Source organism: Dendrobates tinctorius, unplaced genomic scaffold (assembly GCF_039654945.1).
Source record: "Dendrobates tinctorius isolate UK_male_01 unplaced genomic scaffold, ASM3965494v1 ptg000060l, whole genome shotgun sequence".
NCBI lineage: Eukaryota > Metazoa > Chordata > Amphibia > Anura > Dendrobatidae > Dendrobates > Dendrobates tinctorius.
Window position 1 is genome coordinate 48,090,908 of NW_027361728.1, and position 72,089 is coordinate 48,162,996.

Here is a 72,089-nt window from a genome sequence, read left to right on the forward strand (position 1 = left end):
ATCGGAAGTCCAAAATGCAATGAGCCACTTTTGTGGCTCTGATTGGCTGCCGAAATGACGTCATCATGATGCGCTGTCTGTGCGCATCATGATGCGCCGTCAGTTCGGGCCTTCGGGGGGGCTGTGCCGACTGTCCGGGGGTCTGTGCCGGCCTGCCGGTGGTCTGTGCAGGCTCCGGGGGTCTGTGCCGGCCTGCCGGTGGTCTGTGCAGGCTCCGGGGGTCTGGCCAGCCTGCCGGGGGGCTGTGCCGGCCTGCCGGTGGTCTGTGCAGGCTCCGGGGGGCTGTGCCAGCCTGCCGGGGGGCTGTGCCGGCCTGCCGGTGGTCTGTGCAGGCTCCAGGGGTCTGTGCCGGCCTGCCGGGTGGGCTGTGCCGGCCTGCCAGTGGTCTGTGCAGGCTCCGGGGGGGCTGTGCCGGCCTGCCGGTGGTCTGTGCAGGCTCCGGGGGTCTGTGCAGGCATCGTCCGATGTGACTACAAGTCCCATCGGGCGATGCCTGCTACCATGACAGTGATTGACACATTAGCCAATGATGGGACAGTAGTAGTCCCATCACCCGGCTAATGTGCTGAATGTAAAAAAAAAAAAAAAAATTACATGCTACATACATACTACATACATGCTACATACATACAACATGCATACTACATATATACTACATGTAACATGCATACTACATACATGCTACATACATGCTACATACTACATACATACTACATACATAATACATATATACTACATGCATGCAACATACATACAACATATATACTACATGCATGCAACATGCATACTACATATATACTATATATACTACATGTAACATACCTACTACATATATACTACATGCTACATACATGCTACATAATACATACATGCTACATACATACTACATGCATGCAACATACATACAACATATATACTACATGCATACTACATATATACTATATATACTACATGTAACATACATACTACATATATACTACATGCTACATACATGCAACATGCATACTACATACATGCTACATACATACTACATACATAATACATATATACTACATGCATGCAACATACATACAACATATATACTACATGCATGCAACATGCATACTACATATATACTATATATACTACATGTAACATACATACTACATGTATACTACATGCTACATATATGCAACATACACACTACATGCTACATACATGCAACATACATACTACATACATGTTACATACTACATACATACCACATGCATGCAACATGCATACTACATATATACGCTCGACCCTTATTCACATTCACGCCACTTGGCAAGTGATAAGGTTTTAAATACTAGAGTAGGGACAGTCCCACAAGGGTTGCCGTGATGTGGCAGGATGGCTTGTACATTATTTTGATCAAAATTATGTTTACTAAATACCCTTATTATTATTATTATTATTATTATTATTATTATTACCTTTATGCATTATTTGCAGTATATTTTTTACTTTTAGTTCAGGATATTTGTGTTTTTTGCTTTTTATATATACTACATGCATGCAACATACATATATACTACATACAATACATACATATAGACATACAGTACATATAACATAGAGTACATACTCACCGTCACTTGTCACTTTGATCCCCGAAGCCATTGTCCCCTTGAGGAATAAATATCAAAATAAAAAAACACCAATATACTTACCCCGATCCACAGAAGTCCACGAGGGTCCCACGTCCATCTTGCGTGGAGAACAGCAGCATCAGCCTATGCTACCGTTCTCTACCAGCTCCAGGAATACAATGACGGAAGGTAGGTATCCATCCGCACTGTATTCCTCCACCACATTAAAAAAAAAAAAAGTCCCTATTCTCACTTTATGCCATTGCTGCGTGGGAAATTCCCATGCAGCAATGGCATAAAGTGAGACTATGGACTTTTTTTTCACAGTGGTGGAGGAATACAGTGCGGAAGGATACCTACCGTCCGTCATTGTATTCCTGGAGCTGGTAGAGAACGGTAGTATCAGCTGATGCTGCTGTTCTCCACGCAAGATGGACGTGGGACCCTCGTGGACTTCTGCGGATCGGGGTAAGTTTATTGGTGTTTTTTTATTTTGATATTTATTCCTCAAGGGGACAATGGCTTCGGGGATCAAAGTGACAAGTGACGGTGAGTATGTACTCTATGTTATATGTACTGTATGTCTATATGTATGTATTGTATGTAGTATATATGTATGTTGCATGCATGTAGTATATATGTAGTATGCATGTTGCATGCATGTGGTATATATGTAGTATGTATGTAGCATGTATGTAGTATGTAGCATGTATGTATTATGTATGTTGCATGTATGTAGCATGTAGTGTGTATGTATGTAGCATGTATGTAGTATGTATGTTGCATGTATGTAGCATGTAGTGTGTATGTTGCATGTATGTAGCATGTAGTATATATGTAGTATGTATGTTACATGTAGTATATATAGTATATATGTAGTATGCATGTTGCATGCATGTAGTATATATGTTGTATGTATGTTGCATGCATGTAGTATATATGTATTATGTATGTAGTATGTATGTTGCATGTATGTAGTATGTATGTTGCATGTATGTAGCATGTAGTATATGTAGTATGTATGTTACATGTAGTATATATAGTATATATGTAGTATGCATGTTGCATGCATGTAGTATATATGTTGTATGTATGTTGCATGCATGTAGTATATATGTATTATGTATGTAGTATGTATGTTGCATGTATGTAGCATGTAGTATATATGTAGTAACAAGTATGTTACATGTAGTATATATGTAGTATGCATGTTGCATGCATGTAGTATATATGTTGTATGTATGTTGCATGCATGTAGTATATATGCATTATGTATGTAGTATGTATGTTGCATGTATGTAGCATGTAGTATATATGTAGTAAGTATGTTACATGTAGTATATATGTAGTATGCATGTTGCATGCATGTGGTATATATGTAGTATGTATATAGCATGCATGTAGTATGTAGAATGTATGTAGTATGTATGTTGCATGTATGTAGCATGTAGTGTGTATGTATGTAGCATGTATGTAGTATGTATGTTGCATGTATGTAGCATGTAGTGTGTATGTTGCATGTATGTAACATGTAGTATATATGTAGTATGTATGTTACATATAGTATATATAGTATATATGTAGTATGCATGTTGCATGCATGTAGTATATATGTTGTATGTATGTTGCATGCATGTAGTATATATGTATTATGTATGTAGTATGTATGTAGCATGTATGTAATATGTATGTTGCATGTATGTAGCATGTAGTATATATGTAGTATGTATGTTACATGTAGTATATATAGTATATATGTAGCATGCATGTTGCATGCATGTAGTATATATGTTGTATGTATGTTGCATGCATGTAGTATATATGTATTATGTATTTAGTATGTATGTTGCAGGTATGTAGCATGTAGTATATATGTAGTAAGTATGTTACATGTAGTATATATGTAGTATGCATGTTGCATGCATGTAGTATATATGTTGTATGTATGTTGCATGCATGTAGTATATATGTATTATGTATGTAGTATGTATGTTGCATGTATGTAGCATTTAGTATATATGTAGTAAGTATGTTACATGTAGTATATATGTAGTATGCATGTTGCATGCATGTAGTATATATGGTGTATGTATGTTGCATGCATGTAGTATATATGTATTATGTATGTAGTATGTATGTAGTATGTAGCATGTATGTAGCATGCATGTAGTATGTAGCATGTATGTAGCATGCATGTAGTATGTAGCATGTATGTAGTATGCATGTTACATGTAGTATATATGTAGTATGCATGTTGTATGTATGTAGCATGTAAATTTTTTTTTTTTTTTTTTACATTCAACACATAGGCCGGATGATGGGACTACTACTGTCCCATCATTGGCTAATGTGTCAATCACTGTCATGGTAGCAGGCATCGCCCGATGGGACTTGTAGTCCCATCAGACGATGCCTGCACAGCCCCCCGGAGCCTGCACAGCTCACCGGCAGGCCGCCACAGACCACCCGGCAGGCCGGCACAGACCACCGGAGCCTGCACAGACCACCGGCAGGCCGGCACAGACCCCTGGAGCCTGCACAGACCACCGGCAGGCCGGCACAGCCACCCGGAGCCTGCACAGCCCACCGGCAGGCCGGCACAGCCCACCCGGCAGGCCGGCACAGACCACCGGAGCCTGCACAGACCACCGGCAGGCCGGCACAGCCCACCCGGCAGGCCGGCACAGACCCCCGGAGCCTGTACAGACCACTGGCAGGCCTGCACAGACCACCGGAGCCTGCACAGACTACCGGCAGGCCGGCACAGCCCACCCGGCAGGCCGGCACAGACCACCGGAGCCTGCACAGACCACCGGCAGGCCGGCACAGCCCACCCGCAGGCCGGCACAGACCCCCAGAGCCTGCACAGACCACCGGCAGGCCGCCACAGCCCACCCGGCAGGCCGGCACAGACCACCGGAGCCTGCACAGACCACCGGCAGGCCGGCACAGCCCACCCGGCAGGCCGGCACAGACCCCCGGAGCCCGCACAGACCACCGGCAGGCCTGCACAGACCACCGGAGCCTGCACAGACCACCGGCAGGCCGGCACAGCCCACCCGGCAGGCCGGCACAGACCACCGGAGCCTGCACAGACCACCGGCAGGCCGGCACAGCCCACCCGGCAGGCTGGCACAGACCACCGGAGCCTGCACAGCCCCCCGAAAGGCCCGTACAGACCCCAGAGAGGTTGTACAAGGAAAAAATAGGGTTTTTCTTATTCTGATACCGGAAGTCCCATAGACTTGAATGGGACTTCCGGTATCGGAATCGGCGATACCCGATATTTTTTTTAGATCGGCCGATACCATCCGATACGATACTTTTAAGTATCGGACGGTATCGCTCAACACTAGTTGGGAGGCGAAATTTTAACCCCGCGCATTCCAATTCACCAAACAATTTTTCCCCTATCTAAATATTGGGGAAAAAGTGAAAGGAAAAGTGTTGGAAGCAAATTGACAGCTGCCAGATGTGAACAAGGGGAACTTAAAGAATGAGAGCGATGGCGCCAAACAGTATATACCGTACAGTTGCTAAGGTGGGGCCCTGACATGGGATACTCACCACACACGGGGATATGAACACACACACAAAATGCGCCACGCACTACCACGTGCTTCAATACAGATACCACCCTCAGCACACATTTCACCACACATGCACCAACCTCACCACATAAAAGTCGAAACACAAAAGTAGCCACACAAAACTCGCCACGCTGTCCCAGAGCTGTTTAAAAGATGAAAAATGAGCTGTGATTGGTTGCTATCAGCAACAGTTTTCTTTGTAGACAGTTGTGGTAACTGAGGCCTATTATTCTTATCATTTCTATGGTGTTATCGTCCTTCTGTAAAGCTGGAAATAGCACAATTTATTACCGTGCCAACTCAGACCACCCTCTGACACAGACTGCAGGGGGAGCCGAGTATCACACAAGATAGGATTAGATACACAGCTCAGCAGTCAGTATCACACAGGATAGGATTAGATATGCATCTCAGCACACAGTATCACACAGAATAGCATTAGATACATGGCTCAGCAGAAAGTATCACACAGAATAGGATTAGATACATGGCTCAGCAGTCAGTATCACACAGGATAGGATTAGATGCACGGTTTTTATGTGCAATATAATCATTATAATTTGATATAACTAACTGGAGCGCCCCCTTGCCAGGGCAGAGGGGTACTCGGTACCCTGGGCATCCATTGTAAAAGGGGAATGTTGAGTGATGGAATAAAGTTTATTAATGAATGTTTCGTGACGCCACCTGTGGTATTCGGCAATGAAGATGTTAAGCTGACGCTGCAGACAGATCCTCTGGGACAGATGGTGTGGTGCAGCAATGATGGTGTAGCCCTCCACAGGCAGAGCTGTAGTCCCAGGGCAGGATAGATGAAGAGATAGGGGAGAGACGTGGATGGTGCAGGGCTAGACACAAGGATGTAGCAGTGCTGGGTGTGTTGATGCAGGAATAAGTGGAGGACAATAGGGCATGTAGTTCTAAAGCTTTACTCACAGTCTGTTGCAGGTACAGGTGCCCGCCTCGGTGCCGTGTCCTCCGGGTCAGGGACTCAGCCAACCTCCAGGCAAGATGAAGCACTCCTTTCCGACACTCCGCCAACATATGTGCCTTTTCTGAACGTCTCCCTTTTGTGCCTATAGTGAAGTACTCACAGTACTGAGTTACACTGGAGTTCCTCCGGTCAGATGTTCCTATGAACTCTACTTGTACGGCAGACAGCTGTAGCCTGCTTTGGGGACTCCTTGCTACTAAGTCCCGGCTCTCTCACATTGCTGTTTTGCCCCCAAGTCTTGTGTGGGAATAAAGTGATGACAACTTCTATTCCTCCGGTGTCTGCTGCAGGACCATTAGAATCCATACAACCTCAGTGACCGTACCCCGGCCTTGCGTTGTGAACTTGGGAAGGGTTCTCCTCTAACCCTAATCCTTAGTCCTCCTCTCCTCACATTCCGTACTAATCCTTCTTTCTTAAGGAGTCAGGATTTCTATCAAAGTTCCTTTCCTGTGCCAGCGGACCCAGGTCACTGAGGTCGGCTGCAGCACTTCCTTCATCCATCCCACTCAGGGGATCTTCACTCTTCCTCTGACTCTGTCAGACTGCCTAAATCCTATACTCTTTGCGCACTTTTGATGATAACTAAACTCCACCCACCTCCCAGCACGCTTCGTGTTCCAAACAGGGAGCCACCAAAGGGTGCTTTGCTACACTACTGTGTTGTGTGGGATGCAGGTGTTGGAGTGTGGTCAGGTGTCTCCACCTTATCTGGATGGTGGGGTATCACACCTCAGGAGGAGGTGCAGTACCTCTGTGGCGACTGAGCCCTCAGGAGTGCCACATAACCACAGTTGGTTACTATGCCCAGGCAACGCTGGGCTCTTCAGCTAGTACCTTATATAAATAAAGACTCCCCCACACTATCCCTCGTTCTCTAATTTATTAAAAAATAAACTGTTCCCACGAAGCTCCTCCACCGTAACCTATGATCTGCAGCAGTTTGTGATCTGCCAAATCATTCTAGTGTTTGCTGGATAAACCAGAACTTAAAACTCAATGTAAGTCTGAGATTAAAATGAGGCCAGATAGACTCTGATAGACATACATTGAGAGCTTGTAAACATTACTTCCGAGTTCAAAATTTTCGGTTGTAAATGTAAGTAGTAGTTACATGGGCAAACAGGATACATTTTTCTGGTAGGCAGGTAGATATCGTTTAGCTTGAGAGACATATAGACTTCAGTTATAACTGATTGCAGATATAAGGTATGACTGATTGGAAATATTGGAAAATACATTTTGAAGAACAGGAAGAAACATTGGCAGAGTGGGTATCAGGCACGAAGCCTACAGAAGACTGAAGGGAAAGATGATATCCTAGTTGCAGGCCTGGGAGTCCAATGGAACAGTAACAATTTTGCCCAGGGAAAGCAGAAGGCCCAAATAAAGGGCCTGATTGAATGAATGGAATTGGAAAAGCAGGCTTTTAGTAAACAATTGTCTACGCCTTAAGTCAAGCTAAATTTTCACCATATTGGGACATGAGTTCTCCTATGGAGAGTTGAAGGTGCATTGGTACAGGATGTAGTCTGTGACCCTTACTGAATACACGATTGAAGATACTAGTGAAGAGTCATACTTGCATATTCCAGACAGTGGGGTCCTCACAGGTCAGCTAGGAATTGAGAATAGCTGTGTGGATTTGTTGCATTACATTTTGACCTGTGCTGCCCTCACAGGCTAAGATCGAGCTTCCCATAATGGTTTGCTGCACTCTTGTGAATTAGAAGGGAAACAATGTATCATCATACATACAGTAACTGGAAATTGGAATTATAACTGCATACTGCAAATGAAGCATTTCTGCCGATTTCTGCCTTCTATATAATGTATATAGTTCTTATTAAGTTATTGTTCAGTATAGAAAAGTTTATTTTTGGAGTTTTGGTTCCCTCACTCACTACTGTAACATCTTTTCCAGATCTGCTAAGTACAACAGCAACCTCCGCCTGCAGAGCTGTGATGCCAAGGTAACAACAACTCGCACACCCAGCCAGGACACCTTCATGAAGCATGGCAGGGCGTGGAAGATGAGGACATCACCCAAGACTGTCGCCCTGCACCAAGTTACATGGTCAGAAGATGGCAGCACAGGACCGCAGTGGCCCTTGGAAGATCTGAAGACAAAAGCTGGTAAGTATAAGACTAAGGACAGAAAACTTAGATTAGTTGAACCACTCCAATGCTGAAAGGAAAAACTATATGGAGTGGTGCTTTAACCCCTTAACCCCCAAGGGTGGTTGGCATGTTTATGACCGGGCCAATTTTTACAATTCTGACCACTGTCCCTTTATGAGATAATCACTCTGAAAAGCTTCCATGGATCCCGGTGATTCTGACAATGTTTTCTCGTGACATATTGTACTTCATGTTAGTTGTAAAATTTCATTCAAATAACATGTGCTTATTTGTGAAAAGAGTAGAAATTTCACGAAAGTTTTGAAAATTTCACAATTTTCCAACTTAATAAGTAACATTTCACATATGTTTACTTTACATCAGCAAAATTTTGGAACCAAAATTTTTTTTTTGTTAGGAAGTTATTAGGGTTAAAAGTTGACCAGCGATTTCTCATTTTTACAACACCATTTTATTTTTACGGACCACATCATATTTGAAGTCACTTTGAGGGGTATATATGATAGAAAATACCCAAAAGTTACACCTTTCTAAATACTACACCCCTCAAGGTGCTCAAAACCACATTCAAGAAGTTTATTAACCCTTCAGGTGCTTCACAGGAATTTTTTGAATGTTTAAAATAAATGAACATTTACGTTTGTGTCACAAAAAATTTCTTCAGGTCCAATTTTTTTTATTTCACCAAGGGTAACAGGACAAATTGGATTGCAACAGTTATTGTGCAATTTCTCCTGAGTACGCTAATGCCTGATATGTAGGGGGAACCACTGTTTCGTCGCATGGCAGAGCTCAGAAGGGAGGAGCGCTGTTTGACTATTTCAATGCAAAATTGGCTGGAATTCAGATCGTACGCCATGTCACGTTTGGAGAGCCCCTGATGTGCCTAAACAGTGGAAACTCCCCACAAGTGACCCCATTTTGGAAAATATACCCCCCAAGGAACTTATCTAGATATGTGGTGAGAACTTTGAACGCACAAGGGCTTCACAGAAGTTTAAAACGTACAGTTGTACAATTAAAAGATCATATTTTTTCCACAAAAATGATCTTTTCACCCCCAATTTTTATTTTCCAAAGGGTAACTGGACCCTAAAAGTTGTTGTGCAATTTGTCCTGAGTACGCTGAAAGCCCACATGTGGGGGTAAACCACTATTTGGGTGCATGGCAGAGCTCGGAAGGGAAGCAGCGCCATTTAACTTTTCTGGCTGGAATTGGGATTGGATGCCATGCCGCGTTTGGAAACCCCCTGATTTGCCTAAACAGTGGAAACCCCACACAAATGACACCATTTTGGAAACTAGACCCCAAAAGGAACTTATATAGATGTGTGGTGAGCATTTTGAACCCCCAAGGGCTTCACAGATGTTTATAACGCCCGGGCGTGAAAATAAAAAAATCATATTTTTTCCACAAACATGATCATTTAGTCCCCAATTTTTTTATTTTCCCAAGGGTAACAGGAGAAATTGGACCCCAAAAGTTGTTGTCCAATTTGTCCTGAGTACGCTGATATCCCATATGTGGGAGAAAACTACTGTGTGGGCACACGTCAGACTCAGAAGGGAAGTAGTGACATTTTGGAATGCAGACTTTGATGGAATGGTCTGTGGGTGCCATGTTGCCTTTGGAGAGCCCCTGATGTACCTAAACAGTGGAAACCCCCAACAAGTGACCCCATTTTGGAAACTAGACCCCTTAAGAAACTTATCTAGATGTGTGGTGAGCACTTTGGCCCCAAGGGCTTCACAGAATTTTATAACGCCAAGGCGTGAAAATAAAAAAATCATATTTTTTACACAAACATGATCTTTTAGTCCCCAATTTTTTTTATTTTCCCAAGGGTAACAGGAGAAATTGGACCCCAAAAGTTGTTGTCCAATTTGTCCTGAGTACGCTGATTCCCCATATGTTGGAGCAAACTACTGTATGGGCACACGTCGGGGCTCGGAAGGGAAGTAGTGACGTTTTGGAATGCAGACTTTGATGGAATGGTCTGCAGGTGTCATCTTGCATTTGGAGAGCACCTGATGTACCTAAACAGTGGAAACCCCCCACAAGTGACCTCATTTTCGAAACTAGACCCCGTAAGGAACTTATCTAGATGTGTGGTGAGCACTTTGAACCCCCAAGGGCTTCACACAAGTTTATAATGCCCGGGCATGAAAATAAAAAAATGGTATTGTTTCCACAAACATGATCAATTAGTCCCCAATTTTTTCATTTTCCCAAGGGTAACAGGAGAAATTGGACCCCAAAAGTTGTTGTCCAATTTGTCATGAGTACGCTGACACCCCATATATGGGAGAAAACTACTGTATGGACACACGTCAGGGCTCGGAAGGGAAGTAGTGACGTTTTTGAATGCAGACTTTGATGGATTGGTCTGTGGGTGTCATGTCGCGTTTGGAGAGCCTCTGATGTGTCTAAACTGTTGAAACTCCCCACAAGTGATCCCATTTTGGAACTTAGACCCCCCACGGAACTTATCTAGATGTGTGGTAAGCACTTTGAACAACCAAGTGCTTCACAGAAGTTTATAACGCCTGAGCGTGAAAATAAAAAAATCATGTTTTTTTCCACAAAAATTATGTTTTTGCCCCCAATTTTTTATTTTCCTAAGGATATCAGGTGAAATTGGACCCCAAAATTTGTTTGAAAATTTGTTCTGAGTAGGCTGATTCCCCATATGTGGGGGTAAAACACTGTTTGGGCGCATAGCAGAGCTTGGAAGGGAGGGAGCACCGTTTGACTTTTTCAAAGCAGAATTGGCTGGAATTGAGATCAGAAGCCATGTTGCGTTTGGAGAGCACCTGATGTGCCCAAACAGTGGAAACCCCACAATTCTAACTCCAACCCTAACCCCAACACACCCCTATCCCTAATCTCAGCCCTAACCCTAGCCCTAACCCTAAACCTAGCCCTAACTCTAGCCCTAGCCCTAACCCTAGCCCTAACCCTAATGGGAAAATGGAAATAAATAAAAAAAATTTAATTTTATTATTTTTCCCTAACTAAGGGGGTGATAATGGGGGGTTTAATTTACTATGTATGGTGGGTTTTTATGTTTGGCAGCTGTCGCACGCTAAAAGATGCTTTTTATTGTAAAAATAGTCTTTGCATCACCACTTTTTGAGAGCTATAATTTTTTCCATATTTTGACCCACCGAGCCATGTGAGGTATTATTTTTTGGGGGACGAGTTGACGTTTTTATTGGTACTATTTTCGGGCATGTGACGTTTTTTGATCGCTTTTTATTCCCATTTTTGGGATGCAGAATTAACAAAAACCAGCATTTCAAGAATTTCTTTTGGGGGGTGCGTTTACACCGTTCCGCGTGCGGTAAAATTGATAAGGCGGTTTTATTCTTCGGGTCAGTACGATTACAGCAATACCTCATTTATGTCTTTTTTTATGTTTTGGCGCTTTTATGCAATAAAAATTTTTTTATATAAAAAATAATTATTTTTGCATCGCTTTATTCTGTGAGCTATAACTTTTTTATTTTTTCACTGATGATACTGAATTGTGGCTCGCTTTTTGCAGAACAAAATGTCGTTTTCAGCGGTACCATGGTTCTTTACATCCGTCTTTTTGGTCGCGCGTCATTGCACTTTTTGTTCGGCGGTATGGTAATAAAGTATTATTTTTAGCTTTGATTTTTATTTTTATTTTTTAAGGGGTTCCCTAAAAGGGCTAACTAATGGGACAATTTTATAGGGCTGGTCGCTACAGACGCACCGATACTAAATATGTGTACTTTTATTGTCTAGGTTTTTTTTATTTCCAAAAAATGAATTTATTAGGGAATATCTTTTTTTATTTATTTAGCGATTTTTTATAAATTATTTGTACACTTTTTTTAACTTTATTTCCATGTCCCAGGGGGGACATAATTGTCATGTGATAGATCGCTGATCTGTCACATCACAGATCGCTGTGACAGATCAGCGATTTGTCACAGGCAGTGCTGCAGGCTTCCTCATGCCGGCGCATTGCAGGCATGAGGAAGCCGCCTCCCTGCAGGCCCCCGAAGGTCCCCGCCGTCATTTTGGATCCGGGGACCTGCACAGAAGGAGGCCCCCGCAGCAGCGCTGCACATTGCGCTGCTGTGGAAGTCTCAGGGAAGCACGGAGGGAGCCCCCTCCCTGCCGATTCTTCCCTAAACCCCCGGTACACTGCAATCGTGTTTGATCGCAGTGTGCCAGGGGTTATCGTGTCAGTGGCGGTCACGGACCACCCCTGAAACATAGTGCCGGGTGTCAGCTGTGATAATCAGCTGACACCCGGCCGCGATCAGCGGCGCTCACCACGCGAGCGCCGCTGATCGCTATGGCATACTATCCCGTCCATGGGCATAGGGGCCCGGGTCCAATGGACGGTATAGAACGTCAGATGGCAGAAAGGGGTAAAAATATAAGTCAGGAGCATTTCCTGACATATACATTAAACATATATTAAAAAAGCAGCATGAGCATAGCCTAAATACAAATGTTCCAAATGTTCTATGTGTATTCAAGATTCTACAGGCTCAGCAGCATGGAGACAAGGTCTAAGCGTACTTTCTAAGACGTAATTTTACTATGCAGGTGGCTAAATTATAATCAGTCAACTTATTTATGTCAGAACTGACTCATTTTATACACACTGAAACTTAAAATCTAACTTCAACCCATTGACTTATTTTCACAGAGTTTAGTCATTTTGACACTGGTGGCTATTTTGAGATGGGCAGAGTTGTGTGATTTTGTGTGCAGAATAGACTGAGCAATCTCTACTACACTAAAATTTTAAAAAGAAAGGAAATCAATGTTTTGCTTTTTTTGGTGAGCAGATAGAGGTAAAAACAAAAGCACAACATGTTTTTACAATAAAGACAAAGGAGTGCAGAACTTATAAAATTAATCAGTTTTCCATAGAGATGAGCGACTTTGCCTATTTTCGGGTCGAGTCGGGTTTCATTAAACCCGACTTTCTTAAAAGTTGGGTCGAACGAAATCGGCCAACTATAGAGAAAAATCGGGGTGCGACTGAAACACGAAACCCAATGCAAGTCAATGGGGAAGCAAAGTCGGCAGGAAGTGGACGACAGTAAACACACCTACAGTGCCCATTTCAATGCCAAAGACATCAATTCTTATTACTTAAGCTTGTCATCCTTAATTTACTTTATAATAATAGATACGCATTGAAAACTGGGGGTTATTTGGCTAAAGTTGTGGGGGGGTAGGGCTGGCGCCAGGTTTTCGTGTGCCCTGGGCCAAAGAGTGTCAGAGCGCCCTTTTAACACATACCACAATTCATAATGCTCCGATACGGCACAGAAATATAGGTATAGTACAATGAAAAATACTTCACTGCTTACATGACATGACTGATATCTACAGTTAGGTCCATATATATTTGGACAGAAACAACATTTTTCTAATTTTGGTTCTAGACATTACCACATTTCAGATGCAGCTGAAGCTCAGACTTTCAGCTTTCATTTGAGGGTATCCACATTAAAATTGGATGAAGGGTTTAGGAGTTTCAGCTCCTTAACATGTGCTACCCTGTTTTTAAAGGGACCAGCGCTTCCTAGACAGTTGTTATAAGTTTAGTTAAACTCCCTGTATAAAGTATCTGCCGTAGTGGCCGGGAGCAAAAGAAACTAATCTTTAATAGAACAATGCGCAGTACAAAAAGGGGGTCAAGATTATGAATGACCTGCATAAATGCAATCACTTTAACTCTTCCATTCTATATGATCCCCTTTTAAACAATATACAGTGCACAGTGCTAAATATCAGTGACAGCTTCATTATACTCCCTGCAAAATACACCTGCCATAGTGGCTGGGAGCAAAGGAAACAAATCTAAAGTGGAACAATGCATAGTGCAAAAGAAGACTCAGGATTGTTTGCAACTTACATCAATATACTTCTGTGGCTCTTTCACTCATGTGCCCGGCTACCCTGACAGCGCCGTTTCGCCGTGCTGGCTTCCTCAACAGGGGGCGTATATGTGTGTCATTAGAAGGCCCGTCTATAAATAGTACTGATTACAGCTGTAACTCATGTCGGTCCACCCGGCTTTTTAATTGGGCATTCGTGATTACCAAGGACTTCTCCCATTATAAATAAGGTTTCCTAAGTTACTGCTCATGGAACGCAAGCAAAATTCGCTATACGTCACCTTCATTGAGCATACTTGGAAGCCGTGGGTTGTCCCGAACTGCGCATGCGCTGGCCAGGAAGCGCTGATTTTTCCATCATGGAGTGCAAAATATTTGTATTATTATAGTTAAATTAGACGCAACTCATGATCATTTTTGACAGTATTTTATTTCTGTGTGTACCTGGTGTATTTTTCTGAGAAATTTCCTTGTTACAATTTTAAGAAATTATATGAATAAATGATTGATTTTATTGATTCAGCTAATTGCCTATTGCCTTTTTTGGTCTGCACATACTTGTGGCAGAAGTTGTAATACAATGTATTGAATGAAGGTGGCTATTATTTTGGGACTAATTTTGCTATGTATACTTTTCAGGAGTTAGTAGAAAGAGATCTGGTTTTATTGGACAAACAAACATCCAATAATCAGGATAATCGTTCTCTACAGGAGAGAGCAGCTTTGAAAAGTCTCGGAGATAATACAGATTTATTAATAAAACAACCTGATAAGGGGGGAGGAGTTGTTTTAAATTCAGGATTGTGTCATATTGAAAATTTAAAAATATTGAATGATTCTTTTACGTATATTAAAAATCCTAGCAATCCTACTGAACTATACAACAATGATCTCAGTAAAATTTTGGAAGAGGGTCTAGCTACAGGAGCTATCTCACAAAAAATTGCGGAATACATTTTTGTTAAAAATCCAGTCATTCCTATTTATCATGCGTTACCCAAATTACATAAAAACATTTTTCCCCCTCCTTTTAGAGCTGTTATTTCAGGCATAAGATCTCACTCAGAACATCTGGGAGAATGGGTAGATCACTACTTACTACCTTTAGTTATTCATTTACCTGGTTATATTAAAGATACTAGAGCAGTTATATCATCTTTAGACAGTTTTCAGTGGCACTCCTCATATTCCTGGGTCACCTGTGATATTGCAGGTTTATATCCTTCAATTCCCCATTGTGTTATCATTTCTAGTCTTACATATTTTTTTTAACAAATATAGTAACTATAAAGCAGAAATTCAATCCTTCATTATTGATGCAGTATTTTTTCTCTTAACTCACAATTAGGGATGAGCGAGTACTGAAGTATTCGGACTCGCTACACTCGTACCAAGTATACCATAATACTCGGGTATTCGGTATGATTAGCGAGTCCAATGATAGTCATTGGAAAATGCGAGTAATTGTCTGCTGGACACTACAAAGTGGTCTGGGGGCTGAGGAAAAGGCTAAAAAATGTGTAAATGTTAAAAAAATGTATGCGGTAAACAAATGTATATAACATGGGGGCACCTGGTCAGGGGCTGCACGAGTGGTTTTACACCACTGCTTCACTAGAATGTACAAACATTATTTGAGTCCTGTGTTTTTTTGCAGGCAGAGTGGGACTCGTACACCACTTACGCAGTGTCAGTAATATATCAGAAGTGCCATAAGGGCGAGTGATGATGGAGGCAATCGTCTGACAGCTAAGTGTGTAAGTGGTGTAAGGAGAGCAATCTACCCTAGGGGCTGTGTTATGGTTAACACAGGAAGAAGCCACCCATCATCATCATCACAATGGATTCACAATTATAAAGCTTGGACTACTGTCCTTGTTGTGCCACTGCCCAATGTGTAGGCATAGACATAGTGTCTTCAAAACATTAGCCCTAGGGGCTGTATCATGGTTGATGATGGAAGCAAAGCAGGTCTGAAAGGCCAAACAATTATGATGAAGCTAGGACAACTAGCATAGAGGTTGCAGTGGCCTGTGTCCAGGTATAGCCATAGTGTGTCCAAACATTAGCCCAAGGGGCTGTATCATAGTTGATGAAGGAAGCAAGACAGGTCTGAAGAGCCAAACAATTATGACGTAGCTAGGACTACTAGCATAGAGGTGGCAGTGCCCAGTGTCCAGGCATAGCCATAGTGTCTCCAAAAATTAGCCCAAGGGCCATGATACCATGGTTGGTGAAGGAAGAAGGGTCTCACTCTCATCACAAGTGCCACCGATGGGAAATATTAATAAACATAACATTGTTTTTAGCTTATTGACCATGAGAGAAAACTGAGCAGAGCTCCAAAAAAAGCGACTATAAGTCCAGAGTAAAGTCAAAAAGTTTTTATTTTAATTAAGACACATCCAGATACAAATGGGGGGAGTGGGCAATAAAGTGCGAAACCGCACACCGCATGGATAAAAAAGGATTGCTGTACAACCAGAACCTATGCAGTAACAAGGCATACATAAAGTTACTAAATTATCACAAAGTACATATAGTGCATGGCAATGTATGGCAATTAGGAATAGACCGCCAAACAGTATATATGTAGATATATATCTCTTTATACCAGCTCCATCCATCAAGTAAACAGCTAGATACACAGATCATTATCAGGTAGCAGGTGACCATTCACCATGGTTAGACAGATATATGATGCCTAAGAAGCATAGTAATAAGAGAGGAAGCATAAATTGCCTAATGAAATGGCGGGCAGAGGCTCCAGCAGTCAGCAATCCACCCCAACGATCGTTTCGGAGGGTTACACCCCTGATGAAGGAGTAACCCTCCGAAACGATCATTGGGGTGGATTGTTGACTGCTGGAGCCTCTGCCCGCCATTTCATTAGGCAATTTATGCTTCCTCTCTTATTACTATGCTTCTTAGGCATCATATATCTGTCTAACCATGGTGAATGGTCACCTGCTACCTGATAATGATCTGTGTATCTAGCTGTTTACTTGATGGATGGAGCTGGTATAAAGAGATATATATCTACATATATACTGTTTGGCGGTCTATTCCTAATTGCCATACATTGCCATGCACTATATGTACTTTGTGATAATTTAGTAACTTTATTTATGCCTTGTTACTGCATAGGTTCTGGTTGTACAGCATTCCTTTTTTATCCATGCGGTGTGCGGTTTCGCACTTTATTGCCCACTCCCCCCCCCATTTGTATCTGGATGTGTCTTAATTAAAATAAAAACTTTTTGACTTTACTCTGGACTTATAGTCGCTTTTTTTGGAGCTCTGCTCAGTTTTCTCTCTAGGTAGTTTGCGATTGTCCTTATCGTCCATTTATTTTCTGTCTGCTATTGAATTATTATGCTGATTTCTTGATATTTAAAATGCAGACACTTGTCAAAGGTATTTTTATTTATTATTGACCATGAGGTAGATGTGTTAGAAGCAGGTTTTGAAAACATGTGTAAGAAGAAGAATAGAGTCTTGTATGGGAAGGGATGGACGTGATCACCAATTTTTTAAAAAATAACATTTTGGGTGACTTTAGGTTGGGATACTGTCATCTGAAGAGCTTAAATACTGTTGCAAAATCCAGCCCTTGCTAAATTTTATCAGAGTCAGCCTGTCTGCATTCTTTGTAGTCAACAGTGTGTGTGTATCTGTGATGATTGCCCCAGCGGCACTGAAAACACGCTCTGACATCACACTAGCAGCAGGGCAGGCCAGCACCTCCAAGGCATAGAAGGAGAGGTCGGGCCAACTGTGCTGCTTGGATACCCAGTAATTAAACAGTACAGAAACGTCAGGAAGGACGCAGGTATGGTCACTTAGATAGTCATTGATCATCTTGTTCAACTTCTCCCTCCTTGACATTGCTACTGTTCCAGCCTTGGTGATGAGCTGGTTTATTGAAGATGGCCCAGTTTGTGGACATTTTGCCACCACCTCTTTTTGGACCTGCTTGGCGTATCTCTCCCCATTAATGTATGCTGTTGCACAGAGCTGGTATCTCTGCTAGCAGTGATGTTTGAGGGTGCTGTTGCCATCAAATGATCGACAACAGCCTTCTTGAAAGATTCCATTGTGAAACCCCTTGGTGACTGCAACAGTAGCGAAGGAAATTTGTCCTTGCACCATTTGTCTAGAAAGATGGCCAACCAGTATAGGTTGCTATTGAATATGTGGATTATGCAAGGGTCTTGGCACAGACAGTCAGATATGAAGTGTGCCATGTGTGCCAAGCTGCAAAGAGGCAAATGTTCTGTGACCCCTGAAGGAGGAACACTACCCATCCTCTCCTCACACTGACTCTCCTCCTCCTCCTCCTCTCCAGCCCACCCATGCTGGACAGACATGAAGCTGGGGTTGGGATTCCCCTACTCCCCTCTGTAGCATGAGGTGTCCCCTCGGTACCACTGAAAAAGAAGTCCTCTCCCTCCTCATTTTCATCATCATCTTCATCCCCAATGTTACCTGATGATATTGGCTGGGATCGGTAGGATCACCTACTGTGAAATCTTGCTCCATACCCAGCTGTTGAGCACGCAAAGATTCCATTTTTTGATTCTGCAGCGATTTTTTCAGCAGACATAGCATAGGGATGGTTACGCTGATAATAGCCTGATCACCGATCTCAAGCTTGGTGCAGTACTCAAAGCTATCAAGCACCTCACAAATATCAGCGATCCACACCCACTCAACAGTTGTTATGTGTCTTGGCTGAGACTCAGTGTGACAGGCATGTTTAAACTGGTATTCAGAAATTGCCCTCTGCTGATCACTTACCCTTGCCACCATATTATATGTTGAGTTCCACCGTGTTGGCAGGTCGCAAATGAGTCTGTGGTTTGGCAAAGTAAATTGCTTTTGAAGCGCTGCAAGACCAGCAACAGCGGTTGAGGAGTGGCAGAAGTGGGTGCAAATACGGTGCACCTTCTCAAGTAGGTACGGGAAGTCAGGGTATGTTTTCAGAAATTTCTGTACCACTAGGTTCAGCACGTGAGCCATGCATGGCACGTTTACCAGCTTCCCGAGCTTTAAAGCCACCACTAGGTTACGCCCATTGTCACAGACAACCAGATCAGGTTGGAGTTGCAGTGGGGAGAGCCACTGATCGGTCTGTTTTTTTATTCCTTGCCACAGCTCTGCTGCAGTGTGTGGTGTTTCACCTAAGCAGATCAGCTTCAGCAGAGTGTTTTGTCACTTTGCCGATGCGCTGCTGCACAGCTCCCAACTTGGGAGTGATGTGGAGGGTAATTCAGCATACGATGACGAGGCGGAGGAGGAGGAAGAAGAGGGGAGACTGGACATATATGATGAGGCGGAAACCCTGATTGAGGTTGGGCCCGCTATTCGTGGTGTGGGTAGGATATGTGTTGATGGTCCAGTTTGAGACTTTGTCCCACCCTCCACCAGGTTGAGCCAGTGAGCCGTGACAGAGATGTATCATCCCTGGCCACAAGTACTTGTCTACGTGTCTGTTGTAAGATGGACCTTCCCGGTTACGGCATTGGTGAGAGCATGCTTTAGATGGCTTAAGACATGCTGGTGTAACGCGGGGACAGCACAACAGAAAAAATAATGCCGTCTGGGAACCGAGTAACATGGGGCAACCACAGCCAAAAGATCACAGAAAGACTGTGTCCCCACAAGCCTAAACGGCAACATCTCCACGGCTAGCAACTTGGCAATATGCGCATTCAGTATTTGTGCTTGTGGGTGCGTGGCTTAGTATTTACGCCTCCTTTCATACTTCTGGGGCATGGACAATTGGGCGCTTTCCTGGGACAAACAAGTGGAAGAGCTTGTTCTGGCCTGTGTCTGTACAATCGCAGCTTGTGAGCAAGAGGTATGATGATCACCTGCTTCCAGCCCAATTGAACATATCACAGACGACATGGGAGTGGTTTGACCAGCAGTCGGAGACACTGATTTGGTACCCTGTTGTTCAGTCCACCGACTATGATGCTTGGCTGCCATGTGTTTCCGCATACTGGTGGTGCTTTGGTTGCCTTTGCCCTGGCCTCTGCTCAGCTTCCTATGGCAGATGATACAGATGACAACATTTGGTTCAGAAGGACTATTGGAAAAAAATTTCCAGACAGCGGCTGAACGCACCGTTGCCTTGAATTGGGGCATAGAGGAATTGCTCTTGGCAACAGTTGACATACTTCACACTCTGCTCAAACCAGTAGCCATTGGTGCCTTTGTTGGTGCTAAGTATCCACCTTCATCCTCTGTTCTGCTGTGCTGGCTATGCGTGCCAATGGTCCAGGTCGGATCGGTGGTCTCATCATCAACCACCTCGTCGTCCATGTCATCCTCCTTCCGTGTTGACATTGGCGACTGGCCAGATGGCAACTGTGTGTCATCACCATCAGCCTCCACCTCTTCAACCGGTATATCACGCAGATGAAAGTGGCTATGTTCTGGCCATGGGGTTTCAAATATTTGGCCATCATCAACAGATGATACCCCCTCATGTTCCTCTTCAATGTCGCGCGGTGAGAGACCAGAGGCAATGCAAGGAAATGGATCAAACAGATCCTCGGAGTGACCAAGGTTGGGGTCAAATGTTTCCTGTGACTCCTGACCAGGTGATGAACTAGGGACCAGTTGAGAATAGGATGACCCAGTGTTATCTGTATGGACAGTAGACTGTTTTGTCATGGACAACTGGGTGCTGCTAGAACATTTTGTTGAGGCCTTATCAGCCATCCAAGACAGTATCTGCTCTTGTTCTTCTGGCTTCCAGACCCATTTATGTTCCAGATCAGGAAATTTCGCCAGGAACCTAGATGCATGAACCTTCTTCAGTCTCCCAGACTCTGTGCCTTGGTGGGCACCAACGACTCCACGTCCACGTCCCTGTCCCTTCACAACAGCGTTTTTAGGAATTTTGGATTTTTCTGCCATAGTTGCAGATGTTCAGATGCAGATATTGGGGAACAAGGAGCAATTAGTGCTTTGTGGAAGGTAGCACTACAGCGTAGTACTGCTTTGTGTTTTACAAACAGCTCCGCTGCAGCAGAAAAAAATTGCCCTGAGGCTTAAGGCGAGAATATGCACCCCAGTCACCACACAAGACAGCGGTGCTGGATGCATGTCAGTTGTGCAGTACCGTGTGTGCGTCCTATTCGTTGTGAACACAGCAGCAGCACCGCAACAGCACAAAAAACTGCCCTGCAGGGGTAAATGTGACCCCTAAAAAAGCTGGGAAAATGGTCACTGCTCAGTCCCCGACCTTATACTTTCAGCTCTGAAAAGAGTTTTTGGGTTTCACAGAGGATTTCTGGATGATTTGCACACAAAGAGCACAATTCTCCCTAGCAGCTGCTCACACTCTCCCTACACTTCCTGTGTTCTGCATGCAATGTGCAGAAAATGGTGGCGGCAGGGCTTAGAGCCAGGCTATGATGACTCATAACCTATAATGATGCTGGGCGGCCAGCCAATTATAGTAATGCCGTCCACAACCAAGAAGGCTGTGGCATTACTGTGATTGGCAACTGCTTGGCGGGAGATCGGAGTAGTGCGAGGCGAGTAGTGAAATACTAGCTATGTTCCGAGTACCGCGAGTACCACATTACTCTCCGAGTACCGAATACCCACGATTATGCTCGCTCATCCCTACTCACAATTATTTTTCGTTTGGTAATTTTTTTTTTTTGCAGAAACATGGTGTGAGCATGGTTTCCCTTGCAAATATCACAGTTGCTGTATGGGAAGAAAAAAATATTTTCAATAAATGCAATCCCTTTACACAAAATATAAAGTGTTTTGGTCGCTACATAGACTACCTGCTCTTGATTACCTTCCCTTGCTCACCTTCCCTTGCAAATATCACAGTTGCTGTATGGGAAGAAAAAAATATTTTCAATAAATGCAATCCCTTTACACAAAATATAAAGTATTTTGGTCGCTACATAGACGACCTGCTCTTGATTAGGTCTGGAATTACAGAAGGAATTTGTGATTTTATTAATTACATTAATGATAATGAGTTTAATTTTTCTTTTACTCATAATTTTTCTAATGTGTCAATTAATTGTTTACACATTAAATTATCAGTTGACTCTGTTACCAATTCTGTAATTATTTCTTCATATAAAAAGCCCACTGATACGAATTCTATTTTGGAAACTCATTCATCCCACCCTAAACATGTTATCAATAACATGCCTACCAGTGAATTAATTAGACTAAAGAGGAATTGCACATCTGAGGCTACATACAGTATGAGAAAGAAGCTGAAAACACAATTCATAGACTTCATTCCAGCTGGACTTTATCCAGAGTACGCAAAATTGTTGCTAACATCGATAGAAGTGCTTTAATTTCTGAATCTTAGAAAAATAAAAATTTTAAAAATAAAAATAAAAATGCTAAAAATAATAGTGGTAGTTTCTCTGTTGTCAAAATATTTTCATTAATTATTACTGAATACAGTCCACAATTAGCTACTATCACTAATATTGTTAAAAAAATATATTCCCACTCTTTTTAGTGATCCTAATTTGACAAATATACTTGAAAAAATGCATGTGAATTTTGTGGCAAAAAAAGCACCTTCATTAGGGGATATACTTTCGCCCAGCTTGTTTTGTAGCCAAAATATCAGATGCAATAAAACTTGGTTATCTCACAAAGGATTTTGTATGTGTGGCCATAATCCGTGTAAAACTTGCGCTTAAGCGCAAAAAACACCAGATTTACCTCTATTGTGACTGGCATCTCCTACGCTAATAATTCTCATATGAATTGTAGTACAGAAGGTCTAATTTACTTAATCAAATGCACCATATGCAAATTGCAGTACGTTGGTTGTACTATTGGACCTTTCAAAAATAGGATCAGAAAACATTTATCTGAGGCTTCTAGTTCCAACACAATTTCTATATTGGCAGTGTCTTATCATTGTAAATTTTTTCATGGAGGGAGTACAAATTCCCTTAAAGCAATCGGCATTGAAAAAGTTTTTAGACCTTCCCTAGGAGGAGATTAGAAACGCAAAGTTTTAAATCGTGAATCCTTCTGGATTTTCAAACTCAAGACTAGAACACCGACAGGTTTAAAGAAACGACAAGATTTAATTTTACAATATGATTGAAAAAAAATTTTCTGGTGTTTTTCCTGGAAAAAATTTTTTTTTCCTCTCCTGTTTTCTCATAATTTTCTCCAATTGTCTGTATATTTTATTCACATGATTCTGTTCACTTTATACTCAATTGTCTGATTTAGGATTGGATGTTGCCCAATCCACATACCTGTTATTTTAATCGTGTTGCAGTATATATGTCTTCTATGTTTCAGTACACAGCATTCCATGATTAGGACCCTTACGGGTCGAAATGCATTGATTGCTGCTTGTACCTGGGACCCCATGTATGAGATGTTATTCCATCAATTCTGTGGTCTTTTAATTACATGATTCAATAAATTGGAATTTTACCCAAGTCTTCACTCTGGAGATCATTTCCCCCTTTTTTTCCTGCTTGGACAACGTCTCTGATCAAGGCTTCTTCGTGCGTACTTTGTTATCCTGCTGGGACTAACATCTTGCAAGTACTGCATTCTGAGGACTTCCATTGAGAGTGGTGAGCTGAATTTTTTTCCCTTTACCCTTTTTTCCCTCATTTTCTATAATGCAGGAAACACATTTTCTGTGACACACAAGTCTAGGTTTCATGATTTTGGTTTAGTGACAGAAGTAGGACAGAGTGGTATTAAATTGCCTGGTATTTACGGTAGGTACTGTTGCTGCTGTATATCTTAGATCAATCAACAGTCATGATGACTGCCCATGCAGCTACAGAACATCCTTATGTCATTTGAAACTTTGAATATTTGCAAATGGAAATTATCACCCTTATTTTTAATGTGTTTCAGCACTGCAAAACAGGGTATGTCATTTTTATCCCCATGTGGAATGAGCTGTGCTCCCTAACCTCCTGTCTTTACCCTGGAAACGCCTCAAATAGCAGTGCTTGGCCAGCTCTCATCCTTTATTTTGACGTTCATATTGCCCCCTGATAAGTTGGGTTAAACCATATTGGAAATTGGTAGCTGCAAGTTATTAAGACATTGCACACATGGCTGCAGCTAAGTATTCTGTGCTTTGAGCCTTCAGCAGTGTGTTAAATGGTGCTCGGCACTTTTTAGTTTTCAATCTTGGTGAATCGAAATGTAAAATGTAAAATGTGTGAATATGTGGGGTACCTGTGGATTTAAGGAATTCTGTTATGCAAAAGTCACTGCTGAGATGACTGGTAGGTACAGGAGTCAAGTGAGTAAGTAATGGCCATTTCTAATATTTTTTAATATACAGTACCTTTTTCTTTCACAATTTTTAGAACACTGCAAAAAAGCTCTATACATTTATTATCTACAACTTTAATATTGCATCCTCCCTCCTCTAATGTATTATGAACAACCAGATTTTTTTTCATTACCGTAATATTAATTGCAAACACACAGCATGAATTTTATATTGTATATAGAACACTCAGGAAATGCAGTATAATCTAATTACCTGTATAGGGAATATAGATTTTTTTTTATTATACAGTATATGTTGATTTAATATATTATCAGTTGCTGTTATTTCATTTTTCTCATTACATACTTTTCTGCAATAACAATATTAATGTGGTTATCAAATAATGTCATGCAAGTGTGCTCAAAGTATCATTCTGTAAGATACATGAGACTCAAAGGAGGAAATACACTGTAAGTCTAAAACTAAGATCATGTAGCAATTGTTTTCCATCTGCAGTAAAAATGGAGAAATAAATACCTGTAAATAAAAGTCCTTGATTAGTCATCATGTCAGATGTGCATGATGAAACTTATAACAATATCCATACGTAGAGAAAAGGAGACTGATGCTCGGAGGATTGCGCTTGAGTCGAATTTCCTGAAATTTGTGATTCCATATGAATTCCAGCATTTTAAGATTTCATTTATGGGTCACAAAAAAAAAAGTGCCTGGCACCAGCCACGTCCAAACAATGGCATGTCTGGCGTACAGCACAACATAAAGGTACAATGTGATAATAAAAGGAGAGGAAGGCCCTAATGGTAGGGAGCAAGGGATAGGAAACCTCATGACACCAACCTGTCTGTCCCTAAGCTCTCTCTAATGTCCTATGTTGGCCTTCCCCCCTGTCACCATCACTTGTCTAGTCCCTGGCTGTCACCTATACTAACCCTAGCTAGTGTACTGGCTGGCAAGGATGCTAGGTTTGCCACTGCAGGTAATATAGCACAGGGAAAGAGACAAACAAGGGACTGACAGAAAGGACACAACTAAGCTCAAAATCTGCTGCTATGCTCCATAGCAGCAAAGTAAACTGCACCAGGTAAAGGACTCCAACAGCAACAATACTACAGTCAAAAGAGAGCTCCACACACCTAGCTAGTCTGCATAGAAGCAACTCTATAACCGACGATCAGATGATGGGTCATGTGACTATTTAAAGGGAGGTGGGAGTGGTTACCAACCAACTTTAGCTGACCAGCCTAAAAGAAGCTGCTATCAAGAGACTGACATTAACTCTTGGTAGATCAAAGAAAAAAACTACATTGAAATTCCAGCAGACCCTGAGCTGCCAGGAATCCCATAATGATTTGTGACAGCACCATTTCCCACACTGCTGAAGCATCATTGAGTGGGCTAAAGTCATTTTGCATTGCCACCTGGGTTTCTCAATAATGCCCTGCAGCTAGGACATGGCAGAGTCGTTTTTCATCTCCAGAGTCATTGGGTAAGTCTCTTTCTTGTAAAGTGTAAGCTCTTATGGTCAGCAGTATCTTCTCTCTTTCTCTCTGATGTAGATTGTGCAAGCTCTTACGGTCAGTAGGGTCCACTATCTACTGTTGTTCAAAATCTTATGGTCAGCAGTATGCTTTTTCCAGTGATTATAAGCTCTTATGGTGAAAAGTTTCCTCTCTCTCTCTTGTAATGTGTAAATTTGTGTGGTCAGCTGGGAGCTTTATTTTTCTCTTGTAAAGTGTAAGCTCTTATGATCAATGGGGTCCTCCCTCTCTTTTTTAGAGTATAAGCTCTTATGGCCAGGGAGCCCCTCTCTCTCGCCTGTAAAGTATAAGTTCTTGTAGTCAGTGGGGGACCACTTTTTCTCTCTGTCTTTAGAGTATAAGCATTTATGGTTAGTAGGGTGCTTGCTCTCTTCTCCCCCACATTTATTTTTTGAGCAATTGCAAGCTTTCCAGTATTGAAATTTGTGAAAATGTATTAGCTGCAAATATATTTCCTTTTTGAAAATAAAACAAATTGTGAGTTCAAAAGATCTGCTCATCTCTATTCATACAGCTTTAAATAGAATGTTTATATTCTTTAAAAATAATTTATCTGAGAAAAAAAATTAACATGTCCTATAAAATATTTGTATCTTGGTGCAACTTGTGAATTACATTATAAAAAAATAGCATTTAACACCATAAGATAAAAGCATCCCTACCAACTATGGAAAAAGGAGTGAAATATAACACTTTGAAACTAGATTTTTGTTTATCTATGCCTCTAGTCCTGACCAATCTCTGTCTATACGCATGCATTGCCATTCAGTCCATGTTGCATCTCCACATGAAATAGTGCTTTACTTTGTGCAAGGTCGGAGTCACACTAGCATATAGCATCTGATGTGAATGCATCAGATTCAATATGCTAATGACCCTTGGCTCCTGCTCTACTGTAAGCGGGAGCTGAGTGTCATGCTACTGTGCGCCGATCCTTTCGCATTACGGGATGGGAGCACAGCTATGGAGGAAATGGAGAAATTAATTTCTCCATCTCCTCTGCTGCCGGTGTCAGCGGGAATCGCACTGCACTTGGGTGATATCCGGGTGGAATGTGATGTTTCACCATCACCCATTGACTTGCATTGAATTATAACATGATACTATTTCCCTGCATCTAGTCAAAATGTAAGCTATTCAATTATAAATTCTCGAAGTGAATGTGTAAATGTGTATATGCAGTATGTGTGCAAATATATACATTTATTAACCTTGCTAATTATCAATCTAGAAAAAAATCAGTGACCTGTGACTTCATCTGATAGGATTTCCCATAAACAATTTAGAAAAATGCTGTGGATGAGAACAATGTAAATGTAAAGTTGGATTTCAGTTATCGATATATTCATTTTAATAGTTTACTGTACTAAGTTGTTTTCAATATTCACATGTTAAATAAAGAAAAAAACATGGAAAATTTGACTGGCATCCCCTGAACTGTGACCAAGTACCAATTATATAGATAGGGAAAAAAAGCAGAACTCCATCTGAATTTGCAAAAGTGGGGTATTTTATTGGTCGGCTTTCATAGGAGATCATGTTTTATGCTACATAAGAGTGCTGAAGCACTGCTATGTGTAGCACAGGCATTCAGAAGATACCAGCTTCAAGTCTTCTAAGGGGACAATGGAAGCAATTAAAAGGTAAAAAGAAAAGTTTGAAAAAGCATAAAAAAGAAACATAAACATTCAATCACCCCCCTTTTTCCCTATTCGGAATAAAACAATAAAGCTGTACAAATTTGGTATAGCTGCATTTAGAAATGTCCGATCTATCAAAGTATAAAGTAAATTAATCCGATGTGTAAATGGCGTAATGAGAAAACATCAAAATGTCAGAATAACATTTTTTGGGTCACAGCAACATTCCAATAAAATGCAATAAAAGGCAATCATAGCATTGTATCTATCCCAAAGCAAAAGATAAGCCTTCACCCAGCTCCAGATCATGAAAAATGGAGACATATGGGCCTTGAAGAATGGCAAAAAATGTTTTTCTTACAAACTTTGGATTTTTTCATCAATTAAAAAGAACCTATACATGTTTGTTATCTGCATACTCATATTGACCTGGAGAATCAAATAGGCAGGTCAGTTCTAGCATATAGGGAACATGGCAAATAAAAAAAAAACTATTGTGGAATTGCACTTTTTTTGCAATTTCATCACACTTGGAATTTATTTTTCTGTTTTGCAGTACCCTGTATGGTAAAATCAATAATGTCATTAAAAAGTACAACTTGTCCCACAAAATACAAACCCTTATATGGCTTTATTGACACAAAAATAAAAAAAAAACATGACTTTGGGAAGAAGGAGAAAAAGAAGAAGCAAAACAATGGAAAATCACAAGGTGGTGATGGGATTAAAATGTCATTGTTTGAATTTTACCAGCGTTTGTATAATCTTAAAGACGACCCTAAGGCCCCTGTTGTGAACCACGAATCTATTAGTAATTTTCTGGCAGACATTAACCTTCCCAGATTGGCTTTGCCCAGGGACGTCAGGCGGCAGATGGAACGAGGAGAGTTTTGAATCTACTTACCAGGGCAAATCTATCCAATACTAGATCAGTGTTTCTGGCATTGGATGCAGAAAAGGCCTTTGACAGGCTGAATTGGTCTTACCTGGAAGCGACTTTAACTAAATTCTGTTTCAGCCAAGGATTCCTGTCATCAGTATTCACATTATGCCCCCACTGCCAGAATCTAAGCTAATCATTGCCTTTCAAACCCGTTTCCTGTTATGAACAGGTCAACGAGGAGGATGGCAGGAATAGGCTAGGCCACCAGGAAACCAGAAAGGTAGGTCACTTTGCGAATTGCAGACCCCTAATCCTAACAACACAACTAACAGTAGCCGTGGAGCGAACCTATGATGTCCTAGATGCCTCAACACAGCCGGAGAACTAACTATGCCTAAAGCAAGAAAGGTGAAATCTAAACTGCCCCGGAGTAGAACCCCAAAGAAATAGATAGCCCCCAAACATATATTGTCTGTGAGACCAGATGAGGGACAAACACAGGCAGAAAATAGACTGAGCAAATGATGGGGCCCAAACTGTCTACATAGGATAGGAAAGGAAATGCACTGTCTGCAATCATGCTAAAACCCTAAAAATATCCAACACGTCTGATGTACAAAAAACACTGATGTATCACGACCTCTGCCCCACTATATCAGCATTCTGGTGTAAACTGGCAGCAAAGCAAAAAGACTAATACAACAGGGGACTGAACAAACTGACACAAGCTGTAACATATGGAGCAGGGGACCAGCACAGCCCCAGCAGGGAGCACGCTGAACCCGCAAAGCAGAAAGAGGCAATACCAGATCAGAAGCAAAGGATTAGCAAATGAACAACTTGGCTGAAAAATGCAGGATCAGGCAGGAGACAGCAGACCTCAAATTGCACAGGAAGAACTAATCACCAGCAACAATTGAGGGAAGCCTGCTCACTTAAATACTCCCAATCAGAAACCTCAGATTTCCAATCATCATCGCCAGGTGTCAGACCTCTGTCAGTCCAGCCAGCTCCACTACCCTCAGTAACCACCAGAGGGAGCCCCGACTCAGAAGTAAGAGAATACACAACAGTACCCCCCCTTGAGGAGGGGTCACCGAACTCTCATCCACACCACCAGGCTGATCAGGATGGGCCTGGTGAAAAGCACAAACTAATCTTTCGGCATGAATGTCAGAAGCAGAGACCCAAGAATTATCCTCCTGGCCATAACCTTTCCACTTGACCAAGTACTGGAGTCTTTGTCTAGCCAGACGAGAATCCAATATGTTCTCTACCTCATACTCCAAATTACCCTTAACCAATACAGGGTCAAGGCACGCCGCCATGGGAGCTACTGACTCCACAAACCTTTTCAACAAAGATTTATGAAAAACATTATGAATCTGAAACGTAACTGGAAGAGCCAAACGGAAAGAAACGGGGTTAAGGATTTCCAAAATCTTATAAGGTCCAATGAACCTTGGCTTGAATTTTGTAGACGCAACCTTCATAGGAATATTTTTTGATAACAACCAAACCATATCACCCACTTTAAACTGGGGACCAATGGTTCTATGCCAGTTGGAAAACCGTTGGGCCTTTTCCTGAGAGTGGGACAACTTATCCACTACTTTGTCCCAAATCTGGTGTATTCTCTCTACCACAGAATCCACACTTGGGCAGGCTAAAGCTTCCACCTGCTCCAAAGAAAATCGTGGATGAAACCCAAAGTTACAGAAAAAAGAAGACATCAAACTGGCAGAACTAGCCCTATTGTTTAGCGTGAATTCGGCAAAGGGCAAAAATAAGACATAGCCATCTTGATCAGCAGATATGAAACATCTCAAATAGGATTCCAAAGTCTGGTTTTTTCTCTAAGTCTGCCCATTGGTCTGAGGATGAAATGCAGAGAGAAAGATAACTGAATTCCCAGTTTGGAACAAAAAGCTCTCCAAAATCTGGAAACAAACTGGACTCCTCTGTCCGACACAATATTCTCAGGAATCCCGTGCAAACGAACCACCTGTTGTAAAAACAAGGGCATCAACTCAGAAGAAGATGGCAGCTTTGGGAGTGGTACAAGATGGACCGTCTTAGAAAATCTATCACAAATCACCCAGATAACAGTCATTCTCTGAGAGACAGGGAAATCAGAAATAAAATCCATTGAGATATGTGTCCATGGCCTCCTGGGCACCGGCAGGGGCATCAAAAAACCACTAAAACGAGAACAGGGCTTGGACTGAGAACAAGTCCCACAGGACTGCACAAAATTCCTGACATCACGAGATAAGGCAGGCCACCAAAAAGACCGACTCACCAAATCTCTGGTACCAAAAATACCTGGATGACTAGCTAATGCGGAGCAATGAATTTCAGACATTACTCTTCTCCTCCACTGGTCAGGGACATACAATTTTCCCATAGGGCACCGTTCAGGTTTGTCCTCCCGAAATTCCTCCAGGGCACGTCTCTAATCGGGTGAGATGACGGAAAGAACTACACCCTCATTTAGAATGGTAATAGGCTCGGTCACATCAAGAGAATCCACAAAGAAACTCCTAGAAAGGCGTCTGCCTTAACATTCTTAGTGCCCGGAAGAAAGGAGGCCACAAAATTAAAACGCATGAAAAACAAGGCCCACCTAGCTTGTCTAGGATTCAAGCGTTTGGCCGACTCCAGATAAATCAAATTCTTGTGGTTGGTGAGGACCACAACTTGATGTCTAGCTCCCTCCAACCAATGTCTCCACTCTTCAAATGCCCATTTCATAGCCAACAATTCCCGATTCCCCACGTCATAGTTACGTTCAGATGGGGACAATTTTCAAGAAAAGAAGGCACAGGGATTCATCTTAGAGGTTACCGGATCTCTTTGGGACAAAATGGCTCCCGCACCAATCTCAGAAGCATCTATCTCCACCTGAAATGAGAGTGAAACATCAGGTTGCCATAGAACCGGAGCAGAAGTGAATCTCTGCTTAAGCTCCTGAAATGCCGAGACTGCCTCTGGAGACCAATTCACCACATGAGCGCCCTTTTTGGTCAAATCTGTCAGTGGTTTAACAATAAAAATTACTTATAAATTTACGGTAGAAATTAGCAAAACCCAAAATCTTCTGGACAGCCTTCAGAGAAGTGGGCTGAACCCAATCATAAATGGTCTGTACCTTGGCCGGGTCCATTTCCATAGCAGATGGGGACAAAATGAATCCCAAAAATGAAATCCTCTGTACATCAAAGAGACATTTCGATCCCTTATCATCTAGAGTATTTTCCCTCAATATCTGGAACACAGTCTGGACATGTTCCATATGAGAATCCCAATCACTGGAAAAGATCAAAATATCATCCAGATAAATGATCAAAAACTAATCCACAAAGTCCCAGAAAATATTGTTCATAAAAGATTGGAAGACGGAAGGGGCATTAGTGAGCCCAAAAGGCATCACCAGGTACTAAAAATGTCCCTCCGGGGTATTAAACGCCATCTTCCATTCATCCCCATGCTTGATGCAAATAAGATTATATGCTCCCTGAGGTCAAGTTTGGTAAACCAACAAGCACTTTTAACTCTGGAAAAGAAATCAGAAATCAGGGGTAACGGGTACTGATATTTAACATTGATTTTGTTAAGGGAATGATAGTCAATACATCGCCTTAATGAGCCATCTTTCTTGGCCACAATAAAAACCCAGCACCTAAAGGTGAAGAGGATGGTCTGATATGACCCTTCTCCAATGACTCCTTGATATAAGATCGCATAGCATCATGTTGAGGTACCGATAAGTTGAAAAGCTGACCCTTGGGAAATTTACAACCAGGCATTAACTCAATTGCACAATCATAACTCTCCCTTAAAACATCAGAAAAATCAGCCAAATAGTCAGGAATATCATGAGACTGGGGAGAGGTGGAGAAAACAGGAGTGTCACTAAGAACACATTGACAACCCCAACTCACCACAGACAAAGATTTCCAATCCAAAACAGTATTATGGGTTTGCAACCAAGGAAAACCCAGTACAATAATATCATGCAAATTGTGCAACACCAAAAATTTACAATTCTCTTGGTGGTCCAGGGCAACCCACATAATCACCTGGGTCCAAAACTGGGGTTTATTCTTTGCCAAAGGAGTAGAATCAATACCCCTCAAAGGGATAGGAGTCCACAGGAGTACCATGGGAAAACCACAACGTTTGGCAAAGTCAAAATCCATCAGATTCAAAGCTGCTCCTGAATCAACAAAAGCCTAAGCTGAAAATGTAGACAAGGAGCAGATCAAGGTAACCGCCAAAAGGAACTTAGGCTGTACACGGCCCAACACAAATGCATGCGCAAAACGCTTTTCTTGTTTAGGGCAGACAGAAATAGTATGAGAAGTGTCCTCACAAAAAAAACACAACTTATTACGCCTTCTAAACTCTTGACGTTGCGCCCTAGACAAAACCCTATCACATTGCATGGGTTCAGAAGTTCGTTCGAAAGGCAGCACCGCCTCTCATGTAGTTTTACGTTAACGTAAACTTTGATCAATTTGAATGGCCAATGACATAGAGTCGTCAAGACCAATGGGGACAGGAAATTCCACCATAACCTCTTTTATGGTTTCTGCCAGACCTTTCCAAAAGAGAGCTGCTAGGGCATCATCATTCAATTTAGTAAGGACTGCCCACTTTTGGAATTTTTGACAATATATCTCTGCAGAATCCTGACCCTGGTTCAATGCCAAAAGGTTTTCTCAGCTTGATCAATAGCATTAGGTTCATCATACAACAACCCCAGGGCTTGAAAAAACGCATCCACATTAGCCAGAATAGGATTTCCAGGTGTCAAAGAAAAAGCCCAATCCTGGGGATCGCCGCACAGCAGGGAGATAACAATTTTAACCTGCTGCACAGAGCTCTCTGATGAGGTTTCAAAGCAAAAAATAGTTTACAATTATTCTTAAAATTCAAAAATTTAGACCAATCCCCAGAAAACACATCAGTAGTAGGGATCTTTGGTTCTACAGCAGATGATTGAGTGAGATAGGCAGAAATTCCCCGCACTTCAGCAGCGAGATGCTCAACACGATCGGACAATTGCTTAGTCTCCATTAGAGAAAAAATCCTCCTCCGGCCTCAGAGAAAAAGAGGAAAAAATATATAAAAAAATTCTGACACTTTTTTTTTACATTTCTTTCCTTCTTTAGAGTACCCTAGAGTCTACAGTATGGCTGGTGATTCTGTTATGAACGGGTGACCGAGGAGGATGGCAGAAATAGGTTAGGCCACCAGGAAACCAGAAAGGTTGGTCACTTAGCGAATTGCAGACCCCTAATCCTAACAACACAACTAACAGTAGCCGTGGAGCGAACCTACGATGCCCTAGACGCCTCGACGCAGCTGGAGAACTAACTATGCCTAAAGCAAGAAAGGTGAAATCTAAACTGCCCCGGAGTAGAACCCCAAAGAAATAGATAGCCCCCAAACATATATTGTCTGTGAGACCAGATGAGGGACAAACACAGGCAGAAAATAGACTGAGCAAATGATGGGGCCCAAACTGTCTAGATAGGATAGGAAAGGAAATGTACTGTCTGCAATCATGCAAAAACCCTAAAAATATCCAACACGTCTGATGTACAAAAAGCACTGATGTATCACGACCTCTCCCCCACTATATCAGCATTCTGGTGTAAACTGGCAGCAAAGCAAAAGAGACTAATATGACAGGGGACTGAACAAACTGACACAAGCTGTAACATATGGAGCGGGGTCCAGCACAGCCCCAGCAGGGAGCACGCTGAACCCGCACAGCAAATCAGAAAGAGGCAAAACCAGATCAGAAGCAAAGGATTAGCAAATGAACAACTTAGCTGAAAAATGCAGGATCAGGCAGGAGACATCAGACCTCAAGTTGCACAGGAAGAACTAATCACCAGCAAAATTAAGGGAAGCCTGCTCACTTAAATACTCACAATCAGTAACCCCAGATTTCCAATCATCATTGTCAGGTGTCAGACATCTGTCAATCCGGCCAGCTCCACTACCCACAGTAACCACCAGAGGGAGCCCCGACTCAGAAGTAGGAGAATTCACAACAGTTCCCTATTTCAAATGGAACAAGACAGGGGTGCCCTTTATCATCCTTGCTCTTTGTGTTGGCAATGGAGCCACTGGCAGAGAAGATCAGATCCGATGAGAATATGGTAGGTTTTGATTTCCCCTCCCGTCATTTTAAAACTCGATTATTTGCTGACGACCTCTTTTTGACCCTACTGGACCCCATGAATTCCATCAGAGCACTTGCTGCAGGTTTAGAAATGTTTTCAACGGCCTCTTATTTCAAAAGTTATTTTCAGAAGTCGAAATTCTTAACCCTAAACATGACTTCAGTTGAAATCGAGGAGCTAAAGAGAAGTACTGTGTTTGCCTGGGAAGGGACCGTTTATCTTGGGATCACTATAGCTAGTTCTATCCAAGCAACTGTCAAGGCAAATCTAAATGGGATCCTTGCAACTGTCTCCAAGGATATTTCCTTTTTCAGACAAATTGAACTCTCTATGTTTGGTAGGGTGATGGTTGCGAAATCAATCATTCTGCCCAAAATTCTCTATTTTTTTAGGATGCTCCCGATCACTCTCCCATTTCAAGCTATACAAAATATACAAAATTTTGTAAAATCATTCATGTGGAATGATAGGAGGCCTAGAGTGTCATCAGAAATTCTATATACATAAGAGGAGAGGAGATACAAGCATGCCTAACTTACATGCATACTACTCGGCCTTATTAATTCAGCAGAGCTGGTATTGGCTCAACAGTACACAAAAATTCCCAGCTTGGTTCTTCTCAGAGAGAGACTTAAGTAAATTTGGCTTTTCTATTTCTTGTTTCAAGAGCCTCAAAAGGTATCTTCTCATCCTATTTTCAGTCCCATCATTTCTGCATGGAGATCACTTATCAAACCATATAAAAAATTTAACAAAGTTGAACAGGCTTTGAGGTTTCCACTTTGTGTAGTGGCTTTCATTTTTGACTTCCCTCTCTCAGAAATCTGGAATAATTTGGGTAATAAAAAAATAAAAAACATACACGATGGGTCTACTTTTTTCACATTCAGCGAACTAAAAGCCAAGTATAATGTCCCCTCCTCTGAATTTTTCCCTTACTTAATGTTAAAAGATAAGGTACAAAAAATCCTTTTAGGCAAAGCATTTAATTATGAAATTGTGTCTTCACTGCTGTGCAGCTTAAATAATAAACATACCTGGAGCCTAAGGAATGTGTACTCCTTTTTCAATAGAGAGGATCTCTCTTGTAAGAGTATATTTAAGGAGATGGGAATCCGACCTTGGGATTGTTATTCCGATTGAGCAATGGGACATTGCCATAAAAAATACGTATAACTCTAACATATCAATGACTCTTCACGAGTCTTATTTTAAACTACTTACCAGGTGGTATTTCATGCCTATTTGAGTCTCTCACATTAACAAGGACCATTTCCTCCTCTGTTGGAGAGGTTGTGGTGAACCGGGGAATCTATACCACATCTTTTGGTGTTGCCCGAAGATTAACCGTCTCTGGCACCAGGTTTCTCGTCATATTGAATCCTTCACTAGAAACTTTACTTTGACTTCCCAAAAAGCATTGCTTTCCAGGGATATGGATCAATTGCACCTGTCAGTGAGACGGGTAGTTATTGATATCTTCCTGGTAGTTAAAAATAACTTGGCTTACTTTTGGAAGAAACCTGATCCTCCTAAATTCTCAGACATTTTAAATAAAATCTACCAACATAATGCTATTGAATGGAGGTTTGCAGTTATTAATAATACTATTTCCGCCCACATTAAAAAATGGAAGGTTTGGAACAGTAAATTTAGAAGAGTTTAAATTTAAATGTTTCTAATATACCTCCTTACATGTTTGAATTAGACCGCCCTCTTGCCTCTCCTTCTCAAAGGTTCAGCATTTTGCTTATTGGTATAACTATATTGTATACTTATTGATGTACCAGATGGTGGCCCGATTCTAATGCATCGGGTATTCTAGAATATGTATGTAGTTTATTTATGAAGTTTTAATAATAATACAATAATGCACCCCGCAATCCTCATATGCATGGTCCTCTCACCCCCCAATCCTGATATGTATGGTACCCCTCCTCCCTATCCTGGTATGCATGGTCCCCTCACCCCCAATCCTGATTTGCATAGTCCCCTTACCCCCCAATTCTGATATGCATGGTCCTCTCACCCCCCAATCCTGATATGCATGGTACCCCTCACCCCCCAATCCTGGAATGCATGGTCTTCTCATCCCCCAATCCTGGAATGCATGGTCCTCTCACCCCCCAATCCTGGTATGCATGGTCCTCTCACCCCTCTTTCCTGGTAAGCATGGTCCCCCTCACCCCCCCTTTCCTTTTATGCATGGTCCCGTCACCCCCCTTTCCTGGTATGCATGGTCCTCTCACCCCCCAATCCTGATATGTATGGTACCCCTCCTCCCTATCCTGATATGCATGGTCCCCTCACCCCCAATCCTGATATGCATAGTCCCCTTACCCTCCAATTCTGATATGCATGGTCCTCTCACTCCCCAATCCTGGTAAGCATGGTCCCCTCACCCTCCAATCCTGGAATGCATGGTCCTCTCACCCCTCTTTCCTGGTACGCATGGTCCCCTCACCCCTCTTTCCTGGTATGCATGGTCCCCCTCACCCCCCTTTCCTGGTATGAATGGTCCCGTCACCCCCCTTTCCTGGTATGCATGGTCCTCTCACCCCCCAATCCTGATATGCATGGTCGCCTCACCACCAATCCTGATATGTATGGTCCTCTCACCCCCCAATCCTGATATGCATGGTATCCCTCACCCCCCAATCCTGGTAAGCATGATCCCATCACCCTCCAATCCTGGAATGCATGGTCCTCTCACCCCCCTATCCTGGTATTCATGGTCCTCTCACCCCTCTTTCCTAGTAAGCATGGTCCCCTCACCCCCCTTTCCCGGTATGCATGGTCCCCCTCACCCCCCTTTCCTGGTATGCATGGTCCCGTCACCCCCTTTTCCTGGTAAACATAGTCCCCTCACCCTCCTTTCCTGGTATGCATGGTCCCCTCACCCCCTTTTGCTGGTTTGTATGGTCACCCTCACCCCCCTTTCCTGGTATGCAGGGTCCCCTTACCCACTTTCCTGGTATGCATGATCCCCCTCCCCCCTTGGCTGGTATGCATAGTCCCCCTCACACCCCCTTTCCTGGTATGCGTGGTCCCCCTCACCCCCCTTTCCTGGTATGCATGGTCTCTGTTAAAATAAAAAATAGTTATATACTCACCTTCTGACGGCCTGCGATCTCCACTCCACGCGCCCGGCATCTTCCGGTCCAAGTAATGCTTTGCGCGAAACACCGCTGATGACATCGCGCTCTGGCAAGAGTGACGTCATCTCTTGCCCTTCGCATTACTGGGACCGGAAGGTGCCGGGTACGTGGAGTGGAGATCGCGGGCAATTGGAAGGTGAGTATATACCATATTTTTCGGACCATAAGATGCACTTTTTTGAGGAAAAATGGGGGTACGTCTTATGGTCCAGATGCACTTACCAGGAGACACCATCCGAGGCTGATGGATGGCGATTTGGCAGATGATCGGTGGTGCAGGGGCTCCGCCGGCATTGGTGGAAATCTCGGAGCCCTGCACATACATCCCGGGCTGGTGCGGCACTTTTACAGGTGATCGGCGGTGCAGGGGCTCCGCCGGCATTTTGTGAAAGGAGCCCCTGCACTTCCATTGTTGTAATGCTTAATTGAAAGTGGCCCCCGCACCTCTGATCATCTGCCAATTCGCCGCCCATCAGACTAGGAGGGATGTGTGGGGGCTTTCACAAAATGACAGAGCCCCCATACCACCGAACCTGCTGCACCAGCCAGGGATGAGCCAGACCACCTCCTGTGACCCCACTCCACCAGCGTTCCTTATCACACCCTACCCCCAGGTAAGCTGAATAATTCAGACTGTAAGATGGACCCTCATTTGACGCATTAATTTTTTTCCCTATTTTTCTTCTGAAAATTTGGGGTGCATCTTATGGTCCGGTGCATCTTATAGTCCAAAAAATTCGGTAACTATTTTTTATTTTAATTCTATTTTTTACATATTTACATGTGCCCGGCCTCGCGGTCCCAGTAATGCTTTGCGGCTTAGACCGCTGATGATGTCATGCTCTCGCGAGAGTGATGTCATCTCTGGTCTAAGGCGCAAAGCATTACTGGGACCGTGAGGCTGGGCGCGTGGAAAGGAGATCGGAGGCCGTCGGAAGGTGAGTATAACTTTTTTTAATTTTAATTCTCTTTTTTACATATTAAGCCCTGCGCCCGATTGAGCACTGTGCCTGACTGCACCTGTCACTGATTGGTCAAGGTCTGACGGTCATGACTAATCAGTGGCAGGCGCAGCTTACCGTTACAAACAGCTGCGCCTGTCGCTGATTGGTCGCGGCCGTGGAATTTCGGTTACAGACAGACAGACATGATAAGACGATTATATATATAGATGCTTTGTTACAAAGGTTCTCTATTTTTATGACCTTTACATTTAACCTTTTCCTTCCCCCCTCCCTCTCCACATACCAGTTTTATAAAAATGTTAATAAAAATATTTTAAAAAATGTAATTGTTTAATATACATTGGTTTCAACAAATCACTGTACTGAAAACTCATAATGTCTTTTTTTCTCATTATAGGGCAGTCATAAAAAACAAGCAGTTGGCACTACTTGTTGTCACATGCTATGCTGACAATCCACCAGTCTGTATCTGTGAGCAAATACTGAATATGTTGCTTTTTGGATAATGACAAGATTTTTTTAAAGGCTGAATATTCAGGATTGCCTGAACATTCTCTGTCTGTAGAAAATTCACTGCGAGATGGACTGTCACGTAAATTATATTTTTATTTTTGAAGTTTGTATACAAAAGGTAAGATTCCATTAGTGTCAAAAGAAATGATTTGCCAGGTCAAAATTTGTAGCACTTTAAAGTGATTTGCATTTTGGAGAATCACTGAAGAATAGAATCTAGAAAGACTTGTTAATTTCTAATCAATAATGTTAAAATTGAATTCCTATTAATTCACTGATGGCATATTTACAATATATGCCATAAATATCCAATAGATGAATTCTTCAATGTTTCCTGTTTGTTTAACCCCTTTCTGACATCAGACGTACTATCCCATCCATGGGACCCGGGCACTTATGCCCATGGACGGGATAGTACGTCTAGCGCGATCAGCGGCGCCCACGTGGTGAGCGCCGCTGATCGTGGCCGGGTGTCAGCTGATTATCACAGCTGACACCCGGCACAATGTGTCAGGGGTGGTCACGGACCGCCCCGACACGTTAACCCCTTACACACCACGATCAAACACGATCGCGGTGTACCGGGGGTTCAAGGGAAGCATCGGCAGGGAGGGGGCTCCCTCCGTGCTTCCCTGAGCCCCTCACAGCAGCCCAATGTGCAGCGCTGCTGCGGGGGTCTCCTTCCCTGCAGGTCCCCGGATCCAAGATGGCGACGGGGGCCTTCGGGGGCCTGCAGGTAGCTGGCTTCCTCAGTGCCTGCAAAGCGCAGGAGAGGAGGAAACCTGCACACTGCCTGTGACAGATTGCTGATCTGTTACAGTGATCTGTGATGTGACAGATCAGTGATCTGTGATGTGACAGATCAGTGATCTGTCACAGGACAGTGATGTCCCCCCTGGGACAACCTAATAAAGTAAAAAAAAGTGTAAAAATAATTTTTAAAAAATCGCTAAATAAATTAAAAAAAAAAATATTCCCTAATAAATTAATTTTTTGGAAATAAAAAAAACAATAAAAGTACACATATTTGGTATCGCCACGTCCGTAGCGACATGTCCTATAGAACTGTCCCATTAGTTAACCCCTTTAGCGAACCACTTAAAAAATAAAAATAAAAAACGAAGCATAAAATAATGATTTATTATCATACTGCCGAACAAAAAGTGCAATAACGCGCGATCAAAAAGACGCATATAAATATCCATGGTACCGCTGAAAACGTCATCTTGTCCCGCAAAAAATGAGCCACCACACAGCATCATCAGAGAAAAAATAAAAAAGTTATAGCTCGCAGAATAAAGCGATGCAAAAATAATTATTTTTTATAAAACTGTTTTTATTGTATAAAAGCGCCAAAACATAAAAAATGACATAAATGAGGTATCGCTGTAACCGTACTGACCCGAAGAATAAAACCGCTTTATCAATTTTACCGCACGTGGAACGGTGTAAACGCACTCCCCAAAAGAAATTCATTAAACGCTGGTTTTTGTTCATTTTGCGTCCCAAAAATCAGAATTAAAAGCGATCAAAAAATGTCACGTGCCCGAATATGATACCAATAATAACGTCAACTCATCCCGCAAAAAATAAGACCTCAAATGACTCAGTGGGTCAAAATACGGAAAAATTATAGCTCTCAATATGTGGTGATGCAAAAACTATTTTTACAATAAAAGCGCCTATTAGTGTGTGACAGCTGCCAAAAATAAAAAAAGCTATAAATAGTAAATCAAACCCCTCCGTTATCACCCCCTTAGTTAGGGAAAAATAATACAATTAAAAAACTGTATTTATTTCCATTTTCCCGTTAGGGCTAGGGCTAGGGCTAGGGCTAGGGTTAGGGCTAGGGTTAGGGTTAGAGTTAGGGCTAGGGTTAGGACTAGGGCTAGGGCTAGGGTTAGTGCTGAGATTAGGGTTAGGGGTGTGTTGGGGTTAGGGTTGGAGTTAGAATTGGGGGGTTTCCACTGTTTGGGCAAATCAGATGCTCTCCAAGCGCAACATGGCGTCTGATCTCAATTCCAGCCAATTCTGCGTTGAAAAAGTCAAATGGTGCTCCTTACCTTCTAAGCTCTGCCATGCGCCCAAGCAGTGTTTTACCCCCACATATGGGGTATGAGCCTACTCAGGACAAATTGCAAAACAACTTTTACGGTCGTATGTCTCCTGTTGCTCTTAGGAAAATAAAAAATTGGGGGCAAAAATATCATTTTTGTGTGAAAAAAATATGATTTTTTTATTTTCACGCCTGGGCGTTATAAACTTCTGTGAAGCCCTTGGGGGTTCAAAGTGCTCATCACACATCTAGATAAGTTCCTTAAGGGGTCTCGTTTCCAAAATGGTGTCATTTGTGGGGGGTTTCCACTGTTTAGGTACATCACGGGCTCTCCAAAGGCAACATGACACCAGCAGTGCATTCCATCAAAGTCTGCATTCCAAAACGTCACTACTTCCCTTCCGAGTCCCGACGTGTGCCCATACAGTAGTTTTCTCCCACATATGGGGTATCAGCGTACTCAGAACAAATTGGACAACAACTTTTGTGGTCCATTTTCTCCTGGTACCCTAGGGAAAATAAAAAAATTGGGGACTAAATGATCATGTTTGTGGAAAAAATACAATTTTTTTATTTTCATGCCCGGCATTATAAACTTCTGTGAAGCCCTTGGGGGTTCAAAGTGCTCACCACACATCTAGATAAGTTCCTTACGAGGTCTAGTTTCCAAAATGGTGTCATATGTGGGGGTTTCCACTCTTTAGGTACATCAGGGGCTCTCCAAAGGCAACATGACATCCGCAGACCATTCCATCAAAGTCTGCATTCCAAAACGTCACTACTTCCCTTCCTAGCCCCGACGTGGGCCCATACAGTAGTTTTCTCCAACATATGGGGTATCAGGGTACTCAGGACAAATTGGACAACAACTTTTGGGGTCCATTTTCTCCTGGTACCCTTGGAAACATAAAAACAAATGGGGACTAAATGATCATGTTTGTGGAAAAAATAAGATTTTTTTATTTTCACGCCCGGGCGTTATAAACTTCTGTGAAGCACTGGGGAAGTTCAAAGTGCTCACCACACATCTAGATAAGTTCCTTAGGGGGTCTAGTTTACAAAATGGGGTCACTTGTGGGGGGATTCCACTGTTTAGGTACATCAGGGGCTTTCCAAATGCGACATGGTGTCCGATCTCAATTCCAGCCAAAAACGTCAAATGGCGCTGCTTCCCTTCCGAGCTCTGCCATGCGCCCAAACAGTGGTTTACCCCCACATATGGGGTATCATCGTACTCAGGACAAATTGCACAATTACTTTTAGGGTCCTGTTACCCTTGGGAAAGTAAGAATTGAGGGTGAAAAGATCATTTTTGTGGAAAAAATATGATTTTATAATTGTACGGCTGTACGTTATAAACTTCTGTGAAGCCCTTGGGGGTTCAAAGTTCTCACCAAATATCTAGCTAAGTTCCTTGGGGGGTCTAGTTTCCAACATGGTGTGATTTGTGGGTGGATTCCACTGTTTTGGTACATCAGGGGCTTTTCAAACGCGACATGGTGTCCGATCTCAATTCCAGCCAAAAAAGTCAAATGGCGCTGCTTCCCTTTCGAGCTCTGCCATGCGACCAAATAGTCATTTACACCCTCATATGGGGTATCAGTGTACTCAGGACAAATTGCACAATAACTTTTTGGGTCTTGTTACCCTCTGGAAAATAAAAATTGGTGGTGAAAAGATCATTTTTGTAGAAAATGATTTTTTAATTGTACCGCTGTACGTTATAAACTTCTGTGAAGCCCTTGTTTGTTCAAAGTTCTCACGACATATCTAGATAAGTTCCTTGGGGGGTCTAGTTTCCAAAATGGAGTCACTTGTGGGGGGTTTCCACTGTTTAGGTACATTAGGGGCTCTCCAAACATGACATGGCGTCCGATCAGAATTCCAGCCAATTTTGCATTGAAAAAGTCAAGCGGCGCTCCTTCCCTTCTGAGCTCTGCCATGCGCCGAAACAGTGGTTCCCCCCCAGATATCAGGTATCAGCGTACTCAGCAAAAATTGCACAATAACTTTTCCAGTCCAATTTCTCCTTTTATCCTTGGTAAAATAAAAAAAATTGAACCTGAATTATTTTTTTGTGAAAAAAAGTAAAATGTTCATTTTTTTTAAATATTCAAAAAATTCCTGTAAAGCACCTGAAGGGTTAATAAACTTCTTGAATTTGTTTTTGAGCACCTTGTGGGGTTCAGTTTTTAGAATGGTGTCACTTTTGGGTATTTTCTATCATATAGACCCCTCAAAGTGGCTTCAAATGTGATGTGGTCCGTAAAAATATAATGGTGTTGTAAAAATGAGAAATCGCTGGTCAACTTTTAACCCTTATAACTTCCTAACAAAAAAAAATTTGGTTACAAAATTGTGCTGATGTAAAGTAAACTTGTGGGCAATGCTGCTTATTACGTTTTTTGTGTGCTGTATCTCTGTGATTTAAGGGCATAAAAATTCAAATTTGGAAAATTGCAAAATTTTCAAAATTTTCCCCAAATTTCCGTTTTTTTCACAAATAAACGCAAGTTATATGATTAAAATTTTACCACTACCATGAAGTACAATATGTCACGAGAAAACATTGTCAGAATCACTGTGATCTATGGAAGCGTTTCAGAGTTATTACCTCATAAAGGGACAGTGGTCAGAATTGTAAAAATAGGCCCGGTCATGAACGTGTAATCCACCCTTGGTGGTAAAGGGGTTAAAATGATTGAATTTCAGTTAAAAATAAATATTATAACCTAGATTCACCAAATATATGCTAAAAGAACAACAGAACAACACTCTTTTGCATACATTGTGCCAATAGAATTGAATACACCTTGTAAACATATATAGTTGTTGATCAGTTCCCAACTAATATGCCCGAGCCAAGGCCCATATGCAATGTAAATATTGTAGAGCCGTAAATAAACTTTATTTTACTACTTTTATTATTTTAATTTTTAAATGTCTATAACAGAAATGCATATAAATGAACATAATAAAGTCCAAGTAAACATACTTTTCTTTAACTTGCTGACAAACCTGTGTAAAGTCTAACATGTGCTATTACTAACTGCGCTCATTTGGTAATATGAACATAAATTATTTATATTAAAGAAGATTCATGTAAAATAATAAACCTCACTGTAGATTAAACGTTCAATGCAATAGCTTTAATTCTGTATATTAAAAATGCGGTGAGTTAATGCCTCTGTATTATCATCAACACAAATGCAATTTTACCAAGTATGCTTCTATTACATTATTAAATATTAAAGGATCAATGTCGGACCCAACATGGCTGAAAATTTTATTGTATCCTGGATCTGTTTATTAAACTAGATGATTAAATGTGAACTGTTTGGGAGGATAAAGCAACTTACTGTGAGACTAAAGCAAAACTGAAAAAAAGGAAACAAAAACAAATTAAATATTAAACTATTATTGCTGAAAGGCAATCAACAAATGTCAATGTAATCATACGTACAGATCTGTAATTGTAAGAATCTAATTATGCAAATTGTCTCTTCAGAGAGGAAGAGGACTAGAACTCTAGTGCCACCTATTGGAAGTTGCAATTGTAAAAGTCAATGTCGACCCTTTAATGAGCCTTGTTACATGACTTAGGATAAAAGCCAAGCCAGAATCTCAATTTGCAGACACTGTTTTTCGGGGTACTGCCCCTCATCAGTGCAAAGTGTGAGATCTGCTTTGGCTGTGAGAGAAGCAATCTATGGACACCTTTTTTCATCTGTCTTGCACAATAGTGTAATATTTTCCACTACATTGGAGTTTACAAAGAGTAAAAAGCTCTTGCATTTTACAATATTCATCTGTATCGTGTTCTTGACATGATGAAAGTAGTTAGAAGAGACACTTATAGAACAAGTTCATTTCCTGTCTCCATGGAAAGTCACAATCATGATTTTTGCATATGGTTTTCAATGTCTTTCCATTTTTAAGTCAATGAGGAAAACTATTCCGTAAGAATTGAAGAAACAACAAAACAATTTGAAACAGAAATATCTAAGGCCTGTTTCACACTTCAGTTTTTTCTTGTCAGTTAAAATCTGCCAAAATGGAGGAAAGCGGATCTGTTGGTAACTGAAATTAACGGATGCCAGCAGACCGTTTTTTTGACGGATCCGTTGGCTGAAGAATTTTAGAGGAACCGCAGTCCGAGGACACGAGAGAGAGAGAGTTTTTTTACGGTTCGCCAGAAGTGATTTCAGGGTTAAATTTCCGCCTGAGATCATTCATCTGGGCATGCGCAGTACAAAAATGCGGATCCTTCAGCCAAACAAACGTTACAAGCTCCGTCCGGGCAAGTCAGCGGACGAAAAAAAATTGGCAGATCCGCAAAAAAACGGATCCGACGGATGGCCATCCGTCAAGATCCGCCAGTAATGCAAGTCAATGGGGAAAAAAATGGATCCGCCAAACAAAATGGCGGATCCTTTTTTTTAGGAAAATGGCGGATCTTGACTGATGGAAAAAAACTGAAGTGTGAAAGAGGCCTAACTATTGATCTAGAAATAAAAAAATAGACAGCACTATATGAGTGGACATCTCATTTACAGCACCATGGAATCAATGGTGCTATATAAATAAATAATAATACTAATATGATAACAAAGCAAAACGTTTGCATCACCTATAATGATGAAGAAATTTCCAACTTTACTCCTCCATATTGTTGTTGTTTTCGCTACAAAGTAACATATAGTTCACACTGATTACAAATAATCAATATGAAAAGTGTAAATAAAATATGCAAAATCACTTAAACAGTCATAAAAATTGCTAAAGGCTAACTGATCATATGAATTGTGCAATACATATTTCTAATGAACAAAATAAAAACTCTTCAAGGTAAAGGGTACTCACACTGAGCACTGGTTTCATTTTTTGTTCTTAAATTTTGCATTTTGTTAAGAAATAAAAAAATATATTAACTTTCTAGAAATGTTTACAGACATGCCAAAAACTTTTGTCCAGCACAATACAGATAAATTTTGATAAAAAGGGACCTTGTTTTTGTAATTGAGTCTTACAATTATAGATCTTCAGTATATGAATGACTTTGTTTTATAAATATAAACATTTAGCATTTACCTCTCTCACCAAGGCTCTTTTGCCACAATTGCTCAGTTTGGCTGGATGGCCAGGTCTACGAAGACTTCTGGTGGTCTCAAACTTCTTCCATTTAAGGATTATGGAGGCCACTGTGTTCTTAGGAACCTTGAGTACTGTAGAAATTCTTTTGTAACCTTGGCCAGATCTTTGCCTTGCTTCAATTCTGTCTCTGAGCTCCTTGGTCAGTTCCTTTAACCTCATGATTCTCATAATGTATAACATGCTCTATGAGCTGTGAGGTCTTATATAGACAGGTGTGTGCCTTTACAATTCAAGTCCTATCAATTTAATTAAACACAGCTGGACTCCAATGAAGGAGTACTGTATAACCATATCAAGGAGAATCACAAGGAAATGGACAGCATGTGACTTAAGGCCCTTTTACATTTAGCGATGCACCAGCGATCCCGACCATGATACGACCAGGTCAGGATTGCTGGTGCATCGCTAAATGGTCGCTAGTGAGCTGCCACACAGGCAGATCTCACAGCGATGCAGCAGCGATACAGCGGACAATACTTACCTTTCAGACGCGGCGATCCTGACGTCCTCCCGCCCGCCTCCACACAACACTCGTCGGCGCCACAGGAAGCCCAGCAGGAAGTGCCAGACGAGAAATGGAGCCGGCCGATCTCGCACGATCAGCGACAGACAGAGGGGGAGCCGGTCGGAGGTAAGTATCACACATAGCGATATCGCTAGCAATATCACTATAACGTCACAAAATTGGTGACGTTATAGCGATATTGCTAGCGATATCGCTATGTGTAAAGCCCCCTTTAAATATGAGTGTCTGAGCAAAGGGTCTGAATACTTAGGACCATGTAATATTTCAGTTTTTCGTTTTTAATACATTTTCAAAAATTACTGCATTTGTTTTTTTTCATTCAAGGTGGGGTGCAGAGTGTACATTAATGAGAAAAAAATGAACTTTTTTGAATTTGCCAAATGGCTGCAATGAAACAAAGAGTGAGAAATTTAAAGGGGTCTGAATACTTTCCATACTCACTGATTATATATACAGGCACAGACATGATCCACACCTACTGGCTAAAGAAATTAACAGTGGTGCATGAACGCATGGCAAAGTAGATGAACCAACTGGTAGAAGAAGGCCACCACCCATCTTGGCTAACACAAGGTAGAAGAGTGCTGATCTTGAAGGCTCCTCATAAAGGAACAGTTCCATCCAACAACTGCTCAATAACCTGCCTCACAACAACATGGAAACTCTTGTCAGGCATCATAGCCACCAAGCTACAGAAGCATATGAACCAGTACATGAATCCAGCTCAGAAAGGCATCAGGACTGACACCAGAGGCTCTAAGCACCAGCTCCTAGTAGATAGAGCAGTCACTCAATCCTCAAGATCCAGACAGACCAATCACAGCACTGCCTGGATTGACTACAGGAAAGCCTATGACTCAAGGCCACACACAGATCTGTGAATGCTTGGCTACAATGTCAACAGGAAATTAAGAACTTTCCTCAGAAACTCAATGGGGCTATGGAGAACAACATTGAAAATCAACTCAAGACAACGAGCACAAGTGACCATCAAATGCGGCATATACCAAGGTGTTGGACTGTCCCCATTGCTGTTCTGCATAGGCTTGAACTCCCTTAGTCAGACAATTACAGAGTCTGGCTATGGATACAAGTTCAAGGGTGGAAGCACCATCAGTCACCTCCTCTACATGGATGATATCAAGCTGTATGCAAAAAACGAATGAGACATCGATTCACTGATCCACCTGCAAGGATCTACAGTGAAGACTTGGACTTGGGAAGTGCGGCCGGTTAGTAATAAAAAGAGGCAAGGTAGGCAATACTGATGGAGTGGATTTACCAGCAGGGCATATAGCAGATGTACAGACATGCTATAAGTACCTCGGCATCCCACAGGGATATGATAACCATGATGAGGAGACAAAAAACGCAGCAACATCCAAATACCATCAAAGGGTAAGACAGGTCCTGAAGAGCCTGCTCAATTGGGAAGAATAAAATCTGTGCGCCATTAATACATATGCCCTGCCAGTTATCAGATACACTGCTGGCATAGTGTGCTGGCCAAAAGAAGAGATGGAAGCTGCAGATGTGCAGACAATCCATGGAGGTCTCCACCCTAAGTCTAGCACGCAAAGATTGTATACCAACAGAAAGGAGAGTGGTCGAGGCTTGATAAGCATCCAAGCCACCATCATGGATAAAACAAGGAGTATCCAGGAATACATCAGAAGAATGGCGCCAGAAGATGAGACGCTGAGAGAAAGCCTAAGGCCGCAACAAGAACAGATCTGGAAGGAAGAACAGGAACATAAATCGCCATGGCAAGACAAGCCATTGCATGGGATGTACCACCGACAGATAATGGATGTGGCTGATATGGAGAAATCCTACCAATGGCTGGAGAAAGCTGGACTCCGAGACAGCACAGAGGCACTAATCATAGCAGCACAAGAGCCACTTCTAACGTCAAGGATAGATTTCAGAAAGGCAGATTTTAAGGGATTCAGAAAGAGAAATGGAGGGATCCAATGGCTGGATATTTTTAAGGACAAAAATGTCCAGGAAGGATGGGAAATATTGAAAAATGAAATTATCAAAGCACAATTGTTAACAATTCCAAAAAAAGGGAAGAATAAGAAGCATTTAAGGAAAACAGGATAGATGAACACAGAACTTAAGCACATGCTAAAAAGGAAGATAGAAATGTTTAGAAAATGGAAAGAGGGAGGCATATCTAAAGAAGAATATAATGCTGTCTGCAGAACTTGCAGGGCACAAATCAGATTACTGAAGCTGACAATGAATTGAGGCTTGCAAGAGATGTCAAAAGCAATAATAAAGGATTTTGGGGATATGTCAAAAGTAAAAGAAAATGATGAAATGGTAAGACAGGATGTTGAGAAGGCCGAACTTTTAAATTCCAATTTTGCATCTGTTTTCTCTCAGAAAGGAAATGTAACATCAACTGTTCTTCACTGTCATAGAATCATAGAATCATAGAATTGTAGGGCCATCTTGTCCAACCCCCTGCTCAAAGCAGGATTCCCTAAATCATCCCAGTCAGATGTCTGCCCAGCCTCTGTTTGAAGACTTCCATTGAAGGAGAACTTACCACTTCTCGTGGCAGCCTGTTCCACTCATTGATCACTCTAACTGTCAAAAAGTTTTTTCTAATATCTAATCTGTGTCTCCTCCCATTCAGTTTCATCCCATTGCTTCTAGTCTTTCCTTGTGCAAATGAGAATAAAGTTGATACTTCTAAAATGTGACAGCCCTTTAGATATTTGTAGACAGCTATTAAGTCTCCTCTCAGTCTTCTCTTTTGCAAACTAAACATTCCCAAATCCTGCAACCTTTCCTCATAAGACAGGGTTTGCAGACCGGTCACCATTCTGGTTGCTCTTTTCTGAACTTGCTCCAGTTTGTTGATGTCTTTTTTAAAATGTGGTGCCCAAAACTGGACACAATATTCCAGATGAGGTCTGACCAAAGAGGAGTAGAGGGAAATATTGACTTCACGTGATCTAGACTGTATGCTTCTGTTAATACATCCTAGAATTGCATTTGCCTTTTTTGCTGCTGCATCACACTGTTGACTCATATTCAGTCTGTGATCTATTAGTATACCCAAGTCTTTTTCACATGTGCTGTCACTTAGCCCTATTCCTCCCATTCTGTATATGCTTTTTTCATTTTTATTGCCCAGATGTAGTACTTTGCATTTCTCGCTGTTAAAAACCATTCTGTTAGTTGCTGCCCACTTCTCCAGTTTATTTAAATCTTTTTGAATCCTCTCTCTCTCTTCTCTAGTATTAGCTATCCCTCCTAGCTTTGTGTCATCAGCAAATTTAATTAGTTTACCCTCAATTCCTTCATCTAAATCGTTGATAAAGATGTTGAACAATACAGGGCCCAGGACAGAGCCCTGTGGTACCCCACTTGAAACATTCTTCCAACTGGATGTGCAGCCATTTACGACCACTCTTGGGGTCCGATCACTAAGCCAGTTATGAATCCACCTAACAGTTGCCTTGTCCATTCCATACTTAGTCATTTTTTCAATAAGTATTGTATGAGATACTTTGTCAAATGCTTTGCTGAAGTCAAGATATACTATATCTACAGCATTTCCTTGATCCACCCAATCAGTGATACCGTCATAGAAGGAAATTAAGTTAGTCTGACATGACTTATTAGTTACAAACCCATGCTGTCTCTGTTTAATCACTTCATTCTTATCCAGGTATTGACATACATGTTGTTTAATAATTTGTTCAAAGATCTTTCCTGGTATAGAAGTCAGACTCACCGGCCTATAGTTGCCTGGGTCCACCTTCTTCCCCTTTTTGAAGATAGGAACAACATTTGCTCTTCTCCAGTCTTCTGGCACTTCTCCTGTTCTCCAAGAATTTTCAAAGATTATGGAGAGGGATTCAAAAATTTCTTCTGCTATCTCCTTCAGTACTCTGGGGTGTAATTGATCTGGACCTGGAGACTTGAATTCATTTAGGTTAGCTAAGTGTTTCCTCACTATCTTTCTGTTTATAGATATCCTGGATTCTTCTTTTCCCTTAATAGGACAGTGAAGAACAGTTGATGTTACATTTCCTTTCTGAGAGAAAACAGATGCAAAATAGGAATTTAAAAGTTCAGCCTTCTCAACATCCGGTATACCATTTCATCATTTTCATCCTGTAAAAATCCTATAGCATCTTTGACTTTACTTTTACTTTTGACATATCCCCAAAATCCTTTATTATTGCTTTTGACATCTCTTGCAAGCCTCAATTCATTTTCAGCTTTAGATAATCTGATTTGTGCCCTGCAGGTTCTGCAGACAGCATTATATTCTTCTTTAGATATGCCTCCCTCTTTCCATTTTATAAACATTTTTTCCTTCCTTTTTAGCATGTGCTTAAGTTCTGTGTTCATCCATCCTGGTTTCCTTAAATGCTTCCTATTCTTCCCTCTTTTCGGAATTGTTAACAACTGTGCTTTGAGAATTTCATTTTTCAAGATTTCCCATCCTTCCTGGACATTTTTGTCTTTAAGGTTATCCAGCCATTGGATCCCTCCAATTCTCTTTCTGAATCCCTGAAAATCTGCCTTTCTGAAATCTAACCTTGACGTCTGAGTCTTCACAGGTCTTCCGCCTCTAGTTATCTAAAATTCTAAAATAGCATGGTCGCTACCTCCTAGGGTCCCAGCCACTTTTACCTCCTCAACCATTTCCTCCCTGTTTATAAGGATTAGATAAGGTAGCAGTTCCCCTTGTTTTCTCCCCTACCTTTTGGAAGATAAAGTTGTCAGCAAGAGAGGATAAGAATTTCCTTGACCTGTTAGTTTTGCCTGAGAGAGATTCCCAACAAATGTCTGGATAGTTGAAATCTCCCATGACAACTATGTCATATTTTTTGGAGAACTTGGCCATTTGATGCATAAAGAGTTTATCCATATCTTCAGCTTGCACAGGCGGCCTGTAGTAAATGCCTACAATGGTGTCCTTTCCATTGTTCTGTCCTTGTATTCTTACCCAAACAGTTTCCACAGAGCTCCCAGTCTCTGAAGCTTCAATCTCTGTGCAGATATACGCATTTCTAACATACAATGCGACACCCCCTCCTCGTTTATCAAGTCTGTTTCTTGCAAATAAGTTGTATCCTTCTAGTCTTGTATTCCAATCATGTGTATTGTCCCACCAAGTTTCAGTGATTCCAATGACATCATATTTCTTTTCCTGTGTTAGTAGTTCCAATTCTCATTGTTTGTTGCCCATGCTTTGTGCATTAGTATAGAAACATTTTAGTTTGTGATTTGTTTCTCTTTCTCCAATATTTTTATTAATTAGATTCTTTTGTCTTTGTTTTTCCTTTCCACTTCTAATAGCAGAGTTCTCAATAGCATTTGTCAGGTGTATGGCTTTTTCTGGTCTTTTGCTTCCCTTCCCATGTTGTTCTAGTTTAAAGCTCTCCTTACAAGTGTAGCGAGGCGACTTCCAAATACATGCTTTCCAGTCTTCGTAAGGTGCACCCCATCTCTAGCAAGTAGTCCATCGTATAAGTAATTCACTCCGTGATCCAGAAATCCAAATCGTTGCTGACGGCACCATCGACGTAGCCAGTTGTTCACCTGCAGAATCTTATTCCACCTCCTTGTTCCATGGCCATCCACTGGGAGGATGGAAGAGAAGACCACCTGCGCTCCCAGTTCTTTCACTTTCTTGCCTAAGTCTTTGTGGTTTACCTGGTAAAATGCCCATGTGGCCTCCTCTACGTAGGGGAAACAACCCAGCATGTTAAGGACCGCATTGCCAGCCACAAATCAACAATTAGGTGTCAAAAAAACTGGTTACCTTTACCTGAACATTTCACTAAATATCGACATTCAGTGGCACAATTAAAATTTCAGGTAATCGAGCATGTACCACGCCCAAGGAGAGGGGGCGACCATGTTAAATTATTAAGAGAGAGAGAAACCTATTGGATACACAAGTTAGACACTCTAGCCCCTAAGGGGCTGAATAGGGAGATAGACTGGCTCCTATAACTGCTAATAACCTTTTCCCTGCTTCTTCTGTTATTTTTCAGACTCGCTAACATGCTATTACCCTAGGTGAGTTTTGCTCCGCCCACTGGACTCTTATTTTGGATTTTTTATTTTTTAATTTTCATTTTTTAGTCTTTTATCTTTTATTTTCTACTTTATTTTCTTCATAACCCTATATATACAATGCATGCATATTTAACTAGTTGCGCATGGTCAGCAACATTGTTGGTTTTTTATTTTTATTTTTAATTTACTTTATTTCCATTTTGTTTTTTCATTTTTCATTCCCTATTTTTATTTTTATTTTTATTTTTACTTTTTAATTTCATTCGCTTGTTCCTCTTATTTACCATTTTTGTTTTTTATTATTTTCTGTTTTTCCTTTTGCATATTTCATTTTCTTTTCATGGTTTATTGTTTTCCATATGCCTGCTTATATATTAGCTTTTCTTATTATTTTTTTGCAATACTATGATGCTGTCCACATGTCATACAATTATAGCCTCTACGCACTTTACACACACTATTCGGCGCTATCAGATAAACTACAGGGACGCCAATCTGCTGATCACCCTGACAACCATCACAGACATGCGCAGTGTCTATACTAAGACAGCGCGACGTCACTTCCGGTTCAGGGGTTTTACTTCCGGCCGGATGCGGCCACCTGGGCTCCCATATAAATACAGCCACATACTGAGGGTTATAGCATGACGCCATTGCAGCCAGGCGCGGGAGCGCCGCTTTACAGCACTAAAATCACAGGTAACTCTCCCTCCAAATGACATCTATATTAGAGCGCTATTACATAGTAATTTACTGACATTTTGCACATTATGCGCAACACACATAGTAATGTCAGACGTCCTGCATTCTTCTAAGAGCGTTGTTTAAAATGGCCATCTTGTGTGGATTTATTTATCTCATTATACTATTTAGACATTCTGTGGGCTAGTACTTTTTGATGACATTACCATATACTTAGTCCTTTTTAATATCATCATGATCAATAGGAGCATAAGTCTTCTCATCACAAGGATGGTATTTATGCTTTTCTCCCCATAATGCTGATGCACTATACACCACACACAGATAACCAAACCAGAATAACTACGGTTACAACTTTATCTATTTTTCTATTTTTACTAACCATGATGTTGACGAATTCCTTTCAGCCGTTTTACTTGGGCTATTCTCTTGGGAGTTCTCTTGCAATCTATTCAAAAGATTTGAAAACGGATTCAGGTAATCCTTTTCTTTCCCCCTATTCCCTTTATTCTATTGAGTATGGTACTAGTTTTCTGGGCTTTTGCTCCAGCTTCGTACATCAATGTTCTCTGTGAAAGCAGTATAATGTCTATGTATATATGTGTTTTTATCACTTTATTATATTTGGATAATGTGATGTTTATTTGGTGTTGTATATTCTCTTTTCTGTTTTTTCTGCAATTGTTTTTTGGTCTCTGTATATATTTTGATGTATTTTTCTCTATTTTGCAGCGATAAACTGATAAAGGCTCGGGCTGAGCCGAAACGTCGTTATATATATCGCTTCTATCTAGTGCTCTATATTCTTTTTTGGCTCCCACATGTTTTGTACATAATAAAATGAACACTTGTTGGCATTATATTTCTCTGAGTGTGCGGTGATTCTATATTATTATTGGTAATAGGACCTACAGGTCCGTTACACCTGCACCTTAATAATAAGACTTGAGTGCACGCTATTTTTCTTGATTAAGTCTTCAAAGTCTCTGCAGATGGTTTCCAGGTCATTTCTTGCGGTGTCATTTGTCCCCACATGTAGTAGCAGGATGGGTAGTCATCTGTAGGTCTGAAGAGTCCTGATATCCTGTCAGACACATCTTTAATTTTTGCACCTGGAAGACAGCACATTTCTCTTGAAGTTATATCCGGTCTGCAGATAGCGGCCTCTGTTCCTCTCAACAGGGAATCCCCCATGACCACCACTCTCCGTTTCTTCTTCACAACATTTTTCTTTCTCCATCCAGGAGGACTCTGAAGGCGTACAAGGTTGCTGTTTGTTGGCAAAGTCTTATCCTGATGTATTTCTTCATCGTTTTCCTGCGTGAGAGCCTGGTACTGGTTTCTGAGCAGTATGGGTGCTGACTGCCTCCTGATCCTCCTGCTTCTCTGGGTCACATGTCTCCATTCCTCTGTTTCTTCAGGTGCACTTCGAATTTCTTCTCTTTCTGTAACATGAAGAGATAATTCTGCTCTGTCCAAGAACTCTTCACCTTCCTTTTAATGATCTTCAACGTAGCTAACCTCTCTTCGAGATTTTGCAACTTTTCCTCCAACAGGGACACAAGCTTGCACTTGTGGCATGTGAAGTTTGGCTTTTCCACTGGTAAGTCTGTGAACATGTAGCAAGAAATGCAGCTCACCGAATGGCTCCTGGCCTCTTCCATCTTGAGATTTCTTAAAAACGATGAAAGATGAGCCAAAATTCGCGCGCCGATCTTTTCAGCTGCAACGGCCAAAACCCAGTGATCGTTGAGCTTGCGGAGACTCTTCACTTATCCCAGAAGGCACTGGGAATATGCAAATGATCTCCTCAAGACTCTTCCACTGGTTTTCTGATTTCCTCTTTTCAGCTGCAACGGCCAAAACCCAGTGATCGTTGAGCTTGCGGAGACTCTTCACTTATCCCAGAAGGCACTGGGAATATGCAAATGATCTCCTCAAGACTCTTCCCCTGGTTTTCCGATTCCTTCTTTTCAGCTGCAACGGACAAAACCCAGTGATCGTTGAGCTTGCGGAGACTCTTCACTTATCCCAGAAGGCACTGGGAATATGCAAATGATCTCCTCAAGACTCTTCCCCTGGTTTTCCGATTTCCTCTTTTCAGCTGCAACGGCCAAAACCCAGTGATCGTTGAGCTTGCGGAGACTCTTCACTTATCCCAGAAGGCACTGGGAATATGCAAATGATCTCCTCAAGACTCTTCCCCTGGTTTTCTGATTTCTTCTTTTCAGCTGCAACGGCCAAAACCCAGTGATCGTTGAGCTTGCGGAGACTCTTCACTTATCCCAGAAGGCACTGGGAATATGCAAATGATCTCCTTAAGACTCTTCCCCTGGTTTTCCGATTTCCTCTTTTCAGCTGCAACGGCCAAAACCCAGTGATCGTTGAGCTTGCGGAGACTCTTCACTTATCCCAGAAGGCACTGGGAATATGCAAATGATCTCCTCAAGACTCTTCCCCTGGTTTTCCGATTTCCTCTTTTCAGCTGCAACGGCCAAAACCCAGTGATCATTGAGCTTGCGGAGACTCTTCACTTATCCCAGAAGGCACTGGGAATATGCAAATGATCTGCTCAAGACTCTTCCCCTGTCCTATTAAGGGAATAGAAGAATCCAGGATATCTATAAATAGAAAGATAGTGAGGAAACACTTAGCTAACCTAAATGTATTCAAGTCTCCAGGTCCAGATGAATTACACCACAGGAGATAGCAGAATAAATTTTTGAACCCCTCTCCATAATCTTTGAAAATTCTTGGAGAACAGGAGAAGTCCCAGAAGACTGGAGAAGAGCAAATGTCGTTCCTACATTCAAAAAGGGGAAGTAGGTGGACCCAGGCAACTATAGGCCAGTGAGTCTGACTTCTATACCAGGAAAGATCTTTAAGCAAATTATTAAACAACATGTATGTAAGTACCTTGACAAGAATGAAGTGATTAAACAGAGTCAGCATGGGTTTGTAACTAATAAGTCATGTCAGACTAACTTAATTTCCTTCTATGACAGAATCACTGACTGGGTGGATGAGGGAAATGCTGTAGATATAGTATATCTTGACTTCAGCAAATCATTTGACAAAGTATCTCACACAATCCTTATTGAAAAATGGCTAAGAATGGAATGGACAAGGCAACTGTTAGGTGGATCCATAACTGGCTTAGTGATTGGACACAAAGAGTGGTCATAAATGGTTGCACATCCAGTTGGAAGAATGTCTCAAGTGGGGTACCACAGGGCTCTGTCCTGGGCCCTGTATTGTTCAATATCTTTATCGACAATTTAGATGAAGGAATTGAGGGTACATTAGATTAAGTTTGCTGATGATGACACAAAGCTAGGAGGGATAGCTTATACTAGAGAAGAGAGAGAGGATTCAAAAAGATATAAATAAATTGGAGAAGTGGGCAGCAACTAACAGAATGGTTTTTAACAGGGAAAAATGCAAAGTACTACATCTGGGCAATAAAAATGAAAATGCCCATATAGGAGCACTTGGAGCAGTGACCCCTAAGTTGGATGAATGGCTACAACAGATCCTAGGAGCCACATCTGAGCTCTCTGTCCAGAAAAGCGCAATACTGGGAACAACTAAGATCTTGCACAGAACCCTCAAACTTCCAGGCCTCTGGCAGAGGACTCAAGAATGAGAAAGGAAATTTATATGTGTATATATATATATATATATATATATAATAGCTGAAGAGCCCGGCGCTGCCCGGGCATAGTAACTAACTGTGGTTAGTTATAGCAAATTATAATTATCCTCCATCCCATAGTCCCGTGCCCATATACCCATCATACATAGCCTCCATCCCATAGTCCCATGCCCATATACCCATCATACATATTCTCCATCCCATAGTCCCATGCCCATATACCCATCATTCATATTCGCCATCCCATAGTCGAGTGCCTATATACCCATTACACATCCTTCATCTCATAGTCCCATGTCCATATACCCATCATACATATCCTCCATCCCATAGTGCCGTGTCCATATACCCATCATACATATCCGCCATCCCATAGTCCCGTGCCCATATACCCATCAAACATATCCTCCATCCCATAGTCCAGTGCCCATATACCCATCACACATCCTCCATCCCATAGTCCCGCGCCCATATACATATCCGCCATCCCATAGTCCCGTGCCCATATATCCATCACACATCCTCCATCCCATAGGCCCATGCCCATATACCCATCATACATAGCCTCCATCCCATAGTCCCATGCCCATATACCCATCATACATATCCTCCATCCCATAGTCCCATGCCCATATACCCATCATACATATCCGCCATCCCATAGTCCTGTGCCCATATACCCAACATACATATCCTCCATCCCATAGTCCAGTGCCCATATACCCATCACACATCCTCCATCCCATAGTCCCGTGCCCATATACATATCCGCCATCCCATAGTCACGTGTCCATATACCCATCACACTTCCTCTATCCCATAGGCCCGTGACCATATACCCATCAAACATATCCTCCATCCCATAGTCCCATGCCCATATACCCATCATACATATCCTCCATCCCATAGTCCCGTGCCCATATACCCATCATACATATCCTCCATCCCATAGTCCCATGCCCATATACCCATCATACATATCCTCCATCCCATAGTCCCATGCCCATGTACCCATCATACATATCCTCCATCCCATAGTCCCATGCCCATATACCCATCATACATATCCGCCATCCCATAGTCCAGTGCCCATATACCCATCACACATCCTTCATCTCATAGTCCCATGCCCATATACCCATCATACATATTCCCCATCCCATAGTCCCGTGCCCATATACCCATCATACATATCTGCCATCCCATAGTCCAGTGCCCATATACCCATCACACATCCTCCATCCCATAGTCAACCATTATGACATCATAATGAGCGGCGGGGATTGCAATCTATGATGACTTCAGCGTCGCCATGGCAACCGTTATGACATCAAAATGAGGGGCGGGGCTTGATACGCACACACTGTTTCCCCATTATGTACATAGGGGCAAAATTGTTTGGTAAATTGGAACGCGCGGGGTTAAAATTTCACCTCACAACATAGATTAGGATGCTCTCGGGGTCCAGACGTGTGACTTTTTGTGGCTGTAGCTGCGACAGTGCGGATGCCTATCCCGGACATACACACATACACACTTTCAGCTTTATAATAATAATAATCTTTATATAGCACTAACATATTCCGCAGCGCTTTACAGTTTGCACACACATTATCATCACTGTCCCCGATGGGGCTCACAATCTAAATTCCCTATTAGTATGTCTTTAGAATGTGGGAGGAAACCGGAGGAAACCCACACAAACACAGGGAGAACATACAAACTCCTTGCAGATGCTGTCCTCCAAGGCTGCAGCGCTAACCACTGAGCCACCGTTTCCTTAGATATCTCCAAGGAAAAAATACCCAAACAGTGGACTACCGGATAAAGGAGTGTTCCAATAAAATTACTTTTATTTCACAAAATGTTAAACAGTAGTACTACATTAAAGCATGTGCCCGTGCTAGGAATATATACAAAATATTATTAAAAAAATATATATATATATATACAGTGGGGCAAAAAAGTATTTAGTCAGTCAGCAATAGTGCAAGTTCCACCACTTAAAAAGATGAGAGGCGTCTGTAATTTACATCATAGGTAGACCTCAACTATGGGAGACAAACTGAGAAAAAAAAATCCAGAAAATCACATTGTCTGTTTCTTTTTCATTTTATTTGCATATTATGGTGGAAAATAAGTATTTGGTCAGAAACAAGCAATCAAAATTTCTGGCTCTCACAGACCTGTAACTTCTTCTTTAAGAGTCTCCTCTTTCCTCCACTCATTACCTGTAGTAATGGCACCTGTTTAAACTTGTTATCAGTATAAAAAGACACCTGTGCAAACCCTCAAACAGTCTGACTCCAAACTCCACTATGGTGAAGACCAAAGAGCTGTCAAAGGACACCAGAAACAAAATTGTAGCCCTGCACCAGGCTGGGAAGACTGAATCTGCAATAGCCAACCAGCTTGGAGTGAAGAAATCAACTGTGGGAGCAATAATTAGAAAATGGAAGACATACAAGACCACTGATAATCTCCCTCGATCTGGTGCTCCACGCAAAATCCCACCCCGTGGGGTCAGAATGATCACATGAACGGTGAGCAAAAATCCCAGAACCACGCGGGGGGACCTAGTGAATGAACTGCAGAGAGCTGGGACCAATGTAACAAGGCCTACCATAAGTAACACACTACGCCACCATGGACTCAGATCCTGCAGTGCCAGACGTGTCCCACTGCTTAAGCCTGTACATGTCCGGGCCCGTCTGAAGTTTGCTAGAGAGCATTTGGATGATCCAGAGGAGTTTTGGGAGAATGTCCTATGGTCTGATGAAACCAAACTGGAACTGTTTGGTAGAAACACAACTTGTCGTGTTTGGAGGAAAAAGAATACTGAGTTGCATCCATCAAACACCATACCTACTGTAAAGCATGGTGGTGGAAACATCATGCTTTGGGGCTGTTTCTCTGCAAAGGGGCCAGGACGACTGATCCGGGTACATGAAAGAATGAATGGGGCCATGTATCGTGAGATTTTGAGTGCAAACCTCCTTCCATCAGCAAGGGCATTGAAGATGAAACGTGGCTGGGTCTTTCAACATGACAATGATCCAAAGCACACCGCCAGGGCAATGAAGGAGTGGCTTCGTAAGAAGCATTTGAAGGTCCTGGAGTGGCCTAGCCAGTCTCCAGATCTCAACCCTATAGAAAACCTTTGGAGGGAGTTGAAAGTCCGTGTTGCCAAGCGAAAAGCCAAAAACATCACTGCTCTAGAGGAGATCTGCATGGAGGAATGGGCCAACATACCAATAACAGTGTGTGGCAACCTTGTGAAGACTTACAGAAAACGTTTGACCTCTGTCATTGCCAACAAAGGATATATCACAAAGTATTGAGATGAAATTTTGTTTCTGACCAAATACTTATTTTCCACCATAATATGCAAATAAAATGAAAAAAAACAGACAATGTGATTTTCTGGAATTTTTTTTCTCAGTTTGTCTCCCATAGTTGAGGTCTACCTATGATGTAAATTACAGACGCCTCTCATCTTTTTACTGTAAGTGGTGGAACTTGCACTATTGCTGACTGACTAAATACTTTTTTGCCCCACTGTATGTATGTATCCAATGCTATGAGTGGCGGACCGAGTGAGAGTGAAAAAAGTTGGTCATATGAAAATCAATAAAGCTATGTGAACACCTACAGAGCCCCAAGGAAATGGACTCATATATTCATATCCAGAAAAAAGTGTAAGGCAAAAAATTTAGACTCAAACAATTGTATATCACATCCACAGGGGAAGTATATACCAATGAGAATGAAAAATAGAACAAACTGCCAGATAAATAAACAAATTAAACGCTTGAGAAAATTCTCTCAAATATAAATTCAATTCAAAGTGCATAGGTGCAAAAAAGCAAGACGAGTGTGGCACAAAAAGTGTTTTAAGTGCAAAGAGTGATAATACAGAATCAACAACAGGAGCCTGTACCTTTTAAGGACCGCCGGTCCTAATACAGCACACACCCCGACACACGTTTTCAAATTAGATTCCTTCATCAGGGGTTTATATATTATACTGTAAAGATGGCAAAAATTAAGAGACCACCACATCAAAACCCTGTCATGGGCAGCCCATTCTCCAGACTTGACCCCCATTGAAAACTTCTGGAATGTAATCAAGAGCCATCAAACAAAGAACTGCTTAAATTTTTGCGCCAGAAGCAGTGTGAAAAATTGGTGGAAAGCATGCCAAGATGCATGAAAGCTGTGATTAACAATCATGGCAATCATGGTTATTCCACAAAATATTTATTTCTGAACTCTTCCTGAGTTAAAACATTAGTATTGTTGTTTCTAAATGATTATGAACTTGTTTTCTTTGCATTATTTGAGGTCTGAAAGCACTGGGTTGTTTTTTGTTTTTTTTTAATTTTGACCTTTTTTCTTTGTCAGAAAAAAAATGCAAAATTTACTGCTTGGAAATTCGGAAACATGTTGTCAATAGTTTATAGACTAAATGATCAATTTACATTTGACTCATAAATATACTTATAAAGAGAAAAATCAGACAAGCTGAACATTTGGTCTCTTAATTTTTGCCAGAGCTGTATATAGATATATACACGCATGACAATGAAGTCTTTCGTACAGACGTGCTATTGTAAGACTGAACTAAGTCCTTCTCCATCTACTGTATGTCTGTCTATCATTATATCCTTCCTTCATTTCATTCATAACTTTAACTGTTCAGCCCATTTCTAAAATTCAGTTCACCATTGATCCACTGTCTCAGAGATCACTTAATTCTGTCCTCGTTATTTTTCATTCGTAACTAGTTTGCAAAGAATTTTGCTACTCACATTAGCAACAAATTGAACCGCTAAATACATATAATCCAATGAAAGCAGATTAGCCCAAACCGAATTGATATGAAAATCTTTTTGCTTTTTTCTCTCACGGCCTCCTTTTCCTTTCTTATAATCTTATTATTTTTATATGTAAATAAGGGTGGCAGTATCTATTTTGTAGCAGAAGTAATAATACCACTGTTATTTTCCATTTAGAGAAAAAATATATACACATAGGAAAAAAAGATTTGAATATTGAAGAGCCATTGTTATTGCAGAGTAAAACATTGAGCTACATAGGCCCCATGGGAGCTTCAACTTCTACTGTAGATGTAGCATATGCTCTATAAATGCAAGAAATCCCACTCAAATGTCTTAGTCAGAGAGAGTTTCTGGCTTATATTACCAATGACAGCATTTTTGATAATGCATCTGATGAAACAGCACATAGAGTTCTTGTGAGTAATGTTCTTCATGCTATTTGATGTGTAAAATGTATAAATGAAACTTGAGAAATTTGAATGTGACAGTTAATAATACAGAGAACATGATGAAAGAGAGGTGAATGAAGTACATTAGAATCATTTACAATTACTGTCTTTTCGTAATATTAATCTGTCAATTCATGCAACCAAGAAACTTTGTAGTAATAGCACTTGATGGCAGGATGGAGATCTGCAAATTAGGAAAGATGGTCTAAGAAAATGTCAAGCTAACTACGAACCAAGGTTTTACTTAGATCATTAAAAGTCTTACCAGTGAATTTGACTGCAGATTACCTTCATCCAAATTACATTCTGTACAAGGAATTAAAGCAGTGAAATAATATTTATCTTCAGTTATGATTTAGGACAAACCTTGTTAAGCTGTTAAAGTTTTGTGAATGCATTATTTATTTAAGATATATAGCTGTAGGTCCTTGAAGTCTTAATGAAGGATCATGATGAGGTAAGATGCACGAAAATCATTAATAGGTGCATGCCAATATATTAATTTATCACAATATCTCAGTGTTTTTTTTCGACTCAGTGCATCACACCAGAAATGCTACTCCAGTCACTAAGGTGGCGTAACGCATGATGAATGTGACAGGCAGGTGTTGCCACATTCTATCCTGCTCACTTTGGCCGAGCTGGCTGGCATGAATATGAGAAATGTAGAAGTAGCAACATTTTTGTAATATGTTGTAATTGTAGAAAAAAACATGTGGAACTCATCCAAACTCATTCATTCATCTATTGTGGTTAAGCAAAAAAATTTCTACTATATTTATTAATTTGTATACATGCTTTTTTTCTACACCCTATTGTCTAACACTGCCGCCCATGTGTTTTCCCTTCATCTGTGTGTTTTCAATTAATCAGTGGTTTTCAGGGATTGATCAAATCTTTTGTTATATTCTCAAGCTTATTTTCTATTCCTTATCCTATCACTGCTGTTCAAACTGCTTTTTTCAAAGCACTCCAACTTTTATTATTTTGTCCTGGTGAGTTACTGAGCGTTCATTTTTTCACACACCGTATAGCGGTGTACGCTCCTCACACACTACCATGTACCGGCTGGTATCACGGACAAATAGAAGCTATCTGGGTGTGACTCTGGAAGAAAAAGCAGAGGAGTTTTTCCATTTTTCCAGACCTACACCTTAGAGTGCTGTCCGCTTTTCAAACAGTTTCGTATATCTGCTGTTTGATCATGGTCAAAACTAGACAGAGACAGTGTGTGTCAGTCCCTATACAAATAGACGGAGATTGACAATTTTCCATACAGACACCGTATATCGGTGTATGCTCCTAACACACTATGGTGTACCGCCTTGTATCTAGGACAAATAGAAGCTATCTGTGTGTGACTTTGGAAAAAAAAGCCGAGGAGTTTTTCCATTTTTCCAGACCTAGACCTTAGAGTGCTGTCCGCTTTTCAAACAGTTTTGTATATCTGCTGTTTGATAACGGTCAAAACTAGACAGAGACAGCATGTGCCAGTCCCTATACAAATAGAGGAAATTGACAATTTTCTATACAGGGACCGTATAGCGGTGTACGCTCCTCACACACTACCGTGTACCGCCTTGTATCACGGACAAATAGAAGCTGTCTGTGTGTGACTCTGGAAAAAAAAGCCGAAGAGTTTTTCCGTTTTTCCAGACCTACACCTTAGAGTACTGCCCGCTTTTCAAACAGTTTTGTATATCTGCTGTTTGATCATGGTCAAAACTAGACAGAGACAGCGTGTGTCAGTCCATATACAAATACACGGAGCTTGACAATTTTCCATACACACACCGTATAGAGCTGTCCGATTGTCAAACATTATTGTATATCTGCCAATAGCATTTCAGTCACATCTATACAGAGTCAGCGTGTCTGTGTGACACTCCGTAAATACATATACGGAGATTGTTAGTTACACAAAAATCTTATACAGCTGTACACTTCTGATACAGTTCCGTATATCTGCTTGTTGGATTGCGATCCAATACATACTGTGAAAGCGTCTGTGACTAATAAAATATATATGTAGATTTAATTTTTGTTAAAACACCTTACACAGCTGGATGCTCCTCATACAGTACCATCTCTCTATCTGCTAGTATTTTTGGTACATTTTCCCAAACATGAGGAAGAATGGTGGAAGAGTCCGCGGACGTGTGCAGGGGGGGCAGCTGGTACTGATGGTGGTGGTGCATCAGCTAGTTCTGGCAAAAGCACAATAGCAGCTAAGGCAGGAGGTGTTGAGCCTGCGTCATCGTCTGGCCCAAGAAGGCCTGTAAGGTTTCCTTTTCTTGGAGTAGGAAAACCGCTTTTAAAGCCGGAGCATCAGGAACAGGTTTTGGCGTACATTGCCGAAACAGCCACCAGCTCTATTGCCTCCTCTTCTGAATGTTCGAAACCTGCGAGCACGGAGTCGTCAGTGCAGGGTTCTGGTCAGGAAAAACACCTTTCCTTGTGTCCTTCACCCCCACCAAAAATTAAGGATGCCGCAGCCCACACTTCAGATTACTCTATGAAGCTCTTTTCACATACCATGCCTGGGTTATCCAGTCAAATCCAGAATTCCCCAGTCGAAGATGAATCTGACATGGAGTGCACTGATGCACAGCCACTGCTAGATGATTCTGCTGGTACAATGACCCAGAGCATTACATTGCCCTCACAGTCTATTGAGTCAGAATCTGACCCTGATGAAACTCTGGTGCCCCTTCCCACATACTATTCCACATTACACGGTGACTCAGAGGAAGGTAAAGAGGAAGATGCAGATGACTTTGAAGAGGAGGTGATGGATGACCCAGTTCTGGACCTGGATAGGCATCCATTGAGGGAGGAGGGTGGCGCTGGCAATAGTTCAGATAAGGAGAAGGATCCGCAGCAGGCATTGACATCACAGCAGCAGTTATCTGCCAGGCCCATAGCTGTCCAAAAACGTGGAACAAAAACTAAAAGAGTTGCAGGACAGCTTGGCCAGACGGTCAACTTAGCACAGTGTGCAAGGCCAGAAAATGTATACTATAGTAGGAAGAGTGCAGTGTGGCACTTCTTTGTCCAAAATCCTACTGATGAGGCAAAGGTTACCTGTAAGAAGTGCGGAAGGACCTTTAGCCGAGGTAAACAACTCAGAAATTTGAATACCAGTTGCATGCTTAGACATTTAATCAACATGCACTTGCAAGCGTGGAAAGACTACAAAACCTCAGGTAGCACGGGTGCACCTGCTCCGACTGAAAGTAGCCAGCAACGCTCCATCACTTCCCCCACTGTAAGACCACCGCCACCATTAAGCACACCACCAGCACTAAATGTGGAGGTGTCGTCACAAGTCCAAAGCACTCAGGGAATCACAATGGTTTTGCAACACTGCACTGAATCTAGGACATCACCACCAATACCATCACCAACCCCCTCTCACTCCATCTGGTCCACCGCTACTTCCCCCATATGCAGCTCTCTAGTCCTGCTCACCCTACCAGACACTCTGAGTAGGACAAGAAAGTACTCATCCTCTCATCTGCATACACTTTGTTTGAACGCCTACATTGCCAAACTAATCTCATTAGAGATGATGCCCTACAGTTTGGATGAAAGCGAAGCTTTCCGCAACCTCATGGCCTCCGCTCCCACACCGCAGCTGGCCTCCGCTCCCACGCCGCAGCCTCTCTCACCTCTGACGGGCTCGCGGCCGACGACATCCCTGCATGCAATGCGCATGCACCATAGGCCGCGGCCACGCCTCCCTTCTGCTTCTTGTGCTCCGGCTGTGCCCTGACCCGTAAGCACCTTCGGACCAATGGCAGACCAGATGGGGCCACATCAGGCCGCTTCCCCCTGAGGGAGGCGCCTGAGCGTTGTGTTACCTTACACACTGGGCCCTGCTTCCTCCTGTGCTCTCTGCAGCCTCTCGGTTCCATCCATGTTGTTTCCTGCAGCAGCCTCGCAGCCCTGTCTCCTGTGTTCCACTTCCATTATACTCCAGTCCTGTTCCAGCGTTCCTGTTCCACCCTACTCCAGTCCTGTTCGTGTGTTCCCGTTCCATCCTACTCCAGTCCTGTTCCCTTGTTCCAGTTCCATCCTACTCCAGTCCTGTTCCTGTGTTCCAGTTCCATCCTACTCCAGTCCTGCACCAGCGTTCCTGCTCCACCCTACTCCAGTCCTGCCTCCGTTGTTCCTGCTCCATCCAGTTATCCATACTCCTACAGTCCTACTTCAGTCCTTTCTCCTGTGTTCCGCTCCAGCCATCTCTCCATATACCAGCCATACAATCTACGCTCCAGTCCCGCACTCCTACTTAAGTCCATTCTGAGCCGCCCCTCTCGGTACCGGCTACCGTGCTACTTGAACCCCTGGGCCTGCTCCTAACGGTCCCTGTATAGAGGTCGGTTCCACCTGGCAGCTTGACCAGGGCCCCTCGGTGCCACGATCCAGAGGGTCCACTCCTGGAGATTCCGGCGCCTGACCACCCACGCTAACAGTACGCTCTGGCCATGGACTCCGCTGGTACTACGGCTGTTACCCATAAAGAGTTGCTCTTCCTGCAGGAGAATCAGGGACGCATTATGTCGGTCATGAAGTCTATGGACACCCGTTTGTCGGCCCTGCAGGTGGTCGATCCTGGAAATGCCACTCATCTGGCCAGTCTCCAACAGGAACTGGGTCAGCAACAAGATACTCAAGCCCACATTTTATCTTACATGGCCTCCTTTGACAGTTGCTTGTCAGCCTTCCAGGCTGCCACTGCAGCCCCGACTCCTTTTCCTGTGTCTACAGCTCTCCCGACAACCCGCTCGCTACACCAGGGATCCCAAGCTCTGTAGGGGGTACTTAAATCAGTGTAGCCTCTACTTTGAATGGTTGCCACAGCAATATCCCTCTGACCGGGCCAAAGTAGCCTTTATTATGTCGCATCTGGAGGGAGAGGCCCTGTCTTGGTTGAATCCTCTCTGGGAACGTGACGATCCTTTAGTCTCGAGTCTCCCGTTTTTCCTGGATACTTTTCGCAGAGTCTTCGATGAGCCAGACCGGTTAGCCTGTCTCACTGAGTCACTCTTTAACATTCATAAGGGTTCTATCATGGTCAGGCAGTACGCTATTCGCTTTCGCACTCCTCCGAGCTCGGCTGGAATAACGTGGCTTTGGTAGGAGAATTCTGGCGCGGTCTTTCAGGCAGAATAAAGGATGAACTCGCAGGTCGAGATACCCCTTCCACCTTAGAGGACCTTATCTCCCTGGCTACCCGCATTGACCTACGCTTCCAGGAGCACGCTCGGGAGTCAAGGAGAGACAGGAGGTCCACCAGGCCAGTTCCCCTTTTCACCGATTCTACCGGCCTCCATTCGGCCAGGTCCTCTCCTCCCTCCTCGACCGAATCCATGCAGATAGATCGCCTCAAGTTGGCCGAGTTGCGTCAGAGAGAGAGGTGGGCACAAGGCCTGTGCCTCTATTGTGGTGGTTCTTTATACTATATCTGCACCTGTCCTAAGAGACAGGGGAACTACTCCATCTAGGTCAGGTAAGAGAGGCCTCCCTAGGTGATGATGATCCCTCTCAACCTCTTACAATTTCTGTGCTTTTGGTTTCAGGGGAGAGACGTGGGTCCGATGTGGCTTACTGTTGTGAGTTCATTTTCCCCTTCACCATTGAGGTCTGATGAACTCCCTCTTCTGGTGAAAGAAGTTAGTGAGGCTGATTACCAAGCACCTGGGCAGGATGATGATGACTGGGTGACGGGAATTACTGACTGGATATAAGGCAGCCGACGCCCTTCTGCCTTGCTGGTGATTTTTCTGAGGGATTCTAGGAGACCAGTCTGATTCCTGCTCCTCAAAAGCTAAGTTTTCTGCTCTACTTTTTGCATTTATGTTTTGGTTTTGTTTTGCATTGTTTTCCTTGATTTCTGCCATTCCCTGCTGGGGTGTGCTGAATTCCTTTTTGCTCTGTCTTCAGAAAATACCTGGCTACTGATATAGTCTTTTTGAAGCCTAGCGTCTTCAGGGCTTTTTTCCCTATCAGCTGTTGGCTCTTGTTCTGATAGGGTTTTGGCAGATTACAGACAGCAGCTTTTCTATCCTGTCCTATCTAGTTAGCTTGGGCCCCATCATTTGCTCAGCCTATCTTTCTATCTGTGTGATTGTTTTTTCATCTTGCTTCACCGTCATTATATGTTGGGGGCTGCCTATTGCTTTGGGGGTCTGCTCTGGGGCAGTTTAGATTTCCCCTTTTGTCTTTAGGCTATGTAGTTCTCCGGCTGTAATTGAGGGGTCTAGGGCACCGTAGAAACCCCCCACGGCTACTGCTAGTTGTTGTTGATAGGTTCAGGGGTCTGCAATCCGATAGCTGCCAACTTCTCTGGTTTTCTGGACTTAGCTAGTATTTCTGTTTTTGCCTCCTACGGTGACTCATTCATAACAGCCTACGTAGATTCAGGCTCGGCAGGTAACTCCATTCGGCCTGAAGAGCTGGACAAATACCAATTCCCATGGTTACTCTATCTAACCCTATCCAGTTTGCCACAGTGGATGGCAAACTGCTACAGGTGACCATCACCTTGGTCACTGAAGAAGTGGAGTTGCAAGTCGGAGCCTTACATCGAGAGAAGATAGCCTTTTACGGTTTGCCTAAGCTCTCCCACGCCATTCTACTCTGTCTTTCATGGTAAAGGACTCATCAACCTGCTCTCGTCTGGTCTTCTGGGGAGATTCTCTGCTGGGGGCACCCGTGCAAAGCTCGCTGTCTGACTCCTGTCCGCCTGGCGGTAGCTCCTCGGTCACCTCCAGACCTTCCGGGACTTCCTCCAGCCTACAGCTCCTACGCCGATGTTTTTGATAAGAAAGAAGCGGAGGTCCTTCCTCCACACCAGTCATATGGCTGCCCAATTGAACTTGTTCCCGGTTCAACCCCTCCAAGGGGCAGAATCTACCCTCTGTCTCCCACAGAGACCATCGCCATGTCCGAGAACGTCCGAGAGAACCTCGCCAAAGGCTTTATACGGAAATTCTCTTCGCCCGCGGGAGCCGGGTTCTTCTTCGTCAAAAAGAAAGACAGAACTCTACGGCCGTGAATTGACTATAGGGGCTTGAATGAAATTACCATCAAGAACATGCACCCTCTTCCACTTATTCCTGAGCTGTTTGACCTTCTCAGAGGGGCTCGGGTCTTCTCCAAGCTGGACCTCAGAGGAACCTATAATCTGGTCCATATCAGTGCAGGTGACGAGTGGAAGACCGCTTTCAAATCTCGAGATGGCCATTACGAGCACCTGGTCATGCCCTTTGGTCTCTGCAATGCTCCTGCGGTGTTTCAAGAGTTTGTCAATGAGATCTTCCGGGATCTTCGTGTACTTAGACGACATCCTCGTCTTCTCGCTGGACTTCTCGTCCCACAGAAAGAGTGTCCGCCTGGTGTTACAGTGTCTCTGGGAGAACCGCCTGTATGCGAAGATCGAGAAATGTCTCTTCGAACAGACCTCTCTGCCGTTTCTGGGATACATTATCTCTGACGCTGGTCTATGGATCGACCCCGAGAAGTTGTCTGCCATTCTCAAGTGGCCTCGCCCCATCGGAGTAAAGGCGATACAACGATTTCTCGGATTCGCCAATTATTACCTGCAATTTGTCTCTCGCTTCTCCGTGATCACAAGACCAATTTCTGCTCTCACCAATAAAGGGACTACCCCCAAAGATTGGACTCCTGAGGCGGAAGAGGCCTTTCTGACCCAAAAACGGGCTTTCTCCACGGCTCCGGTCCTGCTTCGCCCTGAGAGCAATCGACCTTTTGTACTCAAGGTGGATGCTTCCTCGACAGGTGCCGGTGCAGTATTGTCCCAGAGAACCGCCTCCGGTCACCTGCACCCTTGTGACTTCTTCTCGAAGGCCTTTTCTCCTTCCGAGTGTAACTACTCGATCGGCGACTGGGAACTCCTGGCCATCAAGTTGGCCTTGGAGGAATGGCGTCACCTACTGGAAGCAGCTGTTCATCCCTTTGTCATCTTCTCGGACCACAAGAATCTGGCCTATCTCCAGTCTGCCCAGAGACTCAACCCTCGTCAGGCCAGATGGCCCTTATTTTTTTTGCCCGATTTGACTTCGAGCTCCGTTTCCGTCCTGGCAACAAGAATACCAAAGCCAATGCCCTGTCCAGGGTCTTCCAGCCACACAAAACCACGGAGCAACCTTCGCACATCATTGATCCCACTAGGATCATCACAGTGACTCCAGTGAACTGGCTTACTCCTCCTCCAGGCAAGACGCTTGTGCCTGAGAACCTCAAGCGAAAGGTCCTCCTATGGGGGCACTCCTCCAAATAATTCCGGCCATGCTGGAACTAAGAAGACCCTTGACCTTATCACGCATCACTACTGGTGGCCCACACTTCACCAAGATGTACTTGACTTTGTGGCTTCTTGTCCATCCTGTGCTAAACCAAAGTTCCACGAAGACTTCCGTCCGGCTTGTTGCTTCCATTGCTCATCCCTGCGGTTCCTTGGGAGAACATCACCATGGATTTCATCACCGACCTACCCCGCTCTTCAGGCTGCACAGTCATTCTGGTGGTGGTGGATCGTTTTTCCATGATGGCCCACTTCATCCCTTTGCCCAGTTTTCCCTCGGCCCCGGAGCTGGCCAAGTGTTCATTCACCAAATCTTCAGACTCCATGGACTACCTCAACGCATTGTGTCTGACCGAGGGGTTCAGTTTACCTCCAAGTTCTGGTGATCACTTTGTAAGCTCATAAACATTTCCCTCGACTACTCCTCGGCCTACCATCCACAGTCCAACAGACAGGTAGAGTGTACCAACCAGACGTTGACGGGGTACCTACGTCATTTCTCCAACGCCCACCAGAATGATTGGGTCAACTTACTCCTCTGGGCAGAGTTCGCTTATAACAATCATGCTGGCGAGTCCTCAGCCAAGTCTCCGTTCTTCACTGTTTTTGGCAGACATCCTGGTGTTCCCCTTCCGATAACCCCTGCCTCCGAGGTACCCGGGCCAACGCCTTGTCCTCTGAATTTTCCAAGATTTGGGCCGAGACCAATACGTCACTCAAGAGGTCCGCTGATCAGATGAAGAATTATGCCGACAAAAGGAGATTGGATCCTCCACCGTATCGTGTTGGGGGCAAAGTCTGGCTCTCCTCCAAATTCATCCGGTTGAAATTGCCCTCCTACAAGTTGGGACCACGCTACATCGGTCCGTTTGAAATTCTTGGACGTATCAAC